Genomic DNA, 72,089 nt, shown 5'->3' on the forward strand with positions numbered 1-72,089 from the left:
GATTAGGTCACACACCTGCCCACTGCAGGGCTGGGCTGGGAGAGATTAGGTCACACACCTGCCCAAAGCAGGGCTGTGCTGGGAGAGATTAGGTCACACACCTGCCCACTGCAGGGCTGTGCAAGGAGAGATTAGGTCACACACCTGCCCACTGCAGGGCTGTGCTAGGAGAGATTAGGTCACACACCTGCCCCCTGCAGGGCTGTGCTGGGAGAGATTAGGTCACACACCTGCCCACTGCAGGGCTGTGCTAGGAGAGATTAGGTCACACACCTGCCCACTGCAGGGCTGTCCAAGTAGAGATTAGGTCACACACCTGCCCACTGCAGGGCTGTGCTGGGAGAGATTACATCACACACCTGCCCACTGCAAGGCTGTGCTGGGAGAGATTAGGTTACACACCTGCACACTGCAGGGCTGTGCAAGGAGAGATTAGGTCACACATCTGCCCACTGCAGGGCTGTGCTGGGAGAGATTACATCACACACCTGCCCACTGCAGGGCTGTGCTGGGAGAGATTAGGTTACACACCTGCACACTGCAGGGCTGTGCAAGGAGAGATTAGGTCACACACCTGCCCACTGCAGGGCTGTGCTAGGAGAGATTAGGTCACACACCTGCCCACTGCAGGGCTGTGCTGGGAGAGATTAGGTCACACACCTGCCCACTGCAGGGCTGTCCAAGGAGAGATTAGGTCACACACCTGCCCACTGCAGGGCTGTGCAAGGAGAGATTAGGTCACACACCTGCCCACTGCAGGGCTGTGCAAGGAGAGATTAGGTCACACACCTGCCCACTGCAGGGCTGTGTCGGGAGAGATTAGGTCACACACTTGCCCACTGCAGGGCTGTTCTAGGAGACATGGTACTGTGGGCTTTACATATTTTACTAGGTTGTACTGAAGTAGCAGTTGTCCATCTTTAAAAATATTGGAACACTGGTTGCTCTTCCAAAGGTCCTGAGTTCAATTCCCAGCAATCACATGGTGGCTCACAACCATCTATAATAACATCTGCTGGCCTCTGCTGCCATGCCGGTGTACATGCAGACAGAATACTGTGTACATAATAAACACCTTTTTAAAAAAGAAAACATTCTCCTCTGCAATTCTTTGGTTTTTGTGGCAGTACAGTAAGAGACATGGCCCAGAACAGCCTGAGAACAGTCCCCCATCCATGGTGCACCTACACTCAGGTAAAGCCACATCCTTGACTTGGCTGCAGAAATTTTTTTTCAGAGTGATCCAGTATGCCGCAGGGTTGGGGTGTATTAAAAGAGATATTAAAAAAAAAAAAAGATTAAGCATGAGGGTTAACTGAAAGAGAGGCATCCAGTGGCTGGAAAGGGTAAGATACTCACGTGAATGTGGGTTTCCTAAGGACGACTCAGGCTCAAGAGTCTTTGCAGTAGCCATATTTTGTTTGCTTTCACATTACATCTCAAGTGTTGTTAAGAAATGGTTTCTTTCTCTTCTTCTTCTTCTTCTCCTTCTCCTTCTCCTTCTTCTTCTTCTTCTTCTTTTTCTTCTTCTTCTTCTTTTCTTCTTTTTGTAGAAGACAAATGAGATTTTAGGGGTTGCACTGGAGGTGCTTTGAATGGAATTACCATCTCTTAAGATAAAAAATGGATCCAAGGATTACAGAGTTTGAAACATGTATGTCTTTTATTTCAAGTGGGATTTCTTGTGAGATTCGCAGGAAAGGATTTTGTTGTTTTGTTTTTTCTTCTTTTTCTTTTTAGACAGGGTTTTTCTGTGTAGCCTTGGCTGTCCTGTCTAGGCCAGGCTGGCCTTGAACTCACAGCTGTCCACCTGCTTCTGCTTCTGCAAATGCTGAGATTATAAGTGTGCACCATCATGCCTAGCTGGAAGTAATTTTTTAGCTGGGAAAGTGAAAACATCTCACACCTTAAAATGATTCATTGCCCTTTGGATGTTTTTATTTGAAAGGCCCCCGTAGAGGCCCTGAGGAGGAGATGACTAGGCAGGCAAGGCTTGCTCTGCTCTTGGAGAGGACCTGAGTTCAGTTCCCAGCGCCAACACTGAGCAGCTCACAACTCCAGCGCCAGGATCCCTAGTACCCTCTTCTGGCCTCCTGGACACGTGGACACTCCCACACAGGCACGTACTTAAAACAAAACCCGAAAACAATTTTTAACAAAACTGATATATAAGAAAGTGTCTCCATGTTGACAGTGAGTGTTAATTAGGCTGGAATTCTTGCCTCTCCTGACAACAGCGTTCGAGCAGACTCTGAGGTGAGGAGCTCTTTTCCTTCTCATGTCCCCATGTATGTCCCTGTCTATCTTGTCTCAAAGCCGCGCAGCCACTCGCTTTGTGCTTGGACTGATTTGATACTGCTCCCAGTGCCAACGTTTCCAGCCACAGTTCTCACTGAAAGTGTGTTAGTCTTTCTCGGTTTTGTTTTGTTTCCTTTTGCTTTTTTGACCCGTCACTGACTCCTGCAATTAAATACAATGTAACTATAACTTAAAATTAGTAAAGGGCCTTTTGGTTTGGCTAACAGAAAAATTTTTTCAGCTTAATTTTCTTTGTATATAGAAATTCTGGTATGCTTGTTGCTCATGTCAGGAATGTTGTGAGGATTCTTTGCACTGGCAATTTCTAGCACATTCTTACTTCCTTAGCTGAGGTCTATAATGTCATTACCTAGTACACACAGCTCTTTATCACCTCACGTGGTCAATAGAACAACCCACATACAGCTCTGGCTTAGAAACACGTCATTGAGATTTTGTGGTTTTGTTTGATTGTTGAATGTTCATTGGTATCACAGACTTACATATGACAGTAAAATGAAATGCTGTTTGTAAACATGCATAGCACTGGTTACAGCTGTTAACTACGACTTGCAGGGTGCCAGGTGACAATGGATGAGCACACCACATATGGCTTCTTTCACAATTACATCATTTTAAAAAAGCAACTGCAAACAACTTACCAAAAATGTTTCTGTGCTTCAGTGTAAAGTTTTGGGCATAAAGTGAAAGTAAAAAAATTCTCCTGTGTCCGAAAATACTAATCTTACTCCTCACCCATTTAGAGGTGTAAGAACTGCTTTTAGCTTACGGTCCATGTGAAGTACATGGCAGGCCAAATCTGGAATAATTTCTGACACTTGGTCTAATTCTTAAAGATGGAAAATATCTATTAGTTTAATTTCTCTGTTGCCTAACATTAATTCCTGCCTTTATGAAAGTAGTAATTTCTTTAAAGGTTATTTGTTTTTTACTTAACTATATTTTGTTTATTTTCTACTTTTTAAAATTAGGATGCTTTACATGCAACATTTCATTTCTCTTTGAAACAGGGACTGAAGTATTTCCCCCCCAGAACACTGCTTAAATGTATTTCATAGATTCTTATAATATTCAGAGTTAAAAATTTTTTATATATCTTCCAATTTTTATTTCCCCCTTTTACAAAAGGTTATTTTAAAACAAAAATTCAAAGTATAAGACAAATTTTGTTTTCTGGTTTTATTTTGTTATTAAAACCAGTCCCCACATTATGACATCATTTTTAGAGGATAATATACATATTTGTGCTTCTGGAACTTACTGAAGTTTACTTTTGGTATATGCTTAATTTTCAAGAACTTTACAAGCACTTGTAAAATTTATCAAGAACTTTATACTCCTTAGATTCACCTTCCTGCTGATAAAACATAGGTCTTTTGTATTCTGTGTGCACATGTTCCTGTGTATGCATGTACATGTATGTGAGTATGTGTGGGTGCATGTGGAAGGTAAAGAGCAATTTTGGGTGTTGTTCATCAGACATTATCCAGCCTGCTTTATTGAGACAGTGTCTCTCACAGACCTGGTACTTGAGAGGTAAGTTAGGCTAGCTTAACAGTGAGCCCCAGGGAGCCTTCTAACCTCTGTCCCATTGGGATGGGGATTATAAGTGCCTGTTACATCTGGCATTTGTATGTGGTTCTGGAAACTTGAACTCAGACCCTTAAGTTTATGCTGCAAGCACTTTATGTAGGAAGCCATCACCAGCCCTGTATTCTTACTTTATCTGTGGAGCCATCACCAGCCCTGTATTCTTACTTTATCTGTGGAGCCATCACCAGCCCTGTACTCTTACTTTATCTGTGGAGCCATCACCAGCCCTGTATTCTTAATTTATCTAGGGAGCCATCACCAGCCCTGTATTCTTACTTTATCTGTGGAGCCATCACCAGCCCTGTATTCTTACTTTATCTGTGGAGCCATCACCAGCCCTGTATTCTTACTTTATCTGTGGAGCCATCACCAGCCCTGTATTCTTACTTTAACTGTGGAGCCATCACCAGCCCTGTATTCTTAATTTATCTAGGGAGCCATCACCAGCCCTGTATTCTTACTTTATCTGTGGAGCCATCACCAGCCCTGTATTCTTACTTTATCTGTGGAGCCATCACCAGCCCTCTATTCTTACTTTAACTGTGGAGCCATCACCAGCCCTGTATTCTTAATTTATCTAGGGAGCCATCACCAGCCCTGTATTCTTACTTTATCTGTGGAGCCATCACCAGCCCTGTATTCTTACTTTATCTGTGGAGCCATCACCAGCCCTGTATTCTTACTTTATCTGTGGAGCCACCACCAGCCCTGTATTCTTACTTTAACTGTGGAGCCATCACCAGCCCTGTACTTTTACTTTATCTAGGGAGCCATCACCAGCCCTGTACTCTTACTTTATCTAGGGAGCCATCACCAGCCCTGTACTCTTACTTTATCTAGGGAGCCATCACCAGCCCTGTACTCTTACTTTATCTAGGGAGCCATCACCAGCCCTGTACTCCTACTATTTAAAAATGGCAGTTGAATGCATGGGAAAGGTGAAGACTTGTTTCCTGAAAGGTGCTGTTTGGTGCACTATTCTAGCTTCCTTTAGGACAGTGCATTTTAGGATTACATAAAATGCATGCCTTTATCTTACTTGCACTGTTTCTTTCCTGTATGCCCTATGCCTGTCGTTTAAAAGGAACCTTTGTGGTAAGACTTGTATAACCCAGGCTAGCCTCCAACCATGCTGAGGCTGTCTGTGACCTCCAGATGGTCTGGCTTCCAGCTGGGGTTGCAGGTGTGTACCACCACGCCCAGCTCCATCCTTTCATCCTGTTTCAGGTATCTCCTCTCTATAGTTATAGCATGGTTTGCTTCATTATCCAGTCTTGACAGCTTATAAAACATAGAGTAGTCTGAAGGAGAGATAAACCTGTCTTTGTTATGATGCCAAGTGTGGCATGGCAACAGTCTTGTGAGAGAACAGGTGGTGTTAATCCACTAGAAGGCAAAGCACCTCGTGCGGGAGCTTGATCGTTGCCAGCTGAAAAGATCTGTGAGCAGACTCTGGGAGGAGATATATAAGTGAGCCAGACACAAGAGGCGGGGCCTCTGGAGACTTGGGATGGTTTTGCCTGTTCATCGCTCCACTTCAAGACGCTCCTAGAGAGAACCACTGGAGGGAAGGCTTCTGGGCTCCGGGCTCCTGCTGAGGTTCTGGGTTCTGGTTTTTCCAGGTTCCAGCAGAAGAAATCCAGCTGATTACGCCAGGAGAATCGCTCCTTGGAACTGATATCCTCATGGATTTGTTATTCTTTAATCCTCTTTTCCTATTGTTTTGGTTAGTCAGGTTATAAGGGACATACACTCAGTTAATAAGTTTGTAATAAAATATATTGGTTAAGAAAATTGAGCCTACAGTAGCCCAATTTACATTTATTCAGATAATTCTCTGTAAAGACTTCATATTATTTGGTCTTTCCTAAAAAACATTTCTGAATAGTTAATAAAATTTTAACTTTCAGTGATTACACATCTTTATACCCTCCTCCTCTTATCATCTGCTTCTCTTTGAGTAGCCAAAAGTTCCCTTCTTCTGTTGTAGCACTGAATTTTAGGCAGTATTGCACTTAATCTTGTTCCCATAAATGTTTAAATTTGTTAGTTTTAAATCACAGATGTTTCATGACACAATTTTTTAATTTTGTGGAGTGATGCACTTTGAGTGGCCACCACACTTTATTTTTTTTCCCAGGTTGCTTTTGGTCATGTTTTATCACAGCAACAGAAACCAAAACAAGTACCCTTTAGTAACTAAAGCAGTAGTCAGAATACTGGAACGTCCCATAACACCTGCCACTAGAAAAGTCAGAGCCTCCCTTGCACTCTAGCTAACATACTTTGGCGCTCTGTGACCAACAGAGGGATGGCGGGCCCTCCCAATCCATTCCTTATAACCAGTTCCTCTCAAAAATAAAGCTGAGTTATACACACCTTTAATCTCAGCACACAGGAGGCAGAGGCAGCTGGATCTCCAAGCTCAGGGCAAGCCTGATCTACATATGGAGTTCCAAGACTGCCACAACTACAAGAAGAGACCCAGTCTCAAAGAAAAAAAAAACTTAAAAAATAAAAAGGCCGAACAGCAGGGTTTGAGGAGCAGAGACTGGCCACAACAAGGATGATTCTACCCCTTTACTCTGCCTGTTTAGACATGACTCTGTGCAAGCCTCTCAGTGGGACCCCCATTGCCCAGACAAGAGGCTCAACTACATGGCAGTCTCTTTTGAGGAATACAACAAATGATTCTATTTGAAGTTGCTAACCCTTCCCCTTGCCTCTCCCCCAAAAAAAACTGTACATGAGTTTACAAAGATATTAACATATAAGTAATGAGAAAGGTCCTAGGGAGCCTCCCCGTTGTCTCTGCTGAAGGTGAACACCGGAGGGGCACTGTTCCCACAGGCTGCTTGTTGCTGTGAGGTCTATGGCGGCTGCTCTGGATCCACTGCTGGCTTCTTCGGCATCTCCAGGTTCAACTGCCAGTCTGTCTTCCTCTGTGCTCACGACGAGCTGGAAGCTTAGAACCCGCAGCAGTGGCAGCTCTTCAGCCCTGGCTCAAGCTCATGCTGGAAGGGACGCTTCCACTCCCGACAGTGCTTCTTGTGGGCAGGCCAGTCCTTCTGCTGGCACTGAGAGCCTCAGTATCAGGCCACCTGGCAACGCCCGCAGATGTTGAACTCTCGAAGCTGCTTCTCAATCACTGTACAAGGAGGGTAATGGCACTCATAGTAGGTACGGGAATTCTCTTCCTCTTCCACCACATCCCCGTTGGCAGTATAGTACCGGGTCATTCAGGACAGGGAATTGTTCCTCTCCAGGATCCGTGGGAAGCTGCTGGATTGCAAGCCAATATAAGCTTTGCTCCCTTTGTTTGCTGGACGTCTCCTCAGCTTTGGATCGCCAGCCCCAAGGTACCAGCTGCAGGTTGTCCAGGCGATTGTCCACAGTCACAGCATTGAGATGTAGCACCTGAAATCCGGGAGCCACGCCTCCCGTGTCGTTCCCACAGCAGTTCATGCAGAAGCCTGCCTGAGCCCCTTCCTAGGTTTTGGTCGAAGGCGTGTGTAAATATCTTAGCACCATTTCCATCAGCATCTACTGTCATTTGAGCCTCAAAGGAGTAGCTCTCCACCAGTGGTATGTCTTGCTCATGTATCAGGGTGTATTTGGTCTTCCTGGCGAGGCGCACAATGCCCAATTTAAAGTCGGTCATACCCCGGCCTGCGCTCTCGGAAGGCTCCTGGGCCGAAGCGAAGCCACAGCACTCAGGGTCAGGCCAGGGCCAGGGGTCAGGCTGGGCCAAGCTCGGGCCACCGCTGCCGCCTCACGCCCTCCGGACCTGCCACGCGCCGCCACTCGGCCACCACACTTTAAATTTTGATTTTTCCCCACTAGGGTAGTGTTCCATGGCATGATTCTTATGGTCCAGGGTAATAGTAGCAAGCTGCAAGTCCTAATCAGTCATACAGTTAGTTATCGAAGTAAGCAACTGACACTCTGAAATGCACTTTCCTCCTAAACTGTAACACTTAGTAGGTGAGATGTATTTTTGCCTTTTAGCTCAGAATATTCTCAACGTGCTTTATACTGGGTCAACCCAGGCACGGCCACAGGAGTAAAGGCGTTTACTCAGGGTTCCATTCATTGTTTTTGAAAATGTTTATCTGCAATGATGTCAAATGTGGCTATTTTTGTCCATATGTCTCAGTTTGTCTTAGCTTTGTGGTTAAATTTATTTAGCCCCCAAGGCTAGTCCTTTTTGCTGGTGTTTTCCTAGTTATCATTTATAGTGAAATGCACAGATCTCCAGTGTGGGTGAAATACAAGTTTAGTTTGTGTTTCAGGTTAAATTAACTGGCACTCAGTCTACGGCCTAGTAACATACATATGAGGGCGGCACTATCTGCTAGGCATAGTGCCCAACCATTCAGATGTTTATCACTGGGAGCTCATTTTGCAGATGGACAAACAGCAAAGAAAGGAAGAGGAGGGTGTAGGGCTTTGTTGTTGTTGTTGATTTATTTGCCTGAGGAATCTGCCAGCTTTTTTTTTTTCCTTTAAGAAGTTTACTTTTAATTCATATTCTCCTCATCCCACACCTGTGTGTGTTGTGGGTGTGTGGGTCTCTGTGTGTCCGTTTGTGTGCTGTGTGGTTATTTGCACATGAGAGTGGGTGCCTGCTTAGGCCAGAGGCATCAGAACTGGAGATGCAGGGGGTTGTGGGCTGTCATGTGCATACTGAACTTGGGTCCTTTGCAAGAGCAGAAAATACTTTTAACCACCAAGCCTCTCTGCACTTCACAGCTTGCTTTCTTTTCACTTTTTCTTTCTTTGCCTAGCCTGCATGTGTGTGCTGATTTCCACCATGGCCACCCTGTGAAGAAGACACACGTTCTCAATTCCACCTCAGGCTGTCCATGCATAATCTTATCCAGTTTGTTCACTCACAGCCCATCTCCTCAATGTCTTTACAGCCTTTCTGAAATTAGGGTTATCTTAACGGCATCTAAGAAGAAATATCATGCTCAGTTGCCATCAGTTCCCCAAATAAATATTTACTATTATGGATTCACTATTGGTTTGTATTCATTTCTGTATCTATAAAATTCAGTATTTTATTAGTTAACTGATTCCAGATGGTTGAGTGACATCTGATAAACAACCATATGGACTATAAAATAAAACAGTTGGTATAAGGATAATGTAAGACAAGGTAAGGCATGCCTCTGCCATGACGCAGAGGGCATACTTCTCCTGTTTGAACCCCTATCTTCTCGACTATAGAATTAGGGCAGTGAGACTAAGGAGGTTCTGCATTTAATAGCTTATGAATACAGATGTAAGAAAAAATACAAAGATTTTCTAAGGCATAGGTAAACAAAATAGCATTCTGCATAAGTGTATGAAATCCCTGTCCATACTAAAAGCAATAGTAACCTTACTTGAAAGAACAAAGCCTACTTAATTTTTACCACAATTCAGTTTACCAGGTTACTTTCTTCAGTAAGACTGCCAAGCCTGTAGAACCCCCAGAATGTAGATTTTATAAGAAATTATAGTAAGAGGCCTAAGGATGTTAAGGATAGACCTTCTGCTATGTCAAAGAACAGACTGGAGAGCAACCTGTTGGCATACTTTTAAAATCTATTTTTACTTGGGGTTCCTTATATCTCTCCCTTTTCCACCCCAATCCCTTCCAACACCAGGTAGGAGAGAAAGAAGGTTAGTGGGGAGAGGGGCTTAGTTTTCCTTAGTTCCTTCCTGCTGTTTAGGGTCATTGGGTTCCTTGAGGCAAGTTCAGTCTCCAACTTCTAGTTCAGGGGTATCCACAGCAACCAGGACCAGCAGGGGACAGCACCAGCAGGGGACAGCTCCAGCAGGGGACAGCTCCAGCAGGGGACAGCACCAGCAGGGGACAGCTCCAGCAGGGGACAGCACCAGCAGCCTTCTTTCTTGGAGCCCCCAGTCTCTCCCTTGATGTGTCTTTCATCCCCACTGACAAAGACCACACCCCCTGTATGAGGTAGTTCATAGCTGACAAAGATCATGTGCTCTCTCTCAGGAGGCAATTATCAGCCTTGGACAAACTGGAGCAGCCTCCATATCCCACACCTGGGATTAAAACAAAAAGCATGTTTACATATAAACCAAAACTTCCACAACAAGCTGGCTTAGTGCATTCGCTAAGGTTCAGGAAGTTAGGTAGGAAAGTAGTAACAGCAAATGAAGTAGGTACAGCAAACGGTCTTCTGACTTGCAGATCCTCTTTCATAGCTGTTTAGACAAGTATTCCACTCTAGTGTAGCACATATACTTTGGAGAAGTTACAACACAAAACAGTTTTAAGTTAATGTGTTGGAGGCTGGTCTGACGCTAATTACTGTTTGATGTCTTTTAATATGGCCCAAGTATTGCTATATAACCTTGTCTAAGAACTTACCCCTATTTGACCAGTAAAAAGCCGACACACCTGGGCAGACAAACGGGGGAGGCATGGCTATGGTTTGCAGGCTTTGAAGACAGAGAGGATCTTGGGTGAGAGAAACAGGGTGGAGGGAGGAGAGGAATCACCATGGGATAAGAAAAGAGCCAAGTGAGCACAGAGGAAGAACTATAAAGTCCTTGGAAAGAGAGAACATTAGCAATTATTTTGGGATTACGGATGGGATGTAGTCCAAATAGAACTTATTAGAAGCAGATGAAATGGGATGGAGATTGGGAGTTATTGGAGGATAATTTAGGAGGTAATCTCTGCCTTGCCCTGGGTAAAGGCTTGTTCTAATTAAATATATCAGGTATCTGTGTTTTCATTGATTCATAGCAGGTTAGAAAATGCTGCCATGGTAATAATTAGGCTAATAATAAACATTTATTAGACCACAGTTTTAAATTAACCACAACATGTATGAGCATGTGACACTCTGTAACACAAGGAAGAGTTTGTGGGGTTACATGAAAAACTCTCATTGTGTCCCTAGAAACCAGCCTGATCTCCTATGTGGCAATGTGTGAAGCCCATACACTCCCATAGACTAGCCTTCAGATAAAGCTGCTATCGTCTGGGAAGCAAGAGTGATGAGAAAAAATAGGGTTTTTAATTAAACCATGAAACATCTATGCTATTATAACCTTAATTGTCTCATATTACCTCTAAATTTCCACTTATTAGTATGTTTGCACAGGATTTTCCATTGGAACTAGAAATATCTTAATACATCAGATGCCAAAAGCTCCTGACTTGAACCACAGAAACTAGGAAATTTTTTTACCAGATAATGCAAGATATGGTTAAATCCATGTTCTTCCTACTTTTAACAAAGATTATTTCTATTACTTTTAATTATGTGTATGTGTGGGGGAATATATGCCCATATAATGGAAATATCCATGGATACCAGAAGCATTAGAGTCGAAAGCTTGCATTATAGGCAGCTGTAAACCATCTGATGTGGACACTGGGAACTGAACTCAAGTCATCTCCAAGAGCAATATGTGCTCTTAACTGTTGAGCCTTCTCTCCGTCCCCTGAACCATAGTCATCGTAAAAGCCATTGTTATTTTCAATTGCTCTAAGACTGCGGCTCTCCAAAAAATAAGGTAGTAAGGACACAGGCCCTTTAAAGAACCTTAGAAGAAACAATAATGAAAAAATAGCTATGAATGAGTAAGAATAAAGTCCAATTTGTTTTGTCCTGTGATAATTAGTAATAGCATTCCATCTTTCTCAACTGTCTCAATTTACAAATTACCCTGTCTTGTAAATTGGAATAACGTTGGGAAAAAAGGCTAACCCATGGAACTAAGACCTCAGTAAGATAAGATGTTTGAATCTTTGAGCTCCGTAACTGCTTTTAGAAGTGGTGCCAGGAAAAGTGTGCCTACAAAAAAAGAAGCAATGTCTAGGAATGATTTTTAAGACAACTGCATACTGTATTTCCTATATACTGAGCTGCTGCTGTAAGGACGGATGCTCAGGGGCCACAGAAACTTCTGTCTGTAGGAAGAAGACATTTCTTATGAATACACCGTAGAGAGGAATATCCGAAAGCCCTGGAACAGTCTACATTAAATACAAAGCATTTTCATTCTCTACCATCATATCTAAAACACTCTGTAGTCAAAATTCATTTGTATGGGTTTTATTTCTTCTTTAGTCCTGGACTGATACCACAGTCTGCTAATCACAACACCTGATCATAAAGGAGACTGTTTGGGAGCAAAGTTCCTCAGGATGGGGCCAGATCAGAGCAACCTTAGACTTATCAAGAGCTCTGTTTAGAGCGTCCGTGGCCCTTCTCTGTATCTGCACAACACCTACACCTTCGTGCTGTTCAGTACACTCTATAGTAAGAATGCATGGAAGCTATTAAAAGTAACACCTAATGCTTGTTATTGCTCTAGCACTATTTTAAACAATGTATCTGTGTTTACTTGTCTTTATAAAAGTGTGACTTTGGCCCAAACACCATTATTGATTCAACAATGTTGTCTCAAATACATTTGTGCACTTTCAGCGTCTTTCTGCACAGATGAGGTAGGACTGAGGTTGCAGTGTCATGCCCAACCTTGGTTTCAGGTTTGGAATTAGTTCATGTGGAAAGTGCAAATGAAATTGCTGAAGCAGTGATGTAAAAAACAGGAACATTTCCATCCGAGCCAGCTGTTCTCCAAGACAATGTCTTCTCCCTGAACAGAAAAGGCAAATAAGCTTAAAGACCATTTACTAAAATTAATATCTAATGTTTGGGTGCCATGCAGGAAATTTGGGATTTAGGTTAGAAGACATGAGAGAGGAGTTTTAGAAACTAGCACTTCATTGCAGAAAGACAGTCCTTGGTTTCCTTAGATCATGGACTTTAAGGATTTGGTTCCGTATCTGGCTTCTCTTGTAGAATGTAACAGAGCTTACAACATGCTGTAGAAGGTCTATGAGGTGTGTCATCCTGTTCTTATTGATCCAATGGAAGCCCATCTCAGCTGACCGACTGGATACCGGACTCAGTGGTACAGCTCTGTGATTGTCTTATTTCGTAACAGAAACAGTGTTTCCTAGTTGGAAATGGCTTGATAAACTAGAAGGCAAGGCTGCTAGATTCGAGCTTTACCTGGAGTTGTCTTTCCTTTTCTTTCTCTGAGTTTCAGTTTCCTATACTTGTTCCTGAAGTTTTGCTCTAGAAGTTTGACAACAACCCCCAATTCACAAGCTAAAAAGTTTCTGGGTCTGCACCAGGCCCTCTGTATATATGCACGGCTTCCAGTTTAGTTTTTATATGACTGAGTGTATGCATGACTGGGTCTGGTTCTAGGGCCTTCTCCAACACTGCTATTGTTTGTTCAACTCTGATGTGATAATTTTGTTTTATTATATTTTACTTTGTTATATCTTATTATCCTGTAGAAGCCTTTTTTTCCCCTAATGAGAGAAATGAAAGAGTGTGGATCAGATGGAGGTGGAGAGGAACATGGAGCAGTAGAGGGAGGGAGAACTGTGGTCAAGATATATTATGTGGGGAAATATATCTATTTTCAATAAAAAGAAAAATACTAAAAAAGTATTAATGTTATGTATTCAGAATTGTCTAGTTCAAATTGAGAAGGTATTAATAATGAGTCATTGCTCTACTTTAAAATTGCATACTTGTGTTTTCTTACCTAGAGAAAAAGGAATCAAAGCTTCCTTCTTGGTAAAATATCCACTGCTGTCCAGAAATCGCTCAGGATAGAACATGTCTGGATCTTTCCAGTACTTTTCATCAAAGTGAACAGAATAAAGATTTGTAATGACTGTTGTGCCTTTAGGAATGGAATAACCACGTACAACTGTATCTTCCGAGGTGGCACGGAAAATCCCCAGTGGAACTATATTACAGAATCTTAAAACTTCATGTAAAACGGCTTCAGTGTAAGGCATTTTACACTTATCTTCCCAGGAAGGCCCCCTATTGGGGCCCATAATTAAATCAATCTCTTTATGAACTTGTCCTGTCAGAGAAACATGTTAAAGTTATTATGTAATTCACTAAATTATATGTAAACTTATCTCTCTGTGGGTTACAATAAACGATTACCTATAATTAGTCAACAGACTATGGGTACATCTAGATTTGAATTTTTCATCATCTTGTACTTATATGACTTTATTATATGCCCCCATCTACATTAGTAATAACCGACACTCCAGGTAAGGTAAGAAAGGTCTATGAATAAATGTATAATCTGCCTAGAATCAGAGCAGCGTAACTGTCAGCAGAAAAATACACAACATTAGCCCTGCATAAGAAAAAGCAAGTTCAGACCCCAGCTCTGCAGCTTCCAGATACTCAACCTTTGTCATCCTTTATAAAACAGGAATATATATATATATGTGTGTGTGTGTGTGTGTGTGTGTGTGTGTGTGTGTGTGTGTGTGTGTGTGTTTAGAGACAGGATTTCTCTGTGTAGCCTTGGCTGTCCTAGACTCGCTTTGTAGACCAGGCTGGCCTCAAGCTCAGAGATCCACCTGCCTCTGCCTGGGATTGACTACAGGCATGCACCATCATGCCTGGCTTAAAACATGAATATCTAAAGACACTGCCATGCTACACATCCCAGGGGGGTCTTAAACTCACTCTGTAGGCTGCAGCGGTCTTGAACTTGCGATTCCCCTTCCTCGGTCTCATGAGTACTGAGATTAGGGGAATATTACCACCACGACTAGCCTTCAAGTGATTTTTATTGTTTTATTTATTCCTTTCTTAAATTTGCATTAAAATATTAGATTTAAAAATTACAATGATGAAATATTTCCCTTCCTGATTAGCACAGTCTTAGTTCCTAAAACTGCTTTACACGTGGCCAAAACACTCTAAAGTATATATGACCCTGAGGAGAGCCTGAGTGAGGTCAGGCGTACCTCACCTTGAATATTGGGATAAAGGGCCATGAAAAGAATTGCCCAGCGTAGCACATTGGTTGTGGTTTCAGTTCCAGCAATGATGAGTTCACCCACTGAAAAGATTAGATTCTCTTTGGAGAATGTAGACAGAGGATCATTTTTGCCTTGATCCATCTCATCTAAATAGGCATCAACAAAGTGCTGAGGTAAACGAGGCTTTCTATTGACTTCAGCCTTTTCAATAAGACTGGAGAGAAAATCATAGACCACATCTGCATTTCTGAATAGCTTTTGATGTTTCCCAAAAGGTAAGATACCAATCCATGGAAATGCATTAAAAAGGAAGACTGGGGCACTGGCAGCAAGTTCCACATTCTCACTAAACAACTCAATCATGTGCTGAAAGTCAGTGTCTTCATAAGTGAATCGTTTGCCAAAAAGGACCAGATTAGTTATATTTGAAACAGCATTTGTTATTAGTTGCTTGACGTCAAAAGGTCTACCTTTGTATGTTTCAATAGCATCAATTAAAAACCAAGTTTCTTCTAAGATTTTAGATTCAAAAGATTTTTGGCCACTTCCAAAACAGTGAAAGCTGTTAACAGCCAATCTTCTGTGCTCAACCCATCCTCGGCCATATCTGGAATTGAGTAAGCCTGAAAGAAAAGTATTAAAAATATTGTATAATACATACTATCTTGTACTTAAAATGCTGTGGAATAAAAAAAAAACAGAAAGGAAAAATTCAAAGATAGATAGTCAAGTGATTTTATCTCTCAATTATCTAAATACATGTTCTAGCTGGTGCTGCTCAAAAGCCATAGAGCATTAGATAAAGCTGGTCTCTTCCTCATGAAAGGCAAAAAATACCTATAATTTTCATTCTCTTACCACAAGAAACCATCCAGTCTTGTGTACTCAAATACAAATCAAGTAGGCTTACGTAATCTACTTATTACTCAGCTTTTCTCACACACATAAGTTATACAAGACAAATGATGATATATGTTCTACATACAAAATTTAACTTTGGATTAAACAAACAGCCCCAAATCACAAGTTTCTATTTGAAAGAAACTAGATTATTTCTTTCTTTATTTACTTATTTGCTTTTATTTTTATGTACATTGGTGTTTTGACTGCATGTGTATCTGTGTGAGGGTGTCAGATCCTCTGGAACAGGAGTTGCAGACAGTTGTGAGCTGCCATGTGGGTGCTGGGAATTGAACCTAGGTCCCCTGGAAGAGCAACCAGTATTCTTAACCAGTGAGCCGTATCTCCAGTCCCAAGAAACTAGATTTTTATAATACAAATTTCCTCCTGTTAAAAGCATATGATACCCAACAAAGTATGCCAAAGTCAAGGACATCTGTAAATTGTCAAGGTATCAGAATTGCTCATGTAATAAAAACCAAAACATGGATTAAAATTTTGCTAATGCTATTATTGCCTCCCATTTAGCTTATTTAAGCAAGATACTAAGGTTCTCTTTGAAAGTAAGTGTGAAGGTCTCATTACGGAATGTAGAACACTATCACTGTAAAACAAAAAAGTCAAATACCAGCTCTACTTGATATCAACAGTCTATTTTGGACTTTTTATTTCTGCTTTCTCCTTGACTGTGTCGGCTTTCAACTTTTCTCCCTTGTTGAATATGAAGTCATGCAAATCTGATCATTACTAAATTCTAGAGACTGCCTGCACTCAGCATAAACTACAGCTCTCAATGTATATAGCATAGTGATGAGTAGTTAAGGAAGTGTACTTTAGTTTCTAGAAGCTTGTACATGATAGAAAATCTGTCACTAGATAGTTCTTTACAACATTACTTACGTTGCTTAGAACTGAATGGCAATAAAACTAGCATGTAATGGTCTAAAACACTATTTATTGAATTCAGTCTGAGGGCTCCTCAAACCCACATTTCACAAAGTACAAAACAATCTGTCCACACTAAAGTTATTTAAAATAAGGAATGTGTCTTAAAAATAGGTTCACTGAATAGATGAAAATAAACATACCTCCCATTTTTGTCATCTTCATGAACAAAGGAAGGCATGGTCTATCTGCAAAAATTTCACTTTGATGAACAAGGCACTCTTTTACAACATCATAGCCATTTAGAACCACAGCTGATATGCCTCCAAGATCTAAACTGAAAATCTTTGAGAAGAAAAACAACATTCAAACAGCAAAAGGTACAGAGAAACAACCGCGGAATCCACATGTTCTAAGCCTATCCCTCCCAGTATTTACTACTTCTCTAAAAGTGTAAGGAGTTGCTACTTGGCAGTGTTTAGACAGCATGAGCAGTTATACCACCCTTGATGGAACCATCGTATAAGGTATAACGAAGGGTACTAGACAAAACAAACTTTTTGGACTTCAGTATTGCCACAGAAAACAGATTTGATTTAGATAGTATCCTGGGATTCATTCTGTGTCAAAATACTCATTATGTAGGAATCTCATTTTACTTTCAAGACAAATGAATAACCAGCACCATCTATCTATTATTATACCAGCTTGAAGTCAGCGGAGAGGATTGTAAAGTCCAAAAGACAGCTTTGAACTTTAAGCATATGCCAGTTGTATTTGACTTTCTAAACCCCAGGTTCTATGGGACCCTGACTTTAGAGGAGTAACATTCACCACGTGTACACAAATAGATACCTTTCAGCCAAGGGGAAAATAAAACAGAATAATCTATCTTAACCTGCTGGAGTTTCTTGCCACACATTCAAGTTTGATTTCTTTTTCTGTCATAAACACCATGAACAAAAACAACTTAGGGGAGAAGAGGGTTTCTTTCAGCATACACTTCCAGATCACAGTCCATCAATGAAGGAAGTCAGGGCAGGAATCTGGAGACAGGAACCACTGGGTTTCTATGGCTGTGATAAAACACCATGACTAAAAGCAACTTGGATAGGAAAGGGTTTATTTCTTGTTACAAGTCCACATTACAGCCCATCACTGAAGGAAGTGAGAGCAGGAATACCAGCAGGGCAGGAACTAACTGATGGAGAAGCTATGAAGGACTGTTGCTTAACTTCTTTGATTCCCACAGCTTGTTCTGTCTGCATTTCTATAACACCCAGGACCATCAGTCCAGGGGTGGTACTGCCCACAGTGAGCTAGGTCCTCTCACATCATCAATCAAGAAAATGTAGCACAAGCTTGCCCACAGGCCAACTGGTAGGTTTTTCTTTTTTTTTTCTTTTTCTTTTTCTTTCTTTCTTTTTTTTTTTTTTTTATCAATTAAGGCTCTCTTTTCCAAATGATTCCAGATGGTGTCAAGTTGATATATGATTAGCCAGTACACTAGAGATCTTGTCATGACCACAGTGGGCTGGGCCCTCCCATATCAATCATCAGTCAAAACAATCTTTTCCGAGGTGGGATAAACTGATTGAGACAATTCTTCTTGAGGTTTCCTTTTCCCAGGTAACTCTAGGTTTCATTGAGTTTACTATAAAAACTAGCCAAGACACCAACCATATGCTCACCTCAGGTTCGCTGACAGTCACTCCGGAACTGGACCTTAGCTAAGATAATGTAAGGCCTGACCCAAGAGAAGCCTGCCTACCTACCACCTGGTCCCAAAGATTGCTTCTCACTGACCTCTCAGGAGTTCCTAAGAGCTCCTTACAGATAAAACCCTGGGATAAGCCTTATCTTTGTGCAAACAACTAAGGCAGATTTAATTATGGTGCATTCGGCTTCAGAAGAAAACAAGAAGTCTTAGCTGATAACAAAAGTTCTTCAGGAGTGGGTCAACAAAAGTGATGAAGGTTACCAAGAGGAAACACAATCAGTCCCACCAGAGTCTTTAGCCCAAGGGTGATGCCTGGAATAGAGAAGTGTATACATCTAGAATCTTGTGGGCAAAGTGTAGATTTCGTACACAGTGGCATTAGTTCACAGTGGCCATGGAAGAGTTTTTAGCACAAAGGAGATTGCTGCTCCATAAGCAAATGAGAGACCTTTCAGTATTGGTGTTGTTTAAGAAAAGCCTTTCCCAGAAATGTATTCAGTGACATACATAGGAAGTGGTACTGATGCAGGAAAAAAACCAAATTCATCATTCTGCTAGGATGGTGCAAAAGTATGAAGGCAGAAGAGAGGAAGGATGCATGTCAAAGACTTCAGACTGTGGTGACTAGAGATTATTGAAAAAGGACTCATCACTTTTAAAAGCTATTATACAATCTATCTTTACTCAAGAAATTGAGATAGTTGTCTGTTAAGAGAGTAGAGCTGGGGAAAATTTACCTAATCTAGTTGTATATTATACTTAAGAATTTTTAGTAAACTTACATCAACCAAACTTACTTTTAAACTGTTTTGATCTATGGGAGAACCCAAGATTATGTTTATTCAATCTTTGACTTATTGAACAGTTTTTAGATGTCTACTGTAATTGTGTTAGCATAGATGTAAACAGAAATACACCAAACACTCATGCCTTCTAGAAGCTGCTGTATCATCTTTACATATAACTTTGTCTTCACCCAAACTAGCCCTACACAGAAAACTTTACTATCCCAGTTAATGACCACACTGTCTAGCTATCCTTCAAGGTGTTCAGGTCCTGTTCCAATGTGCAGTGCTCCCCTCCACACATGACCACTTTATCCTCAGCTGCCAACACTGTTTGGAGACGCAGCCGAACCTTTGGGAAGTGGGGGCTAACTGAAGGTAGTGGGAGCTTGAAGCACGGCAGGGAGGGTCGGAGGCACTGGTACCTGCCAAGACAAACTCTACCTTCTGGACCATCCCAAATGAGTCCTTCCTCTTGTAGTTTGCTTTGATGAGGTGCTTGGTTACAAGAGAAAGGTAACTAACAAAGGTCATCGATCCACGCTGACTCGTTCCCCCCCCCAAACTACACATTCAGCAGCTCAGCTCACGTACTGCTTCCACTTTGAAGTTATAAGAGAATGTGACCAAGTTTCTTATCATTTCAGAGCTCAACTATCCCTCCGATGCTTACACGTTAAAGACACAGACTTTTGCTTAGTGCTCCAGGAAAAGGGTAGCTTTAAGGAATCTAGCAGGAGCTTTTTTCTGGCTCCCGCTCTGCTCCGTTTTGCCTCGTGGCTGCATGATGCAGTCTCCTTTGTCACACGCTCCCACTGTGGCACTGCTTCCTCACAGTCCCAAAGGCAACGGGGTCAATCAACTGACGTAAACACCCAAGACACAATCCGCAAAAAATCTTTTCTTCTTGTAAATTTATTATCTCAAATATTCTGTTTCAGTGTTCAAGCCACCTGCTTTTCACCCTTACGACACTTTATCACAGCCACCTCCTTACTGGCCCTGATTTTACTCTTGTCTTTATGGATAATGCTCACCACGACACAACGCTGCTTCATGCTCTACTTTTGGTGTGTTTTCCCTAAGATGTTCCTGTAGCCCCTCCTTCATCTCCTTTTAAGACACCATTGCAACGAGGCTTGCTCTGACTAACTTAAAATTCAACCCTCCCGTAGTGCCCATTTCCAGTCCTCTACTTCAGCTCCTGCCATATCCCATACAACTCTAATATGTAATATAATTTACTTATATTTACTTTGTCTGTCTTTCCCCTATAGAATATATGCTCCCTAGAGACAGAGATCTCTGTATTGTTCACTACTATATCACCAGCACACATGATAGTTCATGGCATATGATGACAACTGATGCATGTATGCTGAATTAATGAATTCTGGCACAAACATATACATATTATTACAACATCATTGGCTGAGTACTAACAACAAACAAATGTGCATAGTGTTAATGCTGGTAAATGACTGACACATTTTCAACCTTTGCTTGGTCTGTTTTCTCATTTGGAATGCCTCTCTTGATTGTCATAGTACCTAAACCATATCAAGTCTTTAGAGACCATATTTTATGTGCTTTTAAGAATATATGTACTTTTATATGTATACCTAAAATGTCTGATCTATCACAGCTCACATAAAACATTCCATGACATTAATTTAATATTAATTTGAACCTGAAACATTTTCATCTGCCAGGCTTCTAAATTATAAATACTTTTAAAATGACTTATTTTTTCATTTTTAAATTCTTCATAGAACTCCACACAGTGCCTTGAATAAATTCCCAATAAAAGTTTGCCATAAAATAAATAAATAAACTGTCAATTCTGTTTGCTGTAATGCAAAGTAATCATCTTTATTGCCCTTAAGAGTATTGCCTGAAGGAGAATGACAAATCCACTTATATCAACTTTGCTAGCTATGGAATGCTGCTCAAAATCTACATTAAGAATCTAATCACAGCAGAAGCTAAAACAATCAAGAATGAATCTCCAAAGAAATGGCAATTTATGCTGCAGCACATTTCTATATAAGATTGCTTAAAAATAAATATGAATCTTGGGTACTGCTGTTTTTCTTTCAAAAAGTATAAAGAATTAAATTCAGAGTGCACAAAAGTGGGAACTATTTTAAAGTTCAGATTTATTTGCTTTTTGACTATACATCTCTAATTAAAAAGGGAGATAAAAAATATCTCCTATGAACTGCTTCCTACAACCTTTCCAAAGCACAGGAGATAAGTTTCTTTCTACTCTTAACAACTTATACTAAGTTTTACACTGTCAGAATTGGGAAATATCTCTAAGTTTATGAGAGACCTTCAGCGGAGTTTCACAGCTAGAATAAAGATCAAATCCAGCAGTAGTTTACAAGAGTTAATGTTTGGTGGTTATCACTCTGCAGCGCATACGTTCTTTTTAGTTTTGCTCCTTGCAGCTTAGCTTAGCAGCTATCAGCACAGGTTAGTCAAATAAGATGTGTGGTAAACACTCATCGTTGTAAACAATGTATGGTTTACTCAGTGTACAAGAAACAAAATTATTTATGCCAAATTCGAATCAATTTAATCAAACTATTCCTTGTCTTGCACACGCTTGTATTTAATGTTAGCTTACTGGAACAGACTTACATCACTTGTCCTATATGAATATTCATATTAAATTTTTCCTTTCAGCTCAAATAGCTATATATAAAAGATTTAATTGCCTATTCAACGAGAAACCATTTCAAATAATTGGTGTGAAGACAAATTTTAAATTTGTAGGTATAATAAGTTTTTGTTGTAGTGGGTGTGTCTCAGTGGTAGAGCGCTTACCTAGCCAGACCCTATGGTCAACTCCTAATACTACCAAATGAAAATATTTTTCACGCATAGTAACCAAAATCATATGTAATAGCCTTTGGGTAGCCTTTTTCTGCTTTTGGGTATCACTAATCTAATTACCCTGATGAGAAGAACTTTGGGTTCAGAAATTTAAAGGCCAATTTTTATTTTTAGTGATATATATATATGTAACATATATATTTTATATATTAAACAACAGTTTAAGCAGCAACCTGATTCGGGGGCAACTTGAGGGCAGGCAGCGCCCACACCACCCTGCGCAAGCGCAGAAGCACGTGCTCCTCGGTGGGCGGGAAACTCAAGCCTCCCGGGTGAGGCGGCTTCCGGCTGGAGTGGCCGCGGGCCCAGGGCCTACCTCGCCGTACGCCCGGCTCTGCCTCCTCATGTAGACGTGCGGCAGCTCGGCCGACAAGGCCAGGGAGCAGATGTTGCCGAGGAACGGCAGCCGCGGTGGCCCCGGGGGGAAGCCCGCTGGCCGCCTCTGCCTCAGGAGCTGGCGGAGCGCCAGCACGAAAGCCAGCAGCAGCAGCAGCAGCAGCAGCAGGGCGCCCAGGGGCGCCGCCGCGCACGCCGGGACTCCCGGCCGCGGCTCCACCATCCGCCCCGGCTGGGATGCGCTCCCGTCGGGGGCGCCGAGGCAGGGGCGCGCCTTCCAGCCCCCGCCGCGCGCCCATTGGCCAGCTGCCCCGACGGCCCGCCCTATCCCCACGGCCATTGGTGCGTTGAGTGTGGTCTCAGGGCCCTCCGGGTCAGCCACCCAGGGACCTGCTCTGCTCAGAGTTGGCATTTGCAGACTTTGCAGTTGGCTTGGCCCTGGGTGAGCGGCACCGCAGCGGGCACGGAGCCCCAGGGCCCCTTTCCAGCGTGTTATGGTTGCTCATGGGAGCGTTGAACTCTGGGCTCGGTGCATCTTGTCTCTCTGGACGCCTGTCCTTAAAGTGTGTGTATTTATTTATTTATTTAGAGATTAACTTTTTATTTATTTTATATTTTATTAATTTATTCATATTACATCTCAATGGTTATCCCATCCCTTGTATCCCCCCCCCATTCCTCCCTCCCTCCCATTTTCCCTTACTCCCCTCACCTATGACTGTGACTGAGGGAGACCTCCTCCCCCTGTATGTGCTCATAGGGTATCAAGTCTCTTCTTGGTAGCCTGCTATCCTTCTTCTGAGTGCCACCAGGCCTCCCCATCCAGGGGCACCAGAGTTCGTGTGAAAGTCAGACCCCACTCTCCACTCAACTGTGGAGAATGTCCTGTCCGTCCGTCGGCGTTATCAGAAGGAAAACTCTACTTAAAGCGTATTTAGAGCCGCCTGCTCTGCTTATTTCAGTCTGTGGGTAGGAAGAGGTTGTCAGACTGCAGCCCGCTAACACCCACAGCTGCCATGTGCACGCCCACAGAGGGAGAGGAAAAGGAAATAACCACTATATTCTGCTTCACGCATCTACAATTTAACCTTTTGTGGTGAGGCGATCCCCACGAGGGCCCTTTGAGGATTCTGACCAGTTCAGGTCACCAACCTTTCACCCTTCTCTGGCCCCCAGACTGCTTTCTTATTAGTAATCTCAGAGGCCTCTCTTATCAGGGATAGCCTGACTGCTCATGGTCTCTGTCTCATTCTGAGGAGGAAGCCCTGCGTTTGTATTGTTAGTTCAGCCCACATTCCTGGGTTCTGTTGGGCAACTGCTTGCAACACAGGGTGGGCAGGCCTTGACACTCCTGACAAGCATTGGCAAACTCCTGATTCAGCATTGGCAAACGTTTAATAATCCCCATTAGTTTAAGTTTTATTCAGACAATTATTTATTGAATGCCTGCTCTGTGCATACGTCCTTACCAGTGAAGACACTTGGGTGGATAGGAATAACAAGGTCTCTCTAAAGCGTGTGTCTCCATCCACAGACCACCCACTTACTGCTTGTTAAAATACTTGATATTTTATTTTGAAATATTCCTTAATTTTATTATGAATCTTCTAGTAGGTTAGAAAGATAATGGTGAGATGTTATTACTAAACTCAGCCTTCAGCGTCACGGGACGGACGGGGAACAGTCACGGTGGAGTGCCAGGAACGGCCCTGCCTTCCTCCTCTGCCATCGTTTGTAAGGCTCGAAGTAACTTGTTTGGCCACAGCTGCTGTGCAACGCAAACAGTCATTCAGGAGGGACTCCCCTTCTTGGTCTCCTTTTAAAACACATTAGTTGCAATTCTAGAAGTATTCTCCAATTTGTGTTGACTAGGGAACCATTTCTTCTTTTCCTTGCTCCCTGAGTAGGGAGTGCCGAACCCCCCATTGCCATGCCATCTGACTGACAGCACTGATGGCACGTCTCCTCCCCTGACCCTCCAGCAATGAGAGCTAATGAATAACTAAAACCCAGAGCCCAGAACCTTCTCCCCAACCACTTGTCAATGCTCAGCAAAGATAAATAGCTGACTGGGGCTTCCCTTCCATTCCACGTCACAGCACAGGCTCTTCAAGTGGCAGACACTGCTCAGTATTATTCTTCGCTCTTACTACTACAGGAGTGTTTAGAAGTAGAGAATTTCACTGCAGGGATTCTGTCTTTTCTATGAAAAATGCAATGAAGTCTTGGAGAAATGTGAACACCATACACAGAGCTTTGCCATTTCTGTGTGCAGAATGGTAATAGTTACAACAGAGAACAGGGTAGCCTGTGCTCCAGTGAGTGCTTCTTTTTTTTTTTTTTTCCCCTGAGACAGGGTTTCTCTGTGTAGCCTTGACTGTCCTGGATTTGCTTTGTAGACCAGGCTGGCCTCGAACTCGCAGCGATCCGCCTGCCTCTGCCTCCCAAGTGCTGGGATTAAAGGCGTGCACCACCACCGCCCAATGTGAGGGCCTCTTTTTGTTGGTCTTTGGAAACTGTTATGGTTTGGACATGGCTTGTTGCCACCCAAACTCAGATCGAGGCTTAGCCTCTCATATGGCAGTGCTGTTCGGATCTTTAAGAGGTAATTAGGTTGTGGGAGCTCTACACTCACAGAGGGATTAATGTAGTTACCTCAGGATGAGTTACTTAGCCTGGAGAGGGTTGTTATAAAAGTAAATTAGGGCCAGGAGGTGGTGGTGAACGCCTTTGATCCCAACACTTGGGAGGCAGAGGCAAGCAGTGGCCTGGGTCCCTGTTTCACCGGACGAGGTGGAAATGATTTTCCACCTGGTGTTGCAGTTTAGCTCTTTTAGAATGAGATTGCTGGTATCAGAGGGCAGTGGAGACTCAAGGGCTCCACAAACCAGTGATGGTACCAAAACTGTTACAGCCCTTTGTCAAACTGCTGTGCTAAGCACGGCAGGAGAAGCGGGTGGATGGATGTTCAAAACCGGCCGACAGGCAGGTCCAGTGAGGAGCAGGTCAGCTCCGAGCTGCCGGTGATGGAGTGGGTTTCAGTCGCTGCCAAGGCTCTGCCGTCACTGCCTTAACTGGTGTCCAGCTGTGATTCTTCCCCAGAATAAAATGGAGTCTCAGTTATGCTGGAGGAACGGCATGAGCCTGAGAAAGCAATCCAGCCAACCTTTATTTATAAACCTTGGGCAGTGGGGAGGGGTTTGTAGGTGAATGTGTCTGATTCACTGGGGCTAGGGGTGTCAGGATGCTTGATCTACATGCAGTAGCACAGAAGAAGGAAAATACAGGACTTAATTATCCTATGGGTGGGTGAAGGACTTCAAAGTACCATTAAAGGTCATTTGCCTAAGGCTAGGATCTCCTTAGCATAGGGTGGGGTGTTCAGAAATTCCTAGGTGCTTGCTGAACAGATTCTATCAGGTTCTAGAAATAATCTTCTCTGAGGGCTATGTGACTCTCCTTACAAGATCTGTGGTTCCCCAGATTGACAAAGAGAGAACCCTGCTGAGAAAAGGAGTCTACTATTATAGACCGAGTTCAGAGGCTATCCAAAAATGTCAGACTTCAATTGTGCCAGCAGGGTTCCGTATGTATGTATGTATGTATGTATGTATGTATGTATGTATGTATGTATACATGTGTACACACACACACACGTATGTAAATTTGCTTTTTGTTGCTTCCTTTCTGTCCATGTGAGTGCTTCTGTAGGAACCTACCCCTGATTCTCTTCCATTTTTTTCCTGTGGAGCCCTCACTTTAGAAGTCACACACAGATGCTGGTGCTACACTCTTGGACCTACAGAACTGTAAGCTATGTAAATGTCTTTTCTTTGTAAATTACTAGACCTAGTAAGAATCAGAAACAACCTAAGACAGAAACCAATGCTGCTTACCCTGGTAAGCATTGTCTGTTGCATCTCGGATGTTGTGGTCCTGGGTGCTGACTGCCCAGGGCATCCCTGGCTCAGAGTGATGTAGCAAGCACACACTTGCCTCCTTTGCACATCCCGTTGTGCATGACTTTTATCAGAAGGAAATGAGAAAGTGTGGAGCTTAACTGTACTGGAGCCTAAGGCAAAAGAAAAAAAATCAATAATACAGATACTTCTTTATTAAAGTTTCATAACTTGTTCATGAATTTTGCTTTTTGATTATAAAGTGTTGTATTGGAATACTATCTTTGTTTTCAGGTTTTATAGTGCTCCTTTAAATTTTTCTCCCAAAGTGAACTATTTGCCTTACCTGAGTCTAGGAGAAAGGCTATCCAAATGATGGTGTGCAGGACCTGAGTTTATATACTAATTTTTCACAGTATTTCAGGAGATTGACACTGACGTGAGGATGGTAGTTACACTTGTAGGTGGGATTTGAAGACCCTTTTGAAATGTTTCTCTTCAGCTATTAAAAGCATTCCCCCCCCTTATTCATTTCTGGAACCTTCATTTTTACAAGTTGTATGAGTTAAACATTCTCTAAAACAGACTTAGAAAATACAGCTGGTGGTAATGGTGTACACCCGTAGCCTTTGCTACAGTGCAGAGGTAGGACGATCAGGAATTTGCAGCTAGCCTGGCCTACATGCACAGGGGCTGGAGAAATGTGCGGGTGGTTAAGATCTTCTTCCAGAGGGTCCAGGTCCCATTCCCAGCACCCAGGTGGCAGGCTGACAACTGTTTGTAACTCCAGTCCCAGGGAAGCTGACGCCTTCTTCTGGAGCTTCCATTGCTTTCGAGATACTAAGGCCAACCTAGAACTGTAAGATGGTGTGCTTTCAAAGAATAATGCCTTCACTAAAATGTGCTGTGCTGGCCAGACACATCTGGCAGGCAAAGGAGCTTTTAAGTTGTTAGTCAAATTTCTGAAAATTATCCTGTTTATATAAATTTGAAGAAAAAAAAATCTGATGGATGGAGAATATAGTTCATAAAAACAGTGTGTATTAAATTCACACATAGAATTCAAGGAAGCAAAGTGTTTCTATAAGCAATTTCTTTCCCTCCACACTTTCCCAAAGAACACATCAATTTAAAAGTAATATTTTTTTTCAGAACTAGAAGCCATTCTTGCTGTTTTCCGAGGCTAATCAGTCTGCCCTTGGTACTCCCTCACTGCCAGCTCCCCACTGAACTATTCTTATGTCCTTGACATCTGGTATTCCCTTGGTGGGATACAATGGAAACCTGAAAAATCAAAAACAAAAACAAAACACAAAACACAAAACCACTTAGCATCATGTTGAAGTCTCTCTTCTGTATGTAGCAATGGAGAGGTAGAGAAGGTTTAATGTATTTGTTCAAGACCGTGCAGGGCATGTGAGCGCAGAGGGTTGGGCTTTGGGCATGCCATGTGCTGTTCTTTCAGTCACCACTCACAACGTGAGCAGGCACTGTGACATACTGACAATGTGCTAAACTAGGGACTGGTATTATCACTCAGTGAACACAACTCACTGAGGGCTCCAGGTTCCTGGGGTTTGCAGTTTCATGGAGGATGCAAACATCATTTAATCACAAGTGAGTTTATGGCTATAGATATATATTCTGAGGTAAAGGAACAGTTCTATATCCATGGACAGCATGGGAAATGGGACTGGTGTTGGGTTACTAACTATAGTCTGGTGTTCAGAACCAGCTTCCACCCAGGGACCTATCTTCCCTAAGATCATGTTCAGGGCAAGGGTCACTCAGTTCCTTGAGTAGCAACTGGTCCTATATTAGAAACTGAACTCTAAGTAGAAAATAAAAACAAAGTGTAACAAACTTCAGATGTTAAGATTGATGATTTCACTCAGACTTCAAAGTCTTAATTTGAAGGCTTCTTTCTGTATCTTTGCAAAAATTTTTATATTCATTTTTATATTGTTCTTCCTTTAAAAGCAGTAGATTTGAAAAAGCAATGTGAACAGTCTGTTGAGGTATAATTAGAGACAACCAAGCTAACAATGACTGTGGGAATGTCAATATCTTGTAATGAATAAAAGAAACTGATTATAAAATGTTGATGTAAAAAACCAAAGGCACAGCAGTCAGGGATTGTCTAGGCCGAGGCCGAGGCCAGCTTATGTAGCGCAGCAGAGCCCGTTTGTGTTCTTACTGAATGGGCATCCTTGTCAAAGAAAATTAAGATTTCATGTGTTAAAACTTTTTTGAGATTACAATATAATCACATCATTCCCCTACCTTTCCTCTCTCCAAATCCTTCCGTATACCCCATTCTGTCTTTTTCAAATTCACAGCCCTATTTTTCATTTCAAAGTTATTTGTTTTTAATTTGATATCACATTACTAGAGGGAGTTCATTCTCTTCTTCCCCTTGTGGGTCCTGGAGACTGAATATACGTTGCCAACTTCAACTTGACGGCAAGAACCTTCACCCCAATCCATCGTGCTGTCTTAGAATTAAAGTTGTCTTAAGAGAATTCTAACTTAAAGGTGCAGTGGAAGTGCCTGGTATATATTTGCATATGTTGCTAAATTAGACACAACTCCAAACATTTGAAAGAGTAACATCAGTTATCTAGAAAGTGCTGTCAGTAAAGACGAAGACTCACTCAGCCTTTGCCTTCAACCAAGAGTCTTTTAATTACGGTGGAACAAAGTGAGAAATCTTTTATGTTCAGCTCCTAGAGTGGCGACTGAGCCCTGTGCTGTGCCACTGTACACAGCTCATTTTCCCAATCAGCTTTAAAAATACTTCTGATTTCATAAAGGGCATTCGGAGGTAGCTGGTGGCATGCAGTGTGTGTTTCCCTGCGTCTGAAAACACTAACTCTGAGTGTTGGGAGGAGTGGAGAGATGGCTGGGCCTACAGGAGGTGAGTGGTAAGATTCTCGGAGCAGCACCCTCCTGCCTCTCATCACATCGCCTGTGGCCAGGGCTGCGGCAGCTGTGTCTGTGCTGTGTGCATCACCTCGCAGACTTGCCAGCACTAGTCCTTATCACTGAGCTCAGCATTCACTGCACGATGCCTTCTTTAATTTTCTTCAGTTGATCATTTGATCCTTCCTGGAGGCAGGAGTCCTTGTCCTTCTCCTCTTGAATCACCACAGTCTGGTACATGTCGAGGCATACCCTGAGTCCTGACCCCTTGCGGGATGGTTGGGTGAGCTTACCTGGAATAGTGTCCCTTGACGTGACCCTTCCTGTACTGGCTGGTTTTAGGTCAAATCGACACAAGCTAGAGTCATCAGAGAGGAAGGAGCTGGGTTGAGGAGATGCCTCCGTGAGATCCAGCTGTAAGGCATTTTCTCAACTAGTGATCAATGGGGAGGGGCCAGCCCATGGTGGGTGGGGCCAGCCCATGGTGGGCGGGGCCACTCAGTGTTGGTGGCCCTTGGTTCTAGAAGAAGAAGAAGAAGAAGAAGAAGAAGAAGAAGAAGAAGAAGAAGAAGAAGAAGAAAGGAAGAAGAAGAAGGAAGAAGGAAGAAGAAGAAGAAGAAGAAGAAGAAGAAGAAGAAGAAGAAGAAGAAGAAGAAGAAGAAGAAGAAGAAAGCAGGCTGAAGGTAGGTGAGGGTGCTGTGGCCCATGCCTGTAATCCCAGCACTCAGGGAGGCAGAGGTAGGCGGATCTCTGTGAGTCAAGGCCAGCTGGTTTACAAAGTGGAGAGAGAGAGAGAGAGAGAGAGAGAGAGAGAGAGAGAGAGAGAGAGAGAGAGAGAGAGAAGTAGGCTGAGCAGCACCCCTCCATGGCTTCTGCGTCAGCTTCTGTTTCCCTGCTTGAGTTCCTGTCCTGACGTCCTTTGGTGGTGAACAGCAGTGTGGAACAGTAAGCTGAATAAACCCTTTCCTCCCCAACATGCTCTTTGGTCATGGTGCAGCAATGGAAGACACCTGTTCAGAGGGTTGCATTTTGCCTCTAGATGGATTGATTGTATAATGACAGTGAAAAGCTTTATTTTTTTTCCCTATAGAAAGACATGATGTTGGGGCTGGAGAGGTGGCTCAGTGGTTAAGAGCACTGCCTGCTCTTTCAAAGGACCCAGGTTCAATTCCCAGCACCCACATGGCAGCTCACAACTGTCTGTAACTCCAAGATCTGACACCCTCACACCAATGTACATAGATTAAAGTTAAATAAAATATTAAAAAAAAAAAAGAAAGACATGATGTTATCCAGAGGCAATTTACAGTTAGCATGATCCTATACTCAATGAGATCTTTTAAGGCAGCAAGAAAGCCAGATCTCATGGTGCAGGCTTGCATCCCTAACTGTAGGAGAGGATGAGGCAGGGGGATCACAAATTGCAGAGTGAGTTAAAGGTTAGCCTGAATAACTTAGAAAGATCTAGTCTCAAAATGAAAAATAAAAGGGGTAGGTGTTCCACTCAGTCCCCAACCCTTAAGTAAACACCCAGGGGTAGATCACTGACACAGGTGCGCCCCCTTCCCTTCCCTTCCTGCCCACTGAGAGCTGCCAGAGACAGTCCGCACTCGGAGCCCAGAGCTCCTCATCAATCCTCTCTGGGGCGGGGATGGAATTTTCCTTCTTCACCTCATGCTGTAAGCTTTGCACAGCTTTGCTGTATCTCTGCAAGGCATAAAGCAAGCTGGTCTTCTCAGACATGGAGTGGGATCAGCATGGCACCACATTTACAGCAACTCTGTAGTGTGTCAGAAGCGCAGAGAACATGCGGGGACACGCTTTACGCAGAATGGGTGACGAAGCTGGAAGGGATAGTGACTTGCTCTCCACACCGAGAGCAAGAGCGCCTTGTGAATTCCTGGGGCCGCTGTGCTCTTTCCTTTTTCTCAAGCAGCCATGTCTTATTTACGGATAGTTCAGTACCAATAAGCAAAATGGATGAATATGTTTAAGGCAGTTCTGTCAGCACAGAATAAAATGAGTTGAGAATTTTTTTTTCTTGCAGTTTTCTCTTTAACTGTAATGTAAATTTTTAGAGTTTTCTTTGGGGATATACTTTGAAAAAATTGATAAGAATATAATTTTGTGTTATAAAACTGGAAATTTCCTGTATTTTAGGTAACTTATATACTGATCTTCTCTGCTTTTTATTATAAATCAGCTTTCTTACTTTGAATTCAGTGTAGAAAGAGTGAGCTATATTTTCTTTGAATATCTATCTATCTATATATACATGCATATATATATTCCTAAAGAACCCACTGTGTTAGCAAATATGGCAGAAATATGTTTGTGGATAAATGTAGGTTTGAAAAAAGCCAATGCTAGAATTGTATAAATGTTGGTTTAATAATTCATAGAACAAATAGTTTGGAGTGTGAGGTCTCAATTTGTACTTTTATGTTTATGTGCTAATGCCTTTAGAATATAATCATACAGTTAGGTTTGGAGTCAACCCCTCAGACTCACCCTGTACCTGCTTATGGTAAGGCTGCATAGCAACAGTTAGAAGGAAAAGAGACAGGATAGCTATGGAGGCAATACCTTTGCTATTATAAAAAATATCTTAAAGAGTTCAATATTAGATTACTGATATTTTTATTTAACTACTTAAATATGTAATAAAACTTGAAAAACCAATATGTAATTATACAAAGTCCTTGAGTAACTCTATATGTGGTGTACAGCCATACATGCAGGCAAAACACCATACACAAAATAAAATTTAAATCTTCAAACAAACAATGAAAAGCAGTGCTCTCTGTGGACAGCAGAGGAGATGTCGGCTCCCTGTCCATTTCACTTCAGCAAAGCTCCTCACATGGCTTTTTCCCTCAAAGAGGAGGAGAAAGGTCCAGAAGCCAGCACAGGGGCACTGGGGCCCTCAGCACCTTGGAACCCTCTCTGCTCATGCAGGGTAGGGAGGCAGGGCTGAGGAGGTTTATTTGCTGGAGACAGAGAGAGAACGGGGTGGGGGTGGGGAGAGACAGGGAAGACACCAAGAAGCCCTGAAGGGTTTCCAGGAGGGCTTCAGTTAGGACGCTTGTCCTCTGCAGAGCGCACTTGAAACTTCGGGCCTGCCCTGTGTCCTGTGTTCCTCAGGAGGGTGCAGAAGGATGGGTCCACCTGGCCCTTTGGCCCACAGAGCTGGCAGCAGGTGAACTAACCTGGTCTAGCCTGCACCTTGGTGGCTGTGTGTAAACAAGTCCCTCATTCTGGGCAGCTGTGAAAACAATTTGCATTACAATCTTCTGGAGGGCTGAGATGAGTGGAATGGGGAGAGTGGGACACACACACACACACACACACACACACACACACACACACACACACACACACACATTAAATCCTCAAGCCTGGACTTGCTCCCTGCACTTTTAAGCCTCTAAACTACTCATGTTCCTTTGACTATTCACCTTTGAACTTTTAATGTAGTCCCGGTGGTACAGAGAAAGGGAAGGCTGGAGAAGCCTTCACAGACTCTCTCCACTCAGCATAGACAGAAGCAGCACCTGGCATGTGGCTCCTCTGTCACACCCTCCTGGAAAGGACCCTTCAAAACATGGGGCCCCTGGAGACACTGGGAGTTTCTGCACTGGTGCGTGACTGAGATTTAAATCCCTATGGAGAAAGTTGGCCGCAGCATGCGTGACCAAGCCCTCCACAGCGGCATGGGTGCTGCATCCTACTTTTGTAGAGGAGTAAGGAACATGAGGAGAGGCTTGGGAGGTGTGAGTGGGGGTGGGGTGGGGGGAGAGGACGGAAGGGTTGGAGAGATAGAAGAGGGGCCTGAAACGTGAAGAGATTTGAAAACTCCTAGCTGGGAAATTAGTTTGGCTGTGGAAACCTGAGGCAACCCAGGCCGTTGGTGTTAGGATTACAGGCGTAGTATAACGGAAGGCCTTCAGGGAGACGAGAGCCAGGTATTCAGATAGCAGCTGGCCGGAAATGAATATGGAGGGCTTGGAGTTAGCTGCAGGAAACACAATGCATCCAGGCTGGCCTGGCTCAGTTCTTCAGAAAGCCAGAGACCCATGGACAAGCAGATTAGCACAAAAAACTGAAGGAGGCTGTGCACCGTTTCCGCCTTGGGATTGGTAGGCTGTGTCTGGCGGAGGCTGTCTCTTTTCAGGAGTCATTTTCTGCCTCTCAGGGGCTTGGCCCTAGGGGAGGTGGGCATCCCTAGGTGGCATCCTCCAGGAAGTCAGTGCAGTCAGGAGAACATACACCTCCTTTGCTCCTGTAATCACTATTTCACTCCTCAGAGACCACCGCAGTGCTTGGCATCTGGTAAAAGAGCATTTGAGGCGCACAGAGGAATGAATCCCTGAGCCCTGGAAGTCAGGGTGACCACATCCCCAGGGACAGAGGCAGGGACTAGGAAGGCTGCTGTCTGTAGGGGGAGGGGGCCATGCCTGCAGGGACCCTGTTTCCCTCCAGGGGAGCTGGAGGAGGAGTTGTTCACGAACTCCAAGTAAAGCCTTCTCACCTGGCTTCAATATATCCGAGATCACTAATGCCAGAGGAGGGAGGGAGGGAGGGAGGGACTGAAGGGGGCGGGAGGACTGTCCAGAAGTTCAGCAAGCTGCCCTGTCAGGAGGACCTGGGGCCCAGTGTCCTCAGGAGTCACTAAAGTTGGAGGGTGGCTGCAGCTGGAGTGACTATGTTCAGATCACAGAAAGTTTCTGTTCAAAAAATGATGTTAGCAGTTGGAACAGGAAGACATAGATTTTTCCTTTCACTTTCAACTTCCAAGGGCAATTTCTGGAAGTCTGTGGTGGGTCCTGTAGGATAAAGCAACAGGAGAAGAACACCACGGATCTTTCCAGAGGCCCTGCTGTGAAAAAGAAAATGTGGGCATCTGGCAAGCCTATTTTTCTTTCATACCTGCAAGGTGACTTTATTTAACACTTGCTGAGAGAAGGTGAAGGCTTGCCAGTGGGTTGGGGAAAATAATGTCTGAGGTAGATCTGGGACATTTTAGAGAATGCATGTGGTTACAGAGCCAGGGCAAACACTCTTCTCTGCCCCAAATCCCTATGTGCCCTGAACCTAGAAAAGAGAAGCTCTGTTCTCCCCTCTGCTGAGTGTCCAGGGCTGGTGGGACGTGGAAAAGTTCACTTCTCCTTCACTGCCCGTCCCTGACACACTGCATGTCTGAGTCCTCTTACTTGGAGATGGATGTGTGAACTTGCCCACTAACAAGGTGATTAAGAGGCTAACAGCACTTATTACTCTCTCATATCCCAGGACAGCACACACACACACACACACACACACACACACACACACACACACACACACCATCTCCCGCAGAGGATAATGTTAAAGGAACTGCGCAGTGGTGGACAGTTATGTTTGGTTTCTTTCATAGAGCATTGTGTTTTAATGTTTCATCTAAATTACAGCATGTATTAGCATTTTATTATTTTTAATGGATGAATAATATTCACTTGTGTAGACAAACCACATTTTGTGTCGCCTTAGTTCAGTTGGTAGATGTGAGTTGTTTCCATCTGGGGCGATTGTGGATGATGAAGTTCTGAACATTCATTCACAAGGACTGGGATTAGTGGGGTCATTAGGATCAGGGTAATAGTCCTAATTTTATAGGACTTGCTAACATGATTTTCAAAGTATTACGCTCTGCAAACCTCTTTCACATTCCATCTAAAGTAAAAAACAAGAAACAAAACACAGTGCTCTACTGGTTGTGCAGTGCATATCTTTATCCAGTGTCATGTACTGGCATTTTGGACCCTTATATCTTCACAAGGTAGATACTAGTATTATTCTGTATCTGCATTTTACAGGCAACAGAGAAGCCGGGACAAGCAAGGTTAGGTCACTTTAAAAGCCAAACCTAGTAAGCCGTACAGCTGGGCACTGGGGCCAAGGTCGTGGGGTCCAGAGTTTTTCTTAGCCAGTGCTGCTGCTGCTACTGCTGCTGGTGACTTGTGGAGGCGGAGCAGGGACTGAATGAATCAGGCGTCCTGACTCGACCGAGGGTCCGTCATCCCTGTCGTCCCCGTCGTCCTCGTCGTCCCCGTCCCCCCCCCCCCGTCGTCCCCTCTCCCGTCCCCCCCTCCCCCCCGTCGTGCTCTGCTTCTCCCTTCCTTACCTTTCAACCAGTTTGATTCCTGGCTTTTCCCTTCAATCTCTGAGGTGAGGGTTACACTTTAGGCTGGTTTTTCTTCACCACCAGATGGCGACAGAAAGCTATCTAGCTACAGGTCAGAGAGCCCTTGCTGGGGTGATTTATCCCTGAAGAGGAAACTGGTGTGGATTCATGGAAATGTTTCTCATTCCTGAATAATTAAGTTCATAGGAAAGAAGTGAAGAAGTCACTAGGGCTTAATTGATGCAGAAATGCCTTAGGGACATTTGCTGGAATTCAGCACAATATTGAGAAGAGCTGGCGATGGTGCACGGGTTTGCTGTCTGCAAACCTGGAGGCAAAGAGTTCACTGTTATCACATTGAATGATGATATCATCTCCATTTTTTATAAATATCTTTTTCAAAATAAGAAAGTTTTAAAAAAATGTTATCAAGAAGAGTCTTGGGTTTTGTCAAATACCTTTTCTACATATTCCAGGGTAATTGCATGGAGTGTCTCGTTTATTCTGCAAACGTGGCACATTAAATTGGCTTCTGGATGGAAAAACAATCTGTATTTCAAGTATAAACACCATGCACAAATGTGAAAGTGCAGACCATGCAGTCCCCTCCATGCTGTGTGAGCTAGGGAGTGGCAGAGGTGGCCTGGTCCCCTCCATGCTGTGTGAGCTAAGGAGTGGCAGATGTGGCTTCAGATGTGCCTCTGTGGTTACCTTCCTATGTGGTGTTTGCCTAGGATTACATTTCTATTCCTGGGAGGCTTTCGCTTCTATTTTTCTTTCCTGGTAATGTCCTCACAAGTTTTGGTGGGATGAGGTGGGATTCAGTTTTCTCTATGTTTCTGGTTGAGTATATTCCTTTCTTGAAGTTTGCTTCGCAGGGGAAATTCAAGATCCACATTTTCATCCTTATCAGATATTCAGCTACTGATACTTTCCATTTCCTGATGTGTAAATTTTGGCAACTTGTCTGTTTTTTCAATAAATTTGTCTATTTTGTCAAAATTGGCAAACTTCTTGTTACTGTGCTCTTATTAACATTTAACATCTGTCTGATCTCTGGTGGTGGGACCTGTTTCTGATCGTGATACTTTATGCTTTTTCCTGCTGGAAATATTAATCCAAGAAGCCATGTTTGGCTTAGTTGATTTTTCTTTGTGCTATTTTATTAGTTTCTACTTTTATCTTTATTATTCCTCTCCTTTACTTTTGGTTTAATTTATGATCTGTTTTTGTAGCTTCTTGAGATGGAAGTTGAAATAACTCATTCTCGAGCCTTCATTTTCCCCCCTAATCTATGTATTGAGACGTGCAAATTTTTCCATTATCATCTTTAGTTGTTCCACAAAGTCCAACAGGCCACGTTTCCATTCTCAGTCCAAAATATTCTCTATTTACCTTGTGATTGTTTCTTTGACACATGAGTTACTTAGAACGGCACTATTTAGTTTGCAAATATCTGTTTATTTTCTACTTTTTCATTTGTTGATTTCTAAATAATTTTTTACAATGATCAACGAAGTCCTCTCAATTACTCTAGTTCCCTGAACTTGAGACTTGCTTTATGATTGGTCTGTGTCTGTTTTGGTAAATGTTCTAGATTCATCTGAACAGGTACTTACTCTGTAGTTGTTCAGCTGGGCAAAGTTGCTTCATTGGTGTGGTCCAGATCTTTGGAACATGGCAAGTTTGGGCTGTTTTGTTTTGTTTCGTTTTGTTGTTTTTCTTGCGTGGCTACTGAGAAGGATGTGCTAAGTTCCTCAACAGTATGAGATATTTCTGTTGTATGCAGCACAAAGCGACAGGCTTATCCTATTAGAGGCACTAAAAATGTGAGAACTGGGCTGGAGAGATGGCTCAGCCATTAAAGGCTAGGCTCACAACCATAAATATAAAAATGCGAGAACTTTTCTGTTTCACCTCTTTTAGGACTTTGACATGCCCTGTATCACTTGTAACATTTCTTGTGTGAGATTAGTTTATCTGATGTTATATAGCCATATTATGTACATTGTGGTAGTGTTTTCATGGCATACCTTTTGTCATTTGTAAACAGGGGATAGTAGTGATTTTCATATAGTCCATCGTCTTTTTTGCTTTTTTGACACAAGGTATCATCCTCAAATTTTATGTAACGGCAAATGACTTAGAACTCATTTCTTGCATACAGCTCCAAAGTGCAAGGACTACAAACCTGAGCCACCACGCTCGTCCTGACCGCTGGTTTAATTGGAATGTTTAGTCCACTTGGGTTAAAATCTATTCCTGCTGTAACTGACATAGTCTTCTAGTTATATTGGCGTTGTCCCATGTGGTCTATGCTCCTTTCTCTCTTTCTCTCTGCTTTTATGTAAAACAAGTTGGTTATTTATTTATTTATTTATTTATTTATTTATTTTTAAGTTTTTGAAAACCTTTTGCTAACTTAAATTTTCATTTCTTTCTTTCTTTGTATTAATCAAACATTTTTTATTTTTTACATATACAACACGTATATACATGACACAATCAGGAATTATATAAATGTTACATTCTTAGTGTTTTGGCTATTTGTATTTGACAGCCTTGAAGGAAACATCTTTCCTATCTTGGTGTGTCTAAAATTCTGAATGTAGATCAATCTCTATAACATCTTGTCATTATATTCTTTTTCCTTTGTTTTTCTTTGATTTTGGTAATGATTTTGTTTGTCAAAACTTGCCAAACTATTAATTAAAATGAATGAATTTAATCAGATGGGAAATATATAGCTAGTAAGTTGGTATTTCAGAAAACCAAAAGGAGTTAAATTGACAAAAAAAAGAAAGAAAAGATCAAATTTAATTTTATTTTTTAAAATGTTTTTTAAAGTTTAATTGATATATAATTTTTCATACTTATGGGTTATGGCATGATACTTTGAAACATATGTATAATGGGTTATGATCAAATCAGAGTAATTAGTATATCCATCCTTTCAAATAGTTATCATTTTTCTTGTGCTGGAAATCTAAAAATCCTCTCTCCTAGCTATTTTGCAATATACGATAATTTCTTATCAGCCACAGTCACCTTCTGGGCTAGATGTTAGAGTGCAGTGTTCCCGTCTGTGTGTATTTTCACAGCTGGCAGCCAGTCTCTCTTTCCCTCTATTTCCTAGGCTTCCAGGCTCTAGCAACTCTTTTTCTAGTTTTAGCATCTATGAGATTATTTAGCTTCCACAAATGAGAATGTTCAGTACATTTCTATGCTTGGCTTATTTTGCTTAATAGCTTCTAGAATTTCCTTTCTTTGATATTTTTGTATGTAATAGTATCATGTATTCATCTGTTTATGAAGATATAAGTACACATAATTTACACACATTAGTGTTCAACACAGTCACTTTAGCTCATCGACAAGGTTAAACATTGATAACCACTAAAATAATTTATGCTCACCTGATTTTTAGAGTTATTTTTAAAAACTGGAAGTGATTTTTAAAATTACTTATTTTACTTTATGTGCAATTGGTATTTTTCGTGTATATATGTCTGTGTGAGGGTGTTGGATCCTCTGGAACTGGACAGTTGTGAGGTGCTGTGTGGGTGCTGGAAATTGAACATGGGTCCTTTAGAAGAGCAGCCAGTGCTCTTAACCATCTCTCCAGACAGAAAAGCACAATTCCCAGTGTATATCCATATACAGCTCTCGTTCAGAAGGTAGGATCCATTACTTTACAATCAGAAATCAGGTCTCACACAGTTTTAATCACAGCAGACATTTCCTTGAACTGTCTGTAGAAATTCTGAAGCTGGAATTGTCATTTTGATAGACTTGCTGTTTACTTGACCAGAATGACCTGCCACGTTTAGCATCACTGCCATGTAAGGATGCTTGAGGGATGTGCAGCTGAGCTCAGAGCCATGTCCACTTTCCATTGGAAATCTATAAGCTGGCAGGTGACCTCCTACTTGCCATCCAGCATAGGCTCCCTGGACTCCTCCATGGCCAAAACGGAACTCATCTTTTGTCGGCGCTGCACCGTCCAGCGGAAATAAGACACCAACAACCAGACTTCTTCTCGAGATTTTTACTCAGGATTAAGCTCAGTGGGAATGGCCCCGAAGAAGGGAAGGGCCAAGCTTAAGTACAACTCAGGGGCCAATCAGCTCATGCCAGGTGCATCAGAGCAGGACTGCTCGTCATCAGATCACCAGTTACCCTTGCACAGCCTTTTGCCATATAAGGACTTGTTTATCTTAGAGAGCGCTCGCCGTCGGGATGGCGGAAGGCGGAAGCCTACGCCATATTAAGGCGCGGCACCTCGCAGCTCTCCACAATCTTTGACATGTTTGTGAGATGCTGACTCAGTGCTTCCGATGCATATAAAAAGCCAAGCTCAGAGGCTGGGCATCCAGTCTAGATAAGTGAATCACCTCCAAGTTCAGTGAAATACTGGTCTCTAAAGACCCAGTGGAGAGCAATTACAGAAGACACTCAGAGTTGACCCCCCAGCCTCCACACACATGTATACCTGTATATATATGCATACAAGTGCATTCATATCTATACACAAATTTACACATGTCTACATGACACACAAATAACATCAGATGACTTGACTTTTCTTATGTATTTCATTTTTTAATTTCAAATTTTCTCTTGCCCATTTTTGTCTTTGTGATCCCTGACATTTATTTACTAGTATATTATTTTTTATTCTTTACTTCTAAATTCTAACTTCTAATTCTTTACTTCTATGTATAATACTTTCTTTGGTTTTGTTAACTATTTTTTTCTATCCTCTTATTCTTTTTTCCAATATCATTTTTTAGTTATTTTGACCCAAATTCAAATTGTTTGTAAATTTTACTATTATTTTTATCTTTTTAGTATTGATATCAATATGAAAGATATTGATGTTTTATATTATTTACCTATATTTTTAACCTGACATTTTCATATTTTTGAGAACTTCACATGAGTAGTTCACAATATCATTTCCATCTCTCTCCTCCCATTCACTCTTAAATCCATGATTACTTAAAAATTTAACATATCTTTATTAATTCTGTGATTAATTTTATGCAGTGTATTTTGATCACACCATCTACTCCTCCCCATAACTCCTCCCAGATTTATCCCTGCTCCTCCCCCCAACTTTATGTCCTCAAATTTTATTATTTTTAACAAATGTTTAGCTTACTTATTTGAAATATGAGGATGCAGATTTCTTTTATTTTGTATGCATGCCTTTCTGCCTTATTCTCATTTCTTGAAAGAATATAATTTTATGATAATGTTGTATCAGTTTGATTTTTTTATCATCCTCATCTTTATTTCAGCAAAATGTATTTAACTTTAGTAACAGGAACAACAGCCAGTCGCTTCCTAGTTCAGCATCATAGATTCCTCTCCTCCACATAAACAATGGCTTTTGAGATAATGTGTTTTCCCCCCTTTTGTTTATTACCCTTGTTGTCCCTGCTTACCACAGAGGGTTTCTCTAGAAGTAAGGTCTGCTCTGGCATCCCCACCACCTCAGCTCTCTAGAAGTAAGGTCTGCTCTGGCATCCCCACCACCTCAGCTCTCTCTGATTTCACTGGGCCCTTTGTTCCCAGTCAGGAAAGCCCTCCAGAGTTTGAGTGCTCTTCTCTAGCAGAGTGTATGTAAGGACAAAGCACTTTTAGCTGTGTCCAATTCCTATAATGAAAAGGAAGCTACTCAGAAGAGTAACGTACAAGGGTTATAGACGGGCAGTGGAAATCCGAATGCCAAACAGGCTTATAAAAAGGTGCTACAATTATAAATGCAAATTAAAACACAAAATACAGTTTCATCTGATTCAGCAGTAAGAACACAACAGTCATCTGATATAACTATATTTTAAAAAGAGTCAACACTTGGCTTCTGCTAAAGGTTTCTGACAAAAAAATGCCAGAAAAAATGTGATGACAAAGAAATTTCCATCTGCCGTGTTCACTCTGTCTTACCTCTGGGTCTTTGCTTAGGCTGTTCCCATACCCTAGCATTTTCTCTGTCTGCTTCCCCCCCCAACCCCCCCCCATACACACCCTATCCCCGACCCTGGGCTGATACCCACTCACCTTCAGGTCTTAATATTAACTATCATTGTTTTTAAAGAGAACTATTTATTATTATTTTTTATTTTTTTTAATTGTGTGTGTATGTATGTATCTATATGTGGGTGCCCGTGGAGTTCAGAAGAGGGATGGAATCCTCTGGAACTGGAGTTGTTGTTGGGCTGCCCATGGTTGGTGCTGAGAGCTGAACCCTGGTCCTCTGCCAGAGCAGCCAGCACTGCTGACCAACAGAGATGCCCCAGCTGTCTTTCAGGATACATATAAAAGCCATCCTCCACAGTACAGGTGGACTTTATGTAAGAAGTTACAGAGCTTAACAGCAGGGCTGGAACTTCTCTGGGAAGAAGACATTGCCCTGTTAACTGTAGACTGTGTCATGTCTGAGAATTTCCAGCCTTCACTTATTAATGGCCTCCTCTGTGGAGTTTGGACTTGTTTTTGAAGTTCCTATAATCCTACAGACAAGTCCCTTTAATGGTAATTTTACATTTGTATGAGATATTTGTTCTGTTATTTGATGAAACACCTCGACAGAAGCAGCTTAAGGGAGGAAGGGCACATGGCAGGGGGTGGGGAGGAGGGCGGAGTCTTGGCAGCTGGAGCTGGAGGCAGCTGGCAGGAGCTTCCTTTCCAGGCAGTCCAGGACCAGAACCCAGGGAATGGCGCTGCCCTCCTCAGGGTGACTCTACACACCTTCAGGTGACCGCAGAAGCTGGCTTGATCTAAATGGTCCCTTCTTCCAGGCGTGCGTGGAGGCCTGTGCCCTAGGTGTTCACAGATTTTGTCAAAAACAAAAACAAAACCACAGTCAACACTGACCATCACAGTTTTCACATATAGATTGATTAGCCACTATCTGGAAATGTTTCAGATTCCATATGACTTTGAAATATTTGCATATATAAGGTAAGCAATATTGGGCATGGGAGCCCAACTTAAACAGGAAATTGATCTGTGGTTCACATGGGCTTTATACGCGTAGCCTGAAGGCAATCGTCCACAGTGTTCGCAGTGCGCCTGCCTCTGGGCGCATAATTTAGCACTCAAAAACTGGAATTGTGGAATATTTGGGATTTAGATTTTCAAAATGGGGGTTCTCAAACTGTATCCATATATAGACAAATAAACACAAAAATATATACATACTCATATAAAAACATGGAATATATATTACATATATACACATATACACACGCATGTATATACACACACTGGTTATTTTCATTGAGTGAAATTTCACAATTGCTGTACTAGATGTACAATCATTTGTTTTCTTTCCTATCAGACTGTAAATACCAGTAAAGCATAAATGCTGCCTGCTTTGTTTATCTTATTTTATTTCTGAGATCTAGAATATTGTATGTATTCAGAACCATTGAGTGAATTAAAATTTCAGTGCAAACTGTAGAATCTAAAAGATTCAGTATAGAAATTCTCATCAGAACTCTAGTGAACTTGTTTAATGTGCTGTAGGCTAGGAGAAGTGAGGAGCAAAAAGCCTTCCAGAAAGTTCTGGTAAATCCTGAATACCAAGTAGTGACAATTCTTGTGAAAAATCATCCTTCTGATAAGCCACCTTATTAGTAAAGGTTAGTAACTTCTGTACTGTGGAAGAAGTTTGAAAAAAGGTTACTGGCATTGGCCAAGGGCCATATGTATAGTGTGTATGAACTATCAGTACTGAAACAACCAAGTACCCATAACCACATACTCTGGAACTTCCTAAGTTCACTTTTAGATCCCAATGAAAATTGACTTTCACCTGATTCAGCAGAGAAGGCATTAAAACAGCCTAATATGATAAATATAAAAGAATGAATCAGAATCTTGGCATTTAGTGTAGAACAGACATTACCTTGTAGGTGTTCAGAAAAAGAGGAAATGAAAGAGTCAGAAGAGATGAACTAATGAGTCTTAAGAAAGCATCACGGGTTAGTGTCTTTTTCTTTGAGCATTTCTGACTTGTGCCCTGAAACTGCGTGTTTCCACGGAGGCTTGAAGGCATGTTGAGGTTAGCATGCTCTGACGCGCCACCGGAATCTCACTCTCTAGGGTTTTTGTATCTTCACCACACACCTAGATGACTGGGGTGTGCAGCCAGGTTTGCACGTGTAGGGACTTTAGGACACACCTTCTTCGTCATCCCCCAGGTCAAGGTCAGCTTTCTAACGTGCTTCCTGCGATTTATTCTTTTTAACCCACTGGAAAGATTTCTGTGGTTCATTTTTTCCCTGCTAGTTCCCGTGTCTCCACGTGGCATTTAATCGGTGGATTATTTTTTTAAAGTTGTTACATTGGATTTGGAGAACAGAGAAGCTGTAACATAACACTTGCTTCTGACACACTAGTTGTGTTACTAGTTCAAGCAGTCTCTCAAACAGCAGTGAACATGTCGCTGTGATAACACGATCCTTCTCAGGAAAGATCCCAGAACACTCTGGGAAGATAACAGCTGACTTGGATTAAGGTGCAATAAGGGATTTTTCTATTAATAACTTTGACTTACTAAAATACTTGAGCCAGTATTTCAAAAAGAAGTTTAATTTAATAGCAAGACTCTAGGCATGAAATAAAATTATGTCCTCAGGACCTAGGATTCAAATCTCAGCTGCAGCACTAATGCAGTTTTTTAGTTTGCTTTTCTACATCTGACAGACTGATCACTAAAATGAAGTTATATACCTCACACTGAGGAAAAAGGGCTAATCCTCATTATGGTCTGGCGACATGCCTCAGTGACAAAACACTTGCATATCATGTGTGAGACCCTACATCAAATCTCCAATAACACACACACACACACACACACACACACACACGCACACACACACACACGCACATGCACACACACGCACATGCACACACACACGCACATAATTCAGTGCCATGCTAGATGGAACATGAATGGGAAAACAAAATTGTTTCTCATCCATCAAAGACATGCTGGTGGTCACACTACTACCATAGTTTTTCGTGTTCATAGGGACTATCCTGGTGATGACATCTCCAGAAAAAAAACAGATCTGTAGTTCTAGTGAACTTTATTTTTAAATTATATAACAAAGAAAGACTACTAAAATATGCATGCCCTCATTTCATAGAAACTCCACAAAATATCATTCCATTAGCAACTAACTGTGCAGAGTTGAGAAAAGATGGCTTGTGAGTGCTGGCTATCCTACTCAGGAGTAGCCAGAATATGCTTCTTGAGACCTTTGCCACGTGCACATCAAGAAGTGAGAGAGGCTGTACGTTTCCTCCTCTTGAGTCTGGGTGGACCCTTGCTACTAATTCAGTCATCGTAGTATTGCAGGTGGGACACTGTTGGAGGTCGGTCTGGACCAGGAGGCTTGGAGGAAAGAGAAAGAAGGAGGAAGACAGAGAGAGAGAAAGGCTAGGTCTGATGGAGTGGATCCAGCTAAGACAGGACGAAGACTGACCAGTAACCTGGGTTGTGCAGCTGGGAGGTAGCCAGACTAGCTTAGAAAGCTAGTTTAACTTGTTCTTACCCAGTTATTGTACTTAAAGCTTGTTTAAATAAATCAGTGCATCTCTGCCTTAATTACTGAGGATCTAGCAGGGTTAGAAGAGCCTTCTAGAATTAATCAATATTCAATAATATGATAGCTGAGATGACGCCTTAAAAAGCAGGAATATGACTTCCGCCTCACTCTGTCTTTCAGAGTTCTTGCCCTTGCAGCCGTGCCACTGGGAGACGCACATCGTACCATATGAAGAGGTCTATGCAGAGAGCACCAGATGAACTCCCAACTGACAGCCAGCATCAGTAGGTTAAGTGAGCCATCTTTGAGAGTGGTTCTCTCTCTCTCTCTTTACTGTGTACCATCAGGAGACGATACATGCAACAGGCATATTCTCCTTTACCCTTCCAAAATGTGCAGTTTTATGAGATAAACGAATGGCCCTCTTATTTATATATTAGGTTGTGGGAGAGTCTGATGCACAGCAGCAGATAACGAGAATAATGTCAGCTGTTCACCAATACTGCATGCTGGCGTTTCTGCACTCCACAAGATGCTAGGATGGAGAAAATTAGAATTCAATTCAGCTGAAGGGTGTAACTCAAAGAAATATTAGGATTCCTCTTAGAATGTACATAGTGAATCTCCTGGTTCATTTGTGCTATTTAAAAAAACCTACAGGGGATGGAGAAATGGCTCAGTGGTTAAGAGGGCTGCCTACTCTTCCAGAGGTCCTGAGTTCAATTCCCAGCAACCGCATGGTGGTTCACAACCATTTATAATGAGATCTGGTGCCCTCTTCGACCATAAGGCACTCTATACAATAAAAAAAATAAACAAGTCTTTAAAAATCCATAGACTATATAATTTATAAAAAATAAAAAAAATCTATTCTTAATTCTGGAGACTATGAAGTTCAAGGTCTGTGCATCAGAGGGTCAGTGTCTATTAAAGGGCACCCCTTCTTCCAGGGGGGAATCTGCTGTGTCCTTTGCAGGGGACAGTTGCTGTACCCTCATGTTCAAGAAGGGACAGAAGAGAAAAACTTTCTTCTTCAAGGTCTCTTTGTAGAGCACCAATCTCTCTGGCTCTTACCTCTCTAGAGCCTTCACATCTTAATGATGTTGCATTGGGAATTAAGTTTCTGCATGAGTTTTCCAGGGCACACAAAACTTCAAACTTTATCAGTGTGCATATTTGTTTGTTTGAAGAAGAAACCATGGGAGTGGATGTGCATTTTAATGCTGTTTCAACAGCAGAAGATAAGGAAAATAAAAATGACCTACATGAGCACTAACAGGCAATTATTACACACATACACACACATGCACATACACACACTCACATGCATGCACAGAGAGAAATGTACTGACTTAATTTACTAATTTTAAGTGGAAATGGAAAATATTAAACTGAGTATAAGATGATTCCACTTGTGTTAGAATGTATAGTAAGAACTCTATTTGTATAACATATAAGGAGAAAAAGTTTTGGAAGGAGATCCTATAAACTCAATGCATTTCTGGGGCATGGGAATGTGGGGTTGAATTGTCGACATAGTAAACTATTTCTTTGCTACATACTCTTTATTCTAAAGATGTGGGTTTAAGTTTTATAATAAAATGCCTTTTAAGTGTATCAAAATAACACAGACAGGTTGTAAGGTATCATAATTACCTTCAAGTTTTTTTCAAAAAGCATTTCTTACTCAAGGGACAGATGTAGCTCCTAGAAGTACATTTGTTCTCCCTGGGTGGTGGATGTGTTCACAGTGTTGTTCACAGTACCCACACTACTTTGAGCTGTGGCCTCTAACACACTTGATGACTGGCTGCCATGGATTTCCTGTGAAGTAGTAAAACTTAAAAGAAAAATACGTGATCTCATCAAAGTCAGTGACAGGGTTGGACTGAAGAGACACAAAACAGTATTAGACAGTAGCGTGATGTCCCACGGCTATGATGTGTGAGTTCACCGAGTGCATGGCTACTTCCCTAGCTTTTTAACGTACTTATGAAACAATTCATTACCACAGTCACTGGGACAACTACACTTGTTAGTAGAGAGAAACAGTGGTGGGTGTGGTGGTTATTTATTCTATCTCACATTACAGGATTTGTATATGATTCCACTGGTATATTGCTTAGGCTGAGAGTAAAATTACTTAGATTTTATAAACATATTGGCTAAGGATTACCTTAGGGTGCAGATGAGTGGCAGGCAAAAACAATGCTGGAGAATAAAGTTTGCTTTATATTACCTGTCACTCAGACGATCATAGGCAAACAGCGAGGAATGTAATATTATCATACAGACACAGTGAAGTTATGATGTTTTCATTCTTTACTGTGTTCAATGATATGGAAGTTTTAATGTGAAAATGTGATCATACAATCACTACTAAAGAAATGTATATGAAAGATAAGACAAACAACATACTAATCATAATTCCTAACTAATAACCTCGGATACACAGAGAGCTACAGCCCCCAGTGAGAATCCATAAAATCCTAAGATTCAGAACATTCAGTGAATCCAAAGCTCACACTCCCTTCTTTGAGAAACCAGAACATGAATTTGTCTCCTCAAGAATTTTTAACTAATTGTTTTGTAGTACGTATTATGCACAACATTTTTAAAACGTAAAGATACCATCCTTGACTTCGGAGATTTGACTCGTGTAATTACTTGGTTCATGTTACACCAAGGCATGGTGTAATTTATCTTAAAGGAGGTCCAGGGTCTCGTGCACATTTGTTCACTGTGCTTAGTACAGTCTTCCATTTTAACTGCAACAAAAGGTGTAAGTGCATTGGAGAAGACTTTCCCCGTTCTAGCACGGATCTTCTTGGCTAGGGATGACGCTTGGTGTCCACTTTCCTTTCCTCACATTGGACTTTTTTCTGGCTTGAGCTTGTGCAGGTCTTGTGCATGCTCCCACAGTCTGTGAGGTCATGTGCGTATCAGTCCTCTTGCATGGCAGACGCTGTTTCCCTGGAGTCATCTGCCATGTCTGGCTCTTATAATCTTACGACTTACTCTTCGGTATACATTCCTGAGCCTTGAGGAAAGGAGTTTGCTCAAGACATCTCATTTAGGGATGAATGCCTCAAAGTCTGTCACTCTCTGCACACTGCCCAGTTGTGAGTCACTGTGTTAGTTACCATCTGCTGCGAGAAGCTTCCCTGATGAGGGTTGAGCTATGCTGCGATCTATGGGTATAGCAACATGTTGTTAGGAGTAATTTTGTTTTTATTTCCTTTTGCAGAATAGTAGTAAGTTTTCTACTGGGGCCCATGACCTACTTAGTCACAGGTTTCTTTCCACCTTAGCAATGTTAGGTATAAATTTCATCTCATGGAATGGTTTTTAATGTGCTTGGTTGCTCCTATAACACTTGTGCCATTATTATACCAGTGTACCTTTCAGGCAGGTCTCTATTTTAGATCACAGGGTTCATAGCTAGGTGCGATCGATGAGCATAGCACCTTCCAGCATCACAGACACTAGCCGGCATGCTCAGGAGTAGCTCACCAACCCAACATGGTTTCTCTTTCTTTTCATGTGCTTTTGTTTTGTTTTGGTGGGGTTTTTTTTTTTTGCATTTTTGTCTATTTATTTATTTTGATTTTGTGGGGTTTTTTGAGATAGAAATAACATAAATTTGGGTGTGTAGGGAGCTGGGGAGCCATCTACAAGGAGTTAGGGGAGGGGAAAGTGTATGATCAAAATATATTGTATGAAAACTTATAAAGCCAATAGATACATAAGAAAGATAACTTTTATTATTAATTTTATTTCTAAAATATGATCAGTAGAGTATAGAGAAAAATGAGTAGACGAGTGCATGAATGGAAGCTAGAGCAAGGCTGGGAGAGACTCATGGAAATAATGAACAGAAGGTAAACGGCTGGGGTAACAGATGAGCTTCCTTGCTTGATCCAGAGACACAGTGAATAGTGCATTTAACGTCCAGGCCTTGGTTTCTTCTCTTCACTGGTTTCTGCTTCTCCTTCAAGACTCAGGATGGATGTCAGAGATTCCTCCAGGAAGCTTTCTTATGCCCAAAGTTAATTCTTTGTCAAAAGTGACACGGGGAACAAAAATATCAAAATGAGTTAAGCCTTTGGTGTTCCTACCCTTCCTTGCAATTGTACAAACTGAGCATCCAATATGTTCTAGGTCTCTTCACCTTTCTGATTTAGAATGGCGAAACTTTTCCTTTTTATGTCTTTTTCAGATGCTGGGCAGAGCAGGTATGTTTTATTTATTATTTATTTATTTATTTATTTATTTATTTTTGTTTGTTTTGGTCTTTTGAAACAGGGTTTCTCCGTATAGCCTTGGCTTTCCTGGAACCCACTCTATAGACCAGTCTGGCCTTGAAGTCAGAGATCCATCTGCCTCTGCCTCCCAAGTGCTGGGATTGATGGTGTACACCACCAGCACCTGGACTGTTTATCTGTTTACTGATTAATTGATTTCTACATTTTTAAGTTATTCTCTTATATATTACATCCTGACATGTTTTTCCTTCACCTCCCCATATCCTTTCCCCCCGTCCTGCCTTTCCTATCCTCCAATCCACTCCCCACCCCCCCAAAAGGAGCAGCCCCCCAGGGGCATCAACCAAGGGCCCCATAAGTAGACAAGACAGTCAGGCATGGCTCCTACTGTTAGGATTTTCACAAGAATACCAAGCTGCTCAGCCATAACACATACCGAGAGGACCTAAGTCAGACCCCCACAGCTTCCCTGACCTCTCAAGTTCCCATGAGTCTCAGTCAGTTGACTCTGTGGGCCATGTTCTCATAATGTTTGGCATGGGACTTTGTACCTGCTCCCATGAGTTGCTGGATGAAGCCTCTCTGGTGTCTCTGATGAAGAGTCTGCTAGGCTTTGGTTCCAGAACACTCTGCAGGTAGAACAAACTGTATGTTGAAGGTTTTGTGGCTGGGTTAGTGTCCTAGTCCCTCCATTTGAGTCCTTGCCAGGCTACCGAAGATGGCTGGTTCAGACCCTGTGTCCCCCATTACTAGACGTCTTTGCTAGGATTCCTCTTGTACATTCCATGGAATTGCCATTGCGCTAGGTTGTCACCTGCCCTTGAAACTGCCCCCAATTCCAGTCCTTTCTCCCAGTATTTTCTCCCTGCTCCTCACCTGATTCCTCTTGTTCCCAGTTCCTCGATCCACCTGTGGCATCTATTCTGTTTTCCCTTTCCAGGGTGATCCTTGAGTCCGCTGTAGTGAAAGTTTGGGTTTCTTTTATGTGTTTTTTGTTTTGGTCCCAAGTGTGGGATGTGGGAGTATTTTCCACCACTGTAGACAGTCTTGTGACCTTTGTTGGTGAAGAACAGATCCACGAGAGAGCACATGATATTTTTTCTGGAGGCTATCTTGTGAGAGGGCATGTGATGTTTTATTGAAAGCAGACACATAAGAGATCATGTGATGTTTAGAAAACACTGAGATGATGCTTTTTACATTGCTACATCGTGCAATGCTTTGCTGGTCTCCACTTTGTAGGAGAGAAACATGGCAGAGAACTTTCTGAGGTATTCCAGCTGATTCTGGTCGCATCTGCTTGTGCCGATACGGCAGAGCCTTGCTGTTTCTGCTGGACCGTGCCACTCATACTGATTTGTGTTGCTGTTTGGTGTTTAATATTGGATTGGACTGCTGGTATCCTGTCAGCAAAGAGTGGAACTGCCCCCAGGAACTACTTCTAAACGGGTCCACAACCCCCTTTTCCTGTTAACCTTCTTTCTCCTCCACCTCAGGATGGTGGGTTGGAAGGGAGGTAGAAGCATTTAAGAACCATAAATAAAGTAGAATTTGAAAAATATCTAGGCCTGCAGCCCTCTCTTAAGCCCACCTGTTTCTTAGCCTCTCTGGTTCTGTGGATTATACCATAACTGTCTCTTGCCTTACGGCTAGTACCTCCTTATGAGTGAGTACACACCATGCTTGTCTTTCTGGGTCTTCTAGTTCCATCCATTTGCCTGCAGATTTCATAATGTCATTGTTTTTAACAGCTGAGTAATGCTCCATTGTGTAAATATACCACATTAAAATTTTTTTCTTGATTCTTTGTGAGTTTCAAATCACACATCCCAATTCTACTCATCTTCCTGTCCCTTCGTATCTGCCCTCTGCCCTTGAACCTCCCAGCAGAGAGAAAATAAAAAACAACAAAATAACAAAGTAAATCATAGAAGGCATGTCATGGAAGCTATAGCGTGTCACATGTGTCCCACAGAAACCCTTTGTCTACACTTCTTTACTTGGAAATGTTGATTGTGATGAGTCATTGGTCTGGTTCGAGGCCTCTGGCTTCTGCTACACCATCAATACTGGATCTTCCCCAGCACCGCTCCCAGTTCTCTCTTGTTGCCCTGTGTCATGGATCTTTGGATCTGCAGGACCAGCTCCTTCACATGCTCCTCAGCTTGTAGATGAGGTGCACTTCAGAGTGAGCCAACTCAAAAGTCCTGGATCTGGGCCCGAGATCTCTCCCACCTGCACCACGAGGGTGAACTCTCCAGCACTGCCCTGGCTAGTATGCCCAATGCTGCAGCCAGCAAGGGGCAGGGGCAGCTCTCCTACTCTCATGGCCTCAGGGGTGGCTCACCCATGCTTTCACCATCAAGGCCAACTCTACTGTGTTGTCCAGGAGAGATGCAGGGCCCACTCTCCCGAGTGCAGCAGCTAGTGAGAGGCAGAGCCAGATCTCCCTGGGCACACTGCCCTGTTCCTGATATCACTCATGATACCTGCTGCCTGGAGGGGAAGTCCCAGGCAGATGTGAGGCAGGCCAACTGTCCTAAAATGTGTCTGGTTAATCCATGTGCTTAGGGCAATTTCAGGGTGGTGCAATAGCAGCCACCTCATTGCAGTATCCTCTGTCTCAGTTTACTTGTGTGGCCTACACAGCTCATCACGTTGTGCAGTGGCAGCAGCCTCTTGGACCAGTGTGTAGCCCTGCCTAGGACATGTTACATTTTCTTTATCCATTCTTTGGTTGGGGGAATCTAGGTTGTTTCCATCTTCTGGCTATTTTGAATAAAGCTGCTATAAACATAGTTGAACAAGTGTTCTTATTGTACGATGGAACATCTTTTGGATATATGCCCAGGAAGGTATATCTGGGTCTTGAGGTAGATTGATTTCCACTTTTCTGAGAAACTACCATATTGACTTCTAAAGTGGCTGTACAAGTTTGCACTCCCAGTAGCAGTGGAGAAGTGTTCCCTTCACTCCACATCCTTGTCAGCATGACTGTCACTTGTGGTTTTTATCTCAGCCACCCAGATGGGTATAAGGTGGAATCTCAAAGTTGTTTTGATTTGCATTTCCCTGGTGGCTAAGGATGTTGAACCTTTAAGTGTTTCTTTAAGTGCTTCTTGGCCATTGGAGATTCCTCTGTTGTGAATTCTCTGTTTAGATCTGTATCCGATTTTAAATTAGGATTCTTTAGTTGGTGTTTCTCTCTCTCTCTCTCTCTCTCTCTCTCTCTCTCTCTCTCTCTCTCTCTCTCTCTCTCTCTCTCTCAGCCCTCTGTTTGATGTGCAGTTATGGAAGAACTTTTCCTAATCTGTCGGCTGCCATTTTGTCCTATTGATGGTGTCCTTTGCCTTGCATCAGCGTTTTAGTTTTATGAGTTCCCATTTATTAATTGTTTTTCTTAGTTCCTGCACAATTGGTGTTCTGTCCAGGAAGTTGTCTTCTATGCCAGTGCATTCAAGACTGTTCACCACGTTCTTTTCTAACAGGTTCAGAGTATCTGGTTTGATGTTAGGATTTTTGATCCACTTGGACCTGAGTTTTGTGCAGGGTGATAGGTATGATTCTATTTGCATTCTTCTACACGCTGACATCCAGTTAGACCAGCACCATTTGTTGAAGATGTTTTCTTCTTTTCCATTGTGTATTTCTTGTTTCTTTATCAAAAGTCAGGTGTCTGTCCATGAGTGTCTAGGTTTATAGCTGGGTCTTTGATTTGCTTCCATTGATCAATGTGTCTGTTTGTTTTTGTCAATAACGTGCAGCTTTTATTACTATTGCTCTGTAGTACATCTTGAAATCAGGAATAGTGATACCTCTGGAAGTTCTTTTATTGTATAGGAGTGTTTAGCTATCCTGGGTTTTGTTGTTGTTGTTGTTGTTACATATGAAGTTGAATATTGTTCTTTCAAGGTCTGTAAAGAATTGTGTTGGAACTTTGATGAGGGTTGCACTGAATCTACAGATTGATTTGGTATTATGGCCATTTTAACTATGTTAATCCTGTCTATACACGAGCATGGGAAATCTTTCCATCTTCTGATATCTTCTTCAACTTTCTTCTTCAAAGACTTGACGTTATTTTTTTTAATAGAACACAGCACACCAAAGTCCAGCGTGGTGCACCAATTAGTTTTATTAGGGTTATTTAAAAGAATACAAATGAGGCATTACTTCAGGAGCATAAATGACTCAACACATCACCCCAGCATTGATGACAGCTCATAAAGCCTAAGCCCCTGGAGCACACTCGATAACCTGCAGGCAGCTCAACAGGCAACTTTCATGGTTGGAGACTTTCCTAAAGCAGAGCAGCTCATTTCTGCTTCCTCCAGGCAGCTCGGCCAATCTCTGCTCTCTCCCAGGTGTCTTCGTTGATCTGAGCTTCTTTTAGGCAGCTCTGCATGTCTGAGAATATCTCTTGGCGGCCCCTTCTGCTAGCTGCAGTAGGGGCCTAGTGAATTTGGTCGTTTTTTTTTTTTTTTATGGCATTAACTTATTTATTTTTTATTTAATTAATTTATTCAGGTTACAACTAAATTGTTATCCCATCACTTGCCTCCTCACGTTGCTCCCTCCCTTCAACTTTCACCCTATTCCCCTCCCCTAGGTCTAACACTGAGGGGGACCTCCTCCCCCACTGCATGATCATAGGCTATCAAAGGACTTGAAGTTCTTATCATGAAAGTGTTTCATTTACTTGGCTAGAGTTACATCAAGATATTTTATACTTTCTGTGGCTGTTGTGAAAGGTGTTGTTTCCCTGATTTCTTTCTCAGCCTATTTGTCATTTGTACATAGGAGAGTTACTGATTTTGTTTTTTTATTTAATCTTGTATCTATCAACTTTACTGAAAGAGTTTTTCAGCTGTAAGAGTTCCTTGGTAGACTTTTTGGAGTTGATTGTGTATAGTATCATATCATCTGCAAATAGTGGTATTTGACCTTTTTCTTTCCAATTTGTATCCCCTTTATCTCTTTTAGTTGTCTTATTGCTCTAGTTAGAACTTAAAGAGTTATATTGAATAGATGTGGAGAAAGGGGGCAGCCTTGTCCTGTTCCTCACTTTAGTGGAATGGCCTTGAGTTTCTCTCCATTTAATTCAGTGTTGTCAATAGGCTTGCTGTAAATTTCTTTTATTATGTTTAGATATGTTCCTTGTATCACTGATCTCTCCAAGACTTTTATCATGAAGGGGTGTTGGATTTTGATAAAAGATTTTTCAGTATCTCATGGGATGACCATGTGGGTTTTTTCTTTCAGTTTGTTTGTATGGTGGATTTCACTGACACATTTTCATGTGTTGAACCGCCCTTGCATCTTTAGGATGATTCTTTTGATGTGCTCTTGGATTTGGATTAAAATATTCTGCTGAGTATTTTTTGCACCAATGTTTATGAGGGAAATTGATCTGTAATTCTTTTTCTTTGTTAAACCTGGTATCAGTGTGACTGTGGCCTTATAAAATGAATTTGGCAGTGGTCCCTCTGTTTTTATTTTGTAGAATAATTTGAGGCGTCTTCTTTGAAAGTCAGGTAAAATTTTGCACTAAAACCATCTGGCCGTGGGCTTTTATTTTGGTTGAGAGACTTTTGATGACTGTTTCTCTTTTCTAAGAGATTATAGGTTTATTTGAACCGTTTGTCTGGCCTTGATTTAACTTTGGTAAGTGGTATCTATGTATAAAAAGTGCCCGTTTCTTTTAGATTTTTCCAATTTTGTGGAGTTCAGGTTTTTAAAATATGACCTAATGATTCTTTGGATTTCTTTGGTGTCTGCTGTTGTCTTCCCCTTTTTGTTCCTAATTTTGTTAATTTGGATACAATCGCTCTGCCTTTTATTTAGTTTGGATAAAGGTTTGTCAAATCTTGTTGATTTTCTCACGGAAGCAATGCTTTGATTCATTGATTCTTTGTATTGTTCTTTTTGTTTTTATTTTATTAATTTCAGCCCTGAATTTGTTTCCTGCTGCCTACTCCTCTTCAATGTGTTTGCTTCTTTTTGTTCTAGAGCTTTCAGGTGTGTTGTTAAGTTGCTAATATGCCATCTCTCCAATTTCTTCATGAAGGCACTTGGTGCTATGAACTTTCTTCTGAGCACTGCTTTCATTATGTCTCATAAGTTTGGGTATGTCTCATAAGTTGTTCATTAATTTTTATTGAATTCTATGAAGTCTTTAATTTCTTTATTCTTGCCTTGTCCCTGAAGGTGGTCAGTTTCCATGAGTTTGTAGGCTTTCTGTTGTTATTGATATCCAGCTTTAATCCCTGGCTGTCTGGTAGGATACAGGGGGTTATTTTAATGTTCTTGTATCTGTTGAGACAAGTCTTTGTGACTGAGTATGTATTCAGTTTTTGAGAATGTTCCATGAGGTACTGAGAAGTAAGCATATTCTTTCGTGTTTGAGTGAAATGTTCTGTAGATATCTGCTAAGTACATTTGATTCATAATGTATGTTAGCTCCATTATTTCTCTGCTAGTTTCTGTCCAAATGACCTGTCCATTGGTGAGAGTGGGTTATTGAAGTCTGGTACTATTGATGTATGAGGTTTGATTGTGATTTAAGCTTTAGTAATGTTTCTTTTATAAATATGGCTGTCCTTGTGTTTGAGGCATAAATGTTAATAATTAAAACATCATTTTGCTAGGTTTTTTCCTTGATGAGTATGAAATGTCCTTCCTTATCTCTTTTGATTACATTTGATTTGAAGTCTATTTTATTAGATATTAGAATGGCTGCACCCGCTTGCTTCTTGTGTCTGTTTGCGTGGAAAATCTTTTTTCAGCCCTTTACTCTGCCTGTCTTTGATGTTGAGCTGTGTTTCTTATATGTGGCAGAATATCCTGTTTTCATATCCATTCTGTCAGCCTGTGGTTTTTTTATTGGGGAGTTAAGTCCATTGATTTTGAGAGATATTAATGACCAATGATCGTTAATTCCTGTTATTTTGTTGTTGGTGGTAGTGGTGGTGGCTGCGTATGTGTGTTTTCCTTCTTTGAATTGTGCTGGCGTGAGATTATTTATTGTCTGTGTTTTCATAGGTATGGTTAATTACTTTGGATTGGAGGTTTCCCTCTAATTCTTTCTCTAGGGTTAGACTTGTGCATAGATATTATTTATTATTTATTATTTATTTACTTTATACCTTGGACTTTCTCACTGTTTCTCTAGAACTCCTTTCCCACATGTGGCTGCTTGTCTACCATGTGTCAATTTCCATTCTGGCTTAAGTGACATGGCTAGTTTTCTCTCTTTCTTTCTTCTCTCTACTTTTCTTCTCCAGGCCTCTACTGAGATTTACAGCTTGCTTGGCCTAGGTTTTTTTCACTTAAATTCTAGTAAAATTGTCCCTAGGCTTAAAAAACAAAACAACAACAGAAACCAACCTTGGATTATTTACTCTTGTTTGAACTGAATGTTTTATTACTTATAGCTGAAATAATTTTTCTACTGACAACTTTTATTACAGTTAGCCAGTGAGTAGGTTAACAATATAACTTATAATTCAAATCAGGACTGTTGAAAGAGATTAAGGGAGAATTGTTAGTGATTTTGTGGAACAACAGGTATCACCCAATCTTTCATAGGCAGAATGAGATGTTTGGGCAACCCACTTCCAAGATATAAGATGGTTGCAATTGTGTCAGTGGATAAACTGTAAAACTTTAGAGAATCAGTTTCTGATCTTGGAAGTCAGTTTTTCCCTTTAGAAAATGAAATGTGATAGTCTGAGTTTAGGTGGTTTGTCCACTTGTACAATGTTAGACTTCCTCACTCAATGGGACTCTAAAAGCTGGAGTGTTCCTTGGAGTCCTAGTGTTTCTTGAGGTCTTATTAGTCAGCCTTTGCTACAGTAGCTACATATTAAATGGCTGTGGAAATCTCAGTGGCTTGCAACAAATTTTATTTTTCCTCTTGATGAAGCTACAGATAAGGTTGTGGTTTAGCTGAACTCATCTGGGCTTGCCAGGCTAGGATGAGCTCCAGTCTTTAACTTGAGTTCAAGATGTTCCAAATGTTTATTTTCTGATAATCAATTCTCAGAGAAGAGTATTAAAGCTCTCAGAGGCCTTGGAAAACCATTCTGTTTTAAAGGTCATTGGTAGAGTACCTGCCTAACATATCTTAAAGCCCCAGATTTAAGCCAGAGTATGGGAAAACATCAACAGCAGAAGCAGCAGCAACAAAGGTCTCTGGCCTAACATGGCATACACTGTCTATACTTACATTCTACTGAGACAAGCAAGTCATATGGCCATGCTTACTGCTTGACCCCAGCTAAAAACTCCACCCAGGAAAAGTCACATGGCAAAAGCTTACGTGTGTAAAAACATTAAAGAGTAGAAGTGAAAACTTGGTGACAGTGATACAGAGTGATGTTTAACGGACGTTGGCTATCCTAGGCAAGGCTCTTAAATTATATCATCTTCACAATAATGATTTTACAGAGGTATTACTATTTTTTTTTAACATGAATGAGAATTTGCCCATTTTGGAGTTATGTACTGTGGTTACCTTGTAAAATGCTTCTGAGATTCAGTTGGTTAGAGAGCAAGAAAGGTAGCTAGAAGGCTCTGTTAGGAATATGTACATTAATATGCCTTAATATAGTTTAAAAAGAGGTGACAGGAATTATCTCTTTGGCCCAGATTAGAAATGATCTACCTGTGAGCCCAGAACAGCCAGTGAACAAGGGAACCCTGATTGAAATAGAAAGAGAATTTCATACGACAGTCACAGCTCATTCCTTCCAGCCCTGTTGTCTGGAACCCTTATTCTGCAGCGTTGTTTCCCTTAGGGCACGATGGTCTCACTGACCTTTGGTTCTGCCCCCCTTTCTCCCTCTGTACAAACAGCTCCACAGGTTAATCCACTGAATATGGGTGAGTTGAGCTTTAGTTATTCTTCCACATCCGTAGCAGCCTTTACGTGAGCAGTGGAGAGCCACTAATGAACAATAATTGCAAACCACAAAAGATTGTGATAAACAATTAGGAGAGGGTGTGTTTGACCGCTAGAGTTCTCGTAATGGGGTTCCTCCCATCAAGGAGAAGCCTAATGAGGGTGGAGTCTGGGACAAGGATGGCTTCCAGTCAGCGTTCACCTCCCTCCTCCCACTCCTCCGCAAGATCGTCTTCATATCATAAATCTGGAGCACCGGATTCTGAGTCTTTTGCCAAATCATTATCCTTTAAAAGGATGGGTGAGAAAACACATTTTTCTATTTAATAAGTAATGCCTTCCAGCAATTAACACAGGATGTTAGGGTACATAATAGTCTTTCACCTTCCTTTGCTGAATGTTTGCTATGCTACAGGAAGCACAGTGGTGCTGGTGACAGTTTTGGTGTTGGGGCCACTAACCTATGTGTAGGCAAGTACATGGTAAACATTTTAATAAAGTGTTGGCTGTGATGGATTTGATGTAGGAACAAGTAGCATGAGATGCAGAAAAGTGGGCTAATATTCCTTTTTTTTTTTGTAGAAGAAAGCAAAAAAGATGCCATCAAATCTGAGCCTTTAAATTAAAGAAAGGTGAGGAGTAAGAATGAATGAGAAGAAGAGTGAGATCTTTGGTGTGGAAAATGGCAGAGCAATAAAAGTATTCCCTTGTCGCCCATATGTACTTTGAGTAATGCGTGGTTGTGCCAGCTGCTGCTTTTGGGTAGGGAATATTTTAAAGTTGCATGACGCCACCTCACAAAAGATATGCTGAAGTTTTAATACCTAGTACCTCAGAACATGGTTTCATTTGGAATTGGGGTCATTAGAGAGGTAATTAGTGACTAGGTTAAGATGAGGTTTTATTATTAGTTGAGATAATTGACTGAAGGCCATAGTCCAATGTTATCGGTGCCCCCCCCAACTGAGAGTGGAGATTTGGACACAGACATACACAAAATGTCACAGTGAAGAGACATGAGGATGCCGTGTGAAGAGGGTTAGAGTTAAGCATTCATAAGTCAGAGACTACTGGAAATGCTGGCACACTGTCAGAGTACAGGAAGAAGAAAAAGCATTCCCTACGGGCTTGAGAGCAAGCACAGCCTACAGGCACCTTAGTTTCCATCTCTGGGCCTAAAGAACAGTGCATGAGTATAGTGGACATAAACATGATTTTGTTTTGCTCCCAAGTGTGGGATGTGAAACAGACTTGTGTGAGGGTGTGTGGTGTTTTCCCGCTAAAAATAGACTTGTGAGAGAACAGGTGATGTTTGTCCACTGGAAGAGGAACTGCCTCTTGCAGAGGCGTGGTCTTTGCCAACTGATGAACATCCATCCTAGTATGGACTGTATGTATGTATATATATATATGTGTGTGTGTGTGTGTGTGTGTGTGTGTGTGTGTGTGTGTGTGTGTGTATACAAACAGATATAGATATAGATATAGATGCCCCAAACAAGAGGCAGAGTTTTTGGTCTTGGCTGTTCATCACTCCACTCCACTAGGGAGAACTGCTCCAGCAAATGCTTCAAGGCACCGGGTTCAGGCTGCTGCTCTGGGGTCCAGAGGCTGCAGTTGCAGTCACCTTCGCTGAATTGCTGGTCTGCTGTTTAACTGGTCTGTTGGAATCCTGCTGACTACACCAGTGGAATTGCTCCGAGGAACTGAGTCTAAAAAAGATCTACTTCTTCTGTTCCTCTTAACCTCTTTTCTCTCCTATCTAGGGTAGGTGGGTTGGAAGGGAGGGGTAAGCATTAAAGAACCCCAGACTGAGTAGGTTTGAAAAGGTTCAAAGCGTACACATGAGAGAGTATATTTCAATTAGTTTTGAGCCTTCAGTTTGTGGTTTGTTACAGTGGGCCTGGGAAATGAATGCAGGCAATTAAGAACTCACTTTAGATTCCGGGTTGTAAATCCCTATTTCAAACATAGTGGCTCCTCTCCTATGTTTCTGCTTTAGGACATGAAACCGAGGCTGGAGAGATGCTCTGCCAGAGGAGCTGAGTTCAGTTCCCAGCTCACAACTACCTGTATCTCACGTTCCAGGGCATTTGATGCCCTCTTCTGGGCTCTATGTGTGCGTAAGCACACATACACATAAACTTAAATTAAAAAGTAAATAAAAAGAATTATTGACTGCTAGTCACAGTGATTAAAAAAAACAGAGAACATGAAAACAACACAGGTGTTTAAGAGCGTGGCAGTTGTGTGTTTCCAATCACAGATAACGTGACCCATACATAACTCAAGTGGCCTAACCACCCCAGGGGATGTATGCCTTATGTAATTATGGAAGCCTTCAGGTAATGGGAATTTCTATGTAATTTGGTAGAGGCTTTGGTTGAGGACTGACTCTGAAGTGTTCCGTGAAGTTCTCATGTAATGGCTTCTTCCTCCAGCTGGCTCTTGTTATAATAGCCAAGTGATTGTAATGGGTCTAAGCTCCACCTCACAATCCACGACTACTCAAAGCGAGGGAGTCCAGTTCTGACTTGGTATTCCCCCAGCAAGGCCTCAAGGTCCTAGTGTTCTGGATCATTCCTTAACCAATCTCTGTGTACACTGATTAGGTTAGGCCTATGTCACGGACCAGTTGTAGTAGTAGCCGAGGATTTACTTTGATGATTGGCTTGGTCTACATGTCTATTGGTCTTATCTATGTATTAAAGACAAACAGAGTTCATTAGCACCAAGCCAGAGCAATTTATTTGCTCGTGAGTCTTTGGGTCAGAAGTATATCTGCAGTAGCTAAGCCTTTACTGTATCATGTTGTCTGGGTTCAGCTGGGAGCTGGCTTGTCTTGCTATATGAGTGTCTTGGTTCTTTTCCCTGTGTTCTGTCCAGTGAGTATAGAAGTCCAGTGTTCTGTGAGTGTGGGAATAGAAGCCACAAGGCTTGACAACTGAGCTTTGGCTCCTATGGTATAAATTTTATCATGTCGTATATTAGTTAAAACAAGTGACAAATCTCTATGGGGAAAGCTGTAAAAAATCTGTGATCATTTAAAGTTTATTTTTCTTAGCATTTCTTTCTTTTTCCTTTCTTTCTTTCTTTCTTTCTTTCTTTCTTTCTTTCTTTCTTTCTTTCTTTCTTTCTTTCCAAGTGGGGGAATAGTACCAATTTCAATGAACTCATACCACTCCTAAGTGGAATATATACTGTGGAGAAAGCTGGCTGGAGGCTGGTGGGAGACTTGAAGTAGGTTTAGCTTGGACTGTGGCAATTGTACCGCAGACATTTTAGAAAGGAAGGGTTTTTTTGTTTGTTTGTTTGTTTTGGTTGTTGTTTTGGTTTTAGGCTGATGGTTCTTACCCATGTTCTTTTAGAGTTGACATAGTTAATAAATATGTTGATTCCCATTAGTAAATAAATATAGAATTCATTTACTGTGGCTTTGCATCTCAACCTGCAGAGGGGTTTTAGGAAGGTTTCCTATACCACTGTGCAGGCACACACAAGTGTGTGTGTGTGTGTGTGTGTGTGTGTGTGTGTGTGTGTGTGTATGTTACTGCTTTGTAAGTCATATTCCTGAGAAGACACTGATCTTGTTATCCAGTGAAAACAGATTTTCAACTCTGAGCTTAGGCTTTTAGGGGTTCCTGTAATGGCTCTGAGTCATAGTTACAAATCTTCTTGACTCCCCACAGTGCACACATACCTTGCTCACTCGGGATCCTTCGGTTTCCAGTGTCACACTACCCTGCACGGGACACTTCTTCCTGTTGTCCAAGTCCTTGCTCCCACGTCACTCCCGGTTACTCACATGCTGTTCTCATTGCTTTGGCTTTATCCTGATTTCTAGTCTTAGCGAGAATGTTCCAGTTCATCCGGTGAGTATTTGAATCTCAACCAGGTAAATAGTCACAATCCAATAGTCTTCCTTCTAGAAGTCTCCGCTATGCATCCTCATCTGCTATAGTCTGCAGTGCCCAACTTCACACACATCTGGAGCTTCAGTGTCCTGTCTTATTAAATATTTCCTTCTACTGCTGGGCTATGAACAATTATTTATTTATTTATTTATTATTTTATTTTTGTTTTATTTTTTGTACAATTTATTAAAAGGATACAAAATTCAACTTTTTATCGTGACAATGATTAAAGAATGATATTGAGTTAGTAAATTAAGAATGGATAAATAAATATAAACCACACCCCATCCCCTGAATAGAAAAATTGGGTGACATGGAAACATTTTCTCTAGTGGACACGTCCCCTCCTCTTCATTCAGTGGAAACCAGGTACCCAGTGCCAGATCCTCTCACACAGCAGGGAGGAAACCTAAGGCAGGAGGGACAGTTTAGAGCAGTGGAAATGCTCTCAAACTGAGAAAGGATAAGGCCTTGAGAACACCATCAGCATACTGAAGCAAGCAGAGAAAAGAACTTTCCACCCATTGGAACAAGCAGAGCTCCGGGTAGAGGCAGGGACAGGGCGAAGGGTGTAAATAGGAGGCACATTGCAGGAAGTGAACAGGGATGAAGGAAAACCTCCATCTCCTCTCCATGGGGCGTTCTTCATGGGAAGTCTCACCACGAAGCCTTCAGAATTGTTTCTGAAGGAGTCCTGGCAGTGCCTTCCTGAGAACAGCTGGTTGACAAGAAGAACTTGAAGCCTTAAGTGTTTCTTGCTTAATTCAGCAGCTGCTATGGCAACCACTCCATTTGGACAGCTCACTTCTGCTCCCACATCCCATTAGATGCAGCTCTCACTCACCTCCATTTGGCTAACTGCATGGTGTTGGAGAACATGGAGACTATTTACAGTAAATTATTCAGTTAGTACACGGAGCAGGCCAGCTTCTGCCATCCTCTGACAAGCCAATCAAAGCTCAAAACTGCAGGACTATTTAATCTGTAGAGCCCATTAGGCCTGTCAGCAAAGGTGGGACAGTAAATACTATGAAAAACAGTTAAGAAATAACAGCCTGATTGCAGAGTCATTAGCAGCTCTAGAACTGACCAGAAGGAGGTGCTTTGACTGACTGCCATGATGAAGGTCAGGAGGGAGGGACAGGACAAGGAAGGCCTGGTTAACCTTTAGGACTGCTCTTCCAAGATGTCTAAGCCACTGCCTCTCCACCTTTGCATGAATATACACTCTTCAGACAGCCTTCCAAAATGATGGTACCCCGCACCTTCCGTTTCACCAGTTCTAATTGACTTCACTTGACTTGTGGCCTGGGCATAAGGGTTGGGAATCTCTTTAGGTAAAGATTTTGAAAGGGGAGGGAGAAGAAACAAGCTAAGACAAAAAGGGGGCTGCCTATCTGACCGAGTGACAAAGACAGACAGTCTCTTGAGTTTCCAGGGCAATTAAGTTTCCCACTTACTTTTTCTTGCATGCATTTCCCTACCTCTGTGAGTAAACTAACTGATGATGTTTAACTAAGTGATGTCAAACTAAGTGATGGATTGTTGTCGCCTATGTCTCATTATGTTGCCTAGGCTAGCCTTGAACCCACATTAATCCTCTTGCCTTAGATGCCCAAATGTTGAGATCAGAGGTGTTTCCCATCATGCCCCAGTGTCTTCTCTTTGTCTCTTGTGGCATGAAGATCAGGTTCATGGAGATGTAATACAAACAACATAGAGAAGAGAATGGAAACAGAAGGGATGTAACTTTGAGAGGAAGGACTTTTAAATTTTACTTTTACTTACTTTATGTGTGAGAGTTGTTGTTGTTATTGTTTTACTTGCATGGATGTATTTGCACCACATACATATCGAGTGTCTTAGGAGAGCAGAGGAGGACATCAGGTTCCCTGCAACTGGAGTTCAGATGATTGTAAGCTACCATGTGGGTGATGGGAACCAAATCTAGGTCCTTAAGGAGAACAGCACATGTTCTGAACCATGGAGTCCCAGGTAGAGGTCTTTTATATAGCCATAAATGGCATGAGAGACAGATTAAATGCTTTTTGAGTGTTCTTTATACTTTACCCTCTTTTAAAGGAGCTGTCATGAAATAGGCTGTGAAGGAAGGGGTCTGTGCTTAATCCACATCGCTCCTTGCTGAGCCTTTTGCATCTTAGGAAACCAAGGAGCATAAATCTTCTTCCCTAGTGGCCACCACGTATAGGGCCTTCCTATACTTACTTTACGGTAAGTAAAGTTGTTGCAGCAATGAGTGCGTGGACCATTGGCTCCTCACAGTCTTGGTCTCAGTCACATCTTTCTAGAAAGCACCTCACCCCCATGCACTCCCAAAATGATGACCATGCCCTGAAATGTTTTAATCCCATCCACCATGCGTCCATGAACAAACATGCTACATTGCTACAGTTCACCTATTTACTTATTTTTACCCTTAACAATTTCAAAGGAAACACTGATTCTCAGAGGTGATTGAAGCATCCCCTCCTAGAGCCGCGAATCCCCCTCTCTTCTTCTTCCTGTTTTTCTCCTCTCGCTTCCTTCCTTCCTTGTTGGGTGAGACATTAGAAATGACTTTGTTACCAACTGACACTAAGTACAGATTTTTCTATAAGTTATGTGCTCTGCACTCTGCATACTTTCATGCTCAGAGCTCCTACTGAGGCAGTAGTGGAGTTGTCCCCATTTACCAAGAGAGGAGCACATGCTGGTTGCCCTGCATCCAATATTAAAACTATCTCTTCATGGCAAGACATAGGATATAGAAGAAACGTCAAATTGAGGATGTCTAGGCATAGGATCCAGGCACCAGCCACGGAGGCCAGATCTGGGTTCAGTTGACACAGAGAGATTTGGGATCAGGAAGGACCTTAGTCCATTCCTGTATGCTCCTTTAACAGAATGCAATGGACTGAATGATTTACTTAAAAATATACTTCTCACAGTTCCAGAGGCAGAAGAACCCAATATCAAAGTGTCCACAGGTTGAAGCCGCTTGTGGAAGACAGGAAAACTCTAGGATAAGCAACTCTTTTTCCAAAATGGTTGTAATCTCTCCAATAGAGTTGGTTCCTTGAGCAATCCCTGAGGCTGTCATGGGTCTAGGGTTCTGGCTGCATTAGTCCCTCAGTTAACTGTGGGAGCAGGGTTTCCCCAGACTTTACCACAGGACCATGTTGTTGACTCTGGTTCCCGGCTGGTTCACAGAGTTCAGCATGGGACTAGTGTTTTGACTTCGGGCCCCAAGTAGGTTTGCAGAGCTAAGTATCTGACGAGGGTATGTTTCTATCCAGTGCCCCTATGATAAGCATGCAACTAGGGTGTGACTCTATCCAGTACCCCCATGATCAGCATGTGACTAGGATGTGACTCTCTCCAGTGCCCCTATGATAACCATGTACCCTGTTCATGGTCCTGATGTCATCTAGCCAAGACCAGACCAACTCAGAGCCCTCACCTAGGAGTCAACACTGAGCTTTACCAGTCTCCATAGCTGACATCCTTATAGGAATACTCAACACAACAGCCAAATAGAGTTTGAAGGTGGGAAACTTAGAACTAGAAGGCAGATTATTTCCACAGATGTACACACATGGCAAATAAACACAATATAACACATCTAACTAACCACGGCCCATTTCCAGTCACACATTCTCCTGTATTGGAATCCAAAATCACAGAGATAGCCGAAATGTCTAAAAAAAAATTCAGAGTCTTACATTTTAAAATAGTTAATGACCATATAGAAGACGCAAAGAGATAAATGAAGTAAGAAAATCTAAGACCTCAACTAGTCAAAGTGAATGAAATATGTTCAAAATATGGGACAAAATTTCAGCAAGGAAACCCAAACACTGAAAACCAAGAATAAATAATGAAAAGAAAAGAAATAGTCAATCAAATAGAAACCACATTAGAAACCACCATCAACAGACAAGACCATGCAGAAGAACTGATTTCAGAGATACGGGCAAAGTGGAGTCAATAATACACAAGTCTAGAAGAGGTGAATAAGGAAAGTGAAGGAACTTGAACAATGCTTCTAAGAATTGTGGGAAATATTCAAGGCACCAAACCTGGGAATTCATGGTGTAGGAGAAGGAGCAGGTATAAAGTCAAAAGGAACAGACAGACTATTTAAATAAAAGCAGAAAACTTCCCAAAGCTAGAAAATGAAGTAGATATCCAGATACAAGAGGTACTTACGACACCACGTAGACACACACGAGAAAAATCTCTGCTAACACATAGTCAAGATACCAAAACTACAAAGTGAGCCAGGCATGGTGGTGTGCACTCCTTTAATCTCAGCACTCGGGAGGCAGAGGCAGGCAGATTGCTGTGAGTTTGATGCCAGCCTGGCCTACAAAGTGAGTCCAGGACAGCCAAGGCTACACAGAGAAACCCTGTCTCGAAAACCCAAAAACAAACAAACAACCCCCCAAACCCTACAAAGTGAAGAAACAATACTAAAAGTGGTCTGAGAAAAATGACAACTCACACCACAAACAGAAATATCAGGATAACCTCAGACCTTTGAACACTCCTAAGATCCAGAAGAACATCGGAAAATATATCTCAAGCTCTGAAAGTAGATTGCTGTGAACCAAGAATGCTATACCAAGTAAAGCTATCTGTAAGTTTGGGACATTTTCTCCTCTAATTTCATTAAATAGTCTGTTTGAAAGATGACTTTTAAAAGAAAGTTGTCTTTCAAAATTGATGAAAAAATGAGGATATCTCAAGACAAACACATTAAAATATACATTCCATGAAAGGAATAGATGAACAAAGAGCTGGGGAAAAAATCAAGTGCATCTAACACAACAAACCAGCAAATCTCCAGAATGAATAGCAGAGAAGGAACAGAAATAGCAATAATCCATCAAACTAGAGCACCAGCTAATAACTTCTTAGGAAATAGCAATTCATTTTTAAATAGTAACCTTAAATATAAATACCCTAACTCATCAATAAAAAAGGCACAGAATAACTTACTGGATTTAAAAAACGATAACAACAACCAAGAACCAACTATTCATTATCTCAAAAACAGAGCCACATCTTTCAAAGGCATCCAACAACTGAGGATAAAAGGATGGAAACCAAGCGACCAAGCCAATAGAAACCATAAGAAAATAGGCAAAGCTATATTTATGTCTTCAAATCAAAACCAATAAAGAGAAATGAAGACACGGCATGCTAAGGGGACAGTCCATCAAGAAGACATAACAATTGGAAATATTCATGCACCAAATGTTGGATCTCACAATTTCATTCAACAAATACTAAAATATATAAAAGCCACCTAAGTTCTAAGTCAATAATATTGACTATTCTAATATTTAGATTGGTCTTCCAAACTGAAAATAAAGAAAGAAACTTTTGGGGTAAATATTCCACATACCAGCTGGACCCAGCAGATATATACAGAATATTCCACCCAACATGTAGGGAGTGAAATTCTTCTCAGTGGTACATGAAACCTGCTCCAAAAGTCTTCACATTCTAAGTTTCAAGTCAGACTTTAACAAATAACAATTATGCCTTGTATCTAGACTTCAGTTAAAAAAAAAAACTGAAAGTCATCAGCAATAGAAATTACAGAGATACCTGAAGACTGGTTAATATGCCTTTGAATGAGTGGTGGTCACAGAAGAGATAGGAGAGGAAAATGGAAAATTCCTAGAGCCAGATGAAAATGAGAATACCTACTAGAACCAATGGGAAATGGCCAGAGCAGAGCCAAGAAGCAAGATTATAGCTGTAACCTCTCATGGAACAGAGCCAGAGACGCCTCAAGTAAACAACCAAATGATGCAACTCAAGGTCCTAGAAAAACAAGAAGCCAAACTCAATCCCTGTAGATAGAGATCAAGAAACAATAAGATCAGGGAAAACATTAATATAATAGAAATGAAGAGAACAATATACAAAATAAATAAAAATTTGTTTTCTTGAAAAAAGTTAGTAAGATTGATGAGCCCTTAGCAAACTGGCAAAAAAAATTATAAAGACAAAAAAAAGGTTATTTATTATAACAGACTCCAGTGAAATCCAGAACATGATTAGAAAATACTTTGAAAACCTCTACTCCAGTGGTCTGGAAGAGATAGATGAGTTTCTAAATGCATATGAACAACTCAAAAGTAAAACCAGAAGGTATAAGTAACTCAAACAGATACATTACAAGCAAACAGATTGAAACTGTAATCAATTGTCTCCTGGCAAAGAAAACCCAGGAGCAAATGGAGTCAATACTGAATTCTATCAAAATCTTAAGGAAGGTTTAATACTAGTACTTCTCAATTTGTCCCACAAAATAGAAATGGAAGGAACACTACCAAAAGCATTCTATGAAACTAGTATTATCCATATAACAAAACCAGATAAGGGCATGTGCACACAAACACACACACACACACACACACACACACACACACACACACACACACCTATAAACCAATTCCTCAGATACAAGTAGATGCAAACATTCTCAGCAAAATATTTACAAACTGAATTAAAGAAAACACTATGAAGATTATCATGCTCAAGTGTGCTTCATCCTTGGGATGTAAGTTTCGCTAAAAAAAAAAACCACATCAATAAATATAATATCCCCCATAAATAAGCTTGAGGATAGAAATAATGTGTCTTGATAAATGCAAAAACAATGTGCTTGACAAAGCTCAGATGCCTTCATGATAAAAGTTCTGGAGATAGGAAAATATAGTGCATATTCCAAAATAATAAAAATCCATAGCCAACATTTTTACAAAGAAAACTAAGGTTTTTCTTCTAAAAATAAGAATGAGAGAAGGATGCTCACTCTTACCTCTCATGCAGTATAGTTCTCAACTCTCCGCTGTAACAATGAGACTTAAGTGAAGACAGGAAAGGGATAAATACAAAACAAATCAGCCACTATATGGACTAACCACTCACAGGGAAGAAACTTTGGAAAAATATCTCATTAATTGTAGCTTTCCCTCAAATATGCTTATGTACTTAATGGACAAGATGAAGGGCTACTACAGTGAAAACTTCAAGGCATTAAGCAAGGAACCAAAGACAACACTGTACAATAGGCCTTCTGTGCTTCTGGTTGGTGCAATTAATGTCATGAAAATGGCTGTACTATCAAAAGTAACCTAAAGAGTCAATGAAATTCTTGCAAAAAGCCCAGCCTTTCTTCACAGAACTAGAACAAACAATCTGAATATTCATGCAGAAGTACATAAGATCAAACATAGCCAAAGCAATCCCAAGGAGAAAGAAAACAGCTAAGAGTTCCATAATTCCTGATCTTAAATTATATTGCAGAGCCATAATAACAAAGGCAGCATGACACTGGCATAAAGACAGACAGACAGACTAATGGAACAGAATAGAGGACCTTGAAATAACCTAACAAAGCTGTGGTCACCTAACTTTTGACAAAGGTGTCTAAAACAATCAGGGGAAAAGAAACCTACTCATCAAGTTATGCTGACTAAACGGAATATCCACCTTCAGAAGGGTGAAATTCAATCCACATCTTTCACTCCGCAAAGAAATAAAAAATAAATAAATAAACTCAAAGACATTACCTTAAAACCTGAGATGCTGGGGCAGAGGGGAGCGTAGGGAGATGCATTTTAAGATGTTAAGTCCTCCAGGGACATTATGAACCAAGCTTCAGTAGTCCAGGAAGCAGATGACACTGCAAAGTTAGAAGCTTTCTGCAGAGCAACAGAAGCTATCGGGGCAGCAAATAGGCAGCCACATAGAATGGGAGAGTTTTATCAGCTATACTTCAGAAAAATGGCTAGTATCCAGAATTTACAAGGAATTTATAAAAATTAAGCCCCCAAAATCCCCAAAGCTGCCAGTTAGCAAATGAGCTAATGAAGTGAATAAACAGTTCTCAAAAGAAGAATCACAAACGACCGGTAAATATTTTCTTGGTGTTTGTTCAGCATCCATAGTGAGATGTAAAATAAAAAACGAGATATCACCTCAACTCAGGTAGAAAGGCTGACATCAAGAAGTCTGATAGAAAACGCTGGAGAGGACGTGAAGGAGAGTCCCATATTCACCACAGCGGACGTGCAAACGGGTACAGCCATTGGGGAAGTTGATGTAGAAGTCTCTCAGACAATTAAAACTAGAACTACTATGAGGCCCAGCCACGCCCAGCCACACCCAGCCACACCCAGCCAGGCACTACCCAGAGGACGCCACAGTCTACCACAGAGACACTTACACATGTGTGTTCCTTGCTGTTCCTTTAGTCCTAGCGAGGAAGTGGAAGCAGCCAACTTGTCGACAGATGAATGGCTGATGAAAATGTGACACATATACAAAATGGAATTTTAGGTGTAAATAAAGATGAAATCATGAAAATTTCAGGAAATGGTCAATCTGAAAGATACACTAAGCTTACATAAAACTCAGAAAAGTCAGAACCATATGTTCTTTGTCTGTGTGTGTGTGTGTGTGTGTGTGTGTGTGTGTGTGTGTGTGTCTGTCTGTCTGTCTGTGTACATGGAAGTAAAATCTGAACAGTTAGAAAGGAGACTAAGAGAGGGTAAAGAACAGGTGATAGGGGAAGGAAGGGGAGAGAAACATGGGATATGAAAGAACGAAAAGCCTGGGGTAGGGTGAACACAAGGAGAATCGCAGGTGACAGGAGGGGGTGACAGGAGGGGGTGACAGAAGGCGGTGACAGGAGGGGGTGACAGGAGGGGATGATAGGAGGAGGTGACAGGAGGGGATGACAGGAGGGGATGACAGGAAGGGATGACAGGAGGGATGACAGGAGGGGGTGACAGGAGGGGATGACAGGAGGGGGTGACAGGAGGGGATGACAGGAGGGGATGACAGGAGGGGATGACAGGAGGGGATGACAGGAGGGGATGACAGGAGGGGGTGACAGGAGGGGATGAGAGGAGGGGGTGACAGGAGGGGATGACAGGAGGAGGTGACAGGAGGGGATGACAGGAGGGGGTGACAGAAGGAGGTGACAGGAGGGGGTGACAGGAGGGGATGATAGGAGGAGGTGACAGGAGGGGATGACAGGAGGGGATGACAGGAGGGGTGACAGGAGGGGATGACAGGAGGGGATGATAGGAGGGGGTGACAGAAGGAGGTGACAGGAGGGGGTGACAGGAGGGGATGACAGGAGGGGGTGACAGAAGGAGGTGACAGGAGGGGGTGACAGGAGGGGATGATAGGAGGAGGTGACAGGAGGGGATGACAGGAGGGGATGATAGGAGGGATGACAGGAGGGGATGACAGGAGGGGATGATAGGAGGGGATGACAGGAGGGGATGACAGGAGGGGTGACAGGAGGGGATGACAGGAGGGGATGACAGGAGGGGATGACAGGAGGGGATGATAGGAGGGGATGATAGGAGGGGTGACAGGAGGGGATGACAGGAGGGGGTGACAGGAGGAGATGACAGGAGGGGGTGACAGGAGGGGATGACAGGAGGGGGTGACAGGAGGAGATGACAGGAGGGGGTGACAGGAAGGGATGATAGGAGGGGATGACAGGAGGGGATGACAGGAGGGGTGACAGGAGGGGATGACAGGAGGGGATGATAGGAGGGGTGACAGGAGGGGATGACAGGAGGGGATGACAGGAGGAGATGACAGGAGGGGTGACAGGAGGGGATGATAGGAGGGGATGACAGGAGGGGATGACAGGAGGGGTGACAGGAGGGGATGACAGGAGGGGTGACAGGAGGGGATGACAGGAGGGGATGATAGGAGGGGTGACAGGAGGGGATGACAGGAGGGGATGATAGGAGGGGTGACAGGAGGGGATGACAGGAGGGGATGACAGGAGGGATGACAGGAGGGGATGACAGGAGGGGATGACAGGAGGGGATGACAGGAGGGGATGATAGGAGGGGATGACAGGAGGGGATGACAGGAGGGGTGACAGGAGGGGATGACAGGAGGGGTGACAGGAGGGGATGACAGGAGGGGTGACAGGAGGGGATGACAGGAGGGGTGACAGGAGGGGATGACAGGAGGGGATGATAGGAGGGGTGACAGGAGGGGATGATAGGAGGGGATGACAGGAGGGGATGACAGGAGGGGTGACAGGAGGGGATGATAGGAGGGGATGACAGGAGAGGATGACAGGAGGGGTGACAGGAGGGGATGATAGGA

At 42.0% G+C, this 72,089-nt stretch overlaps 1 protein-coding gene, 1 long non-coding RNA gene and 1 pseudogene across 5 annotated transcripts; 1 reads left to right on the forward strand and 2 right to left on the reverse strand.

Annotated features, from left to right (window-relative positions):
* Positions 1–6,588: 6,588 nt before the first annotated feature.
* Positions 6,589–10,804, reverse strand: LOC311590486 (zinc finger MYND domain-containing protein 19-like; annotated as a pseudogene). Its single transcript has one exon. The product of its transcript is annotated as a zinc finger MYND domain-containing protein 19-like (transcript).
* Positions 10,805–10,933: 129 nt separating this feature from the next.
* Positions 10,934–22,555, reverse strand: CYP2R1 (cytochrome P450 family 2 subfamily R member 1). 3 transcript variants are annotated; one of them, XM_084769516.1, is made up of 5 exons: positions 22,275–22,555; positions 16,756–16,897; positions 15,238–15,390; positions 13,513–13,842; positions 10,934–12,546 (listed from the first exon to the last, which is right to left on the reverse strand). In XM_084769516.1, exons 1-5 carry the CDS (start codon positions 22,515–22,517, stop codon positions 12,371–12,373), a joined length of 1,044 nt encoding a protein of 347 aa, XP_084625642.1. In that variant the 5' UTR covers positions 22,518–22,555; the 3' UTR covers positions 10,934–12,370. The 3 variants fall into 3 exon arrangements, with proteins under 3 accessions (XP_084625642.1, XP_084625640.1, XP_084625641.1); XM_084769514.1 differs by having other exon boundaries at positions 14,758–15,390; XM_084769515.1 differs by having other exon boundaries at positions 14,758–15,390; positions 16,756–16,800; positions 22,275–22,397.
* LOC311590495 lies at positions 16,804–58,728 on the forward strand. The gene is made up of 3 exons (XR_014776894.1): positions 16,804–16,932; positions 45,025–45,128; positions 58,594–58,728. It is a non-coding gene; the product is annotated as an uncharacterized lncRNA (long non-coding RNA).
* The last annotated feature ends 13,361 nt before the right edge of the window (positions 58,729–72,089 follow it).

This window comes from Acomys minous (genome assembly GCF_964271855.1).
Source record: "Acomys minous genome assembly, chromosome: 2".
Lineage (NCBI taxonomy): Eukaryota > Metazoa > Chordata > Mammalia > Rodentia > Muridae > Acomys > Acomys minous.

What these genes read in the sequence shown, in the direction of transcription:
- CYP2R1 (XM_084769514.1), bottom strand. Translation starts at nt 22,517, where the DNA reads ATGGTGGAGCCGCGGCCGGGAGTCCCGGCGTGCGCGGCGGCGCCCCTG. An exon ending in AGAGCCGGGCGTACGGCGAG is followed by an intron (nt 16,898 to 22,274) that starts GTAGGCCCTGGG and finishes TTCTTCTCAAAG; the next exon opens with ATTTTCAGTTTAGATCTTGG. An exon ending in TTTGATTCCTTTTTCTCTAG is followed by an intron (nt 12,547 to 13,512) that starts GTAAGAAAACAC and finishes TTTTCTGTTCAG; the next exon opens with GGAGAAGACATTGTCTTGGA.